Source organism: Phascolarctos cinereus, unplaced genomic scaffold (assembly GCF_003287225.1).
Source record: "Phascolarctos cinereus isolate Bilbo 61053 unplaced genomic scaffold, phaCin_HiC Scaffold_2;HRSCAF=192, whole genome shotgun sequence".
Taxonomy (NCBI): Eukaryota; Metazoa; Chordata; class Mammalia; order Diprotodontia; family Phascolarctidae; genus Phascolarctos; species Phascolarctos cinereus.
In genome coordinates, this window is record NW_027555625.1 from 49,393,653 (window position 1) to 49,465,741 (window position 72,089).

A 72,089-nucleotide genomic window follows, 5' to 3' on the forward strand; every position below is an offset into this window, starting at 1 on the left:
TCCCCCTAGCCATCTTGTCAATCCTTCAAATCCCTACTTAGGTCCTATCTCCTCCATTAAATCTTCCCTGACTACCTCAGTTTCCTCATCTAGAAAATGCTCAGGTTAGAACCAACTTATAACATGTATTGAGTGCCTCTGTGAGATAAAAAATTCAGATAAGATAGTCCCTGTCCCCCTGAAGCTTACAGTCTAGTCAAAGGATGTATTCTGTGTACAAGTAATTATATTAGTTGATATTAAGTATAGTTGTATAAATGTATCTGAAAAATAGGAGCCAATCCATGAATTAGGGGGTTGGGGAATGAGGAGAAAGAGAATTTGGAGGAGGGAGGGAGGGGAGGGGAAGAAGGAGACAACAGGATGCCAGCTGCTTTTCAAACAGGCTTTGAGGGAGGAATAGGAATTCTATGGGCCAGGTGGGGAAAGGAAAAAACATTGCAGATAGAGTGCACCCTGATCAAAGGCACCGAAGGTGGCAAGGTACTAGACATCTGGGTGTGGAAGGGAAAGGAGAAAAGATGGTGAATATTCCAGTTTTGCTAAATGGTGGAGCACCTGAAGGGAAAGAATACAAAACAGGACTGCAAAGGTAATGGGCTTCGGATTACAGAGGGAGAGGTCTAAGATGCTCAGGTAAGAATAAAGTGCTTTATATAAGGAAATAAAAAATAAAGTTCTCAACTATTGTTGGAGGTGGTGTCTTGAGGTGAGAGGCTGGGTCTTACATTTCTATATCTGTCTATACACATCTTGCCCACATGTGTCCATAAGAGATCTGGAAGATCTGGCCAATGTACTGCAGATTTTCCTGTAGATTAAAAAACAAAAAAACAAATCCAAAATGTTCCTTGGGTGCAAGGTCGCTCATGAATGTTGTGCCACAGTCTTGGAGACATGGTTGGCCAGGCTCCTTATCTGATCATACATATCCCAAGATAATATCTTGTAAACCACATCCTTCTATCCGTGGACAACTTAAACATTTAGCTATCTGCCTGCCACTCACCCATCCCTTTCTCCCTGCCTTAGTTAACCCACTTGGTTTTGGAACTCTGCTCTGAGGCTGAGCTGATGGGTGAGTGAATGCAAACTCACATAATAGACTTTTTTAGCCAACTGCTAGCTGGTCCAGTTACATCTATGCAATCTGGACAACTTGGGATATCTGCCGCACTTACTTATTCCCTTAACTAGCTCCCTAGTGTATAGAGTACTGGTCTTACGAGTTAGGAAGACCTAAAGCCAAATGCAGGCTCAAGCCACTTAAACTCTGTCTCATTTTCCTTATCTGCAAAATGGGGATAATAATAGCACCTACCTACCCAGGTTGTTCTAAGAATAAAATGAGATAGTATTTGTAAAGCCCTTTGCAAACCTTAAGCAATTATATAAATGCCAGTTATTATTATTATTATTATAGTCATTGTATTACCATTGCTTCTTGAAATGGCATGACAAACTGGCCAAGATGACAAAAATATGGGAATAGTTAATGTTGGAGGGGATGTGGGAAGAAAGGCATACTAATGTCATCCTGTGAATTAGTATAACGATTCAGGAAAGCAAACCAGAATTGTGCAAATCAAGTGACTAAAAAGTCTATCTCCTCTGACCCAGCAATTCCACTAATAGGCACATGCCCCAAGAAATAAATAAAAAGGCCTCCCCATACATCAAAATATTTATAGCTGCACTTTTTGTGGGTCTGAGAAGTGGAAACAAAGTCCATCGTTTGGGAAATTGTGGTACACTAATGTAATGGAATATTATTGTGTTATAAGAAAAGAACATGATGCATACAGAGAAGCATGGAAAGCAACAACGGATGCAAAACTAAGTAAGCAGAGACAAGAAAACAGCATACAAAATGACATCGATGTAAATGGTAAGAACATCCACCACAAAACAATAAAAATGAATGTTACAAAGTTACAAGGAACAAGTATTAGCCCAAAAGAAATATGAGAAGACTACTTTGCAGAAGTGAAGGAGCCACAAGTATAGAATACCGCATATATTTTCAGATTTTTTTCAACATGATGGGTCTTGTTGACTGTTTTTTCTTTTTAAAAATTCTTTGTTGTATGGGATAGCTCTGGGAAGGAGGGGATAGATACAGCGAAAATTTAGGCAGTATAAAAACCAAAGTATAAAAAGAATAAAAAACAACGGAAAACAATTATAAGAAAGAAATTTGTCCTAACTCTAGGAAAGGGATAATAGGGAAGGAGGGCATGATTGTCAATTTCCCTATGGCTCCACCCACCAATTCCGTGACTCCCCAGACAAAAACTCCCTTCCCTGGCCACCACTCTCCTATGGGGGTCATCTCCTTTGAAGGCAGGAACTGTCTCATTTCCATATTTTCATCCCAAATGCCTAGCACAGGACCTGGTATGTGATAAATGCTAAATAAATGCCTTTTTATTCATTCGTGCACATCATCCTCTCTCATGAATTTTTCAATTGTCCTTAAATTATCCACAATGCATACTTGTGGTGATAGGGAATAACAAAAGATAAGGCTGGAAAGATTGTTGAATGCATGCTGTTCTAAGCAGAAGTCATTTGTCCCAGAGACCAGGAACTTGCCTAGTTATAGCGGGGTTTGGCAAGTGATTGACCCTCCAATCCCTGTCCAAGTCAACTCTGCCCAGTAGAGTATCTGGCGGTGGGGAGGGAGTGTTCTAGGTCCAGTATCAGAGTATCACGTGGAGAGGGTGGGGCTGCAGGTCAGTACGTGAGCAATTGCTTGCTGAATTGCCTCTAGGGGGCTGGACCCTTGGGAGGTTTGAATTCTGTCTCTCCTGACTTGGGTTAAAAACCTGCCTCTGTCTCTTAAAAACGTGTGGTACTTTAGGCTTAATGAACACCTCTGGGCTTCAGTTTCCTCATCTGTAAAATGAAGGAGTTGGATGCAATGACTTTCAAGGTCTATTCCAGCATTAGATCAATAAATAGTGTATTAAGCACTTACTATTCTCTTAATTCTAATATCTTCTTTCTGCCAGGTGGTGCAGTGGTTAGAGCACTGGGCCTGAAGTCAAGAAGAACTGAGCTCAAATCTGGCCTCAGACACTTACTAGCTGTGCAACCCTGGGCAAATAAAATAGTCACTTAGCTGCTGTTTGCCTCAGTTTTCCCAATCTGTAAAATGGGGGTTGTTATGAGGATCAAATGAGATAATTATGAAACACTTAGCATAGTGCCTGGAACATAGTAGGTGATATATAAATGTTATTATTTATTTACCCTGTAAATTATTATTATTATTTACCCTGTAAATAACTTCCTTTGTCCATATTTGTTTGAGGGCAGAGACTGTCTTCTGCCTCTTTCGGTATCCTCAGCTCTTAATAGGGTCCCTGGAACACTTAATAATAAATGTCAATTAATGAGTGTTTATTGATTGATTCAAGTACAAGAGATAGTTCCTGCCCTCATTTTTTTTTTCTGTTGTAATGAGGGAAGGCTGCACGTAAAGAGCTGGAGCGCAGGGCTGGGGAAGGGGGAATTTAGAGAGGGAAGCTACTTCAGAGATTATCTAGTTCTATTTCCTCATTTTATCACTAAGGAAACAGAAAGTAGCCACCAATTAACAGAATCAGAAATCATCCAGGTCCTCCGACTACAAATACACTGTGCTCTTTCTACTGCATAAGGTTTGTCTAGTACCCAGGGGAGAAGGAAATTTAATAATAACTACCAGGATTTCTATAGCCCATACTATGTGTCAGATACCATGCTAAATACTTTGGGACAAGAATTTGCTATTTGATAAAAACTGCTGGGAAAATTGGAAAACAGTATGGCAGAAACTAGATGTAGACCAACATGTTGCATGATATTTACATGAACTGATGCAAAATGAAGTGAACAGAACCAGAAGAACATTGTACACAGTAACAGCAACATTGTACAATGATCAAGCTCTTCTCAGCAATACAGTGATCCAAGACAATTCCAAAGGACTCATGATGATGGGGCAGCTAGGTAATGTAGTGGAAAGAGCTCCGGCCTTGAAGACAGGAGGACCTGAGTTCAAATCTGGCCTCAGCCACTTGACACTTACCAGCTGTGTGACCCTGGGCAAGTCACTTAACCCCGATTGCCTCACCAAAAAAAAAAAAGCAAAGGACTCATGATGAAAAATGTTATCTACCTCTAGAGAAAGAACTATGGAGTCTAAATGCAGATCAAAGCATACTGTTTTTCACTTTTTTTGTGTTTTTTTTTCTTGGTCTGTTTTCTTTTACAACATGACTAATATGGAAATAGGTTTTGCATGATTACACATGTACAACCTATACCAAATTGTTTACCATCTCAGGGCAGGGGGAAGGGACAGAGGTAGAGAATTTGAACTCAAAATTAAAAAAAAACCCGAATGTTAATTGTTTTTAACATGTAATTGGGAATAAATAATAAAATATTATTTAAAAAATATTTTACAAATATCTCACTTGATACTCACAATAACCATTTTACAGATGAGAAAACAGAGGCAGAGGTTAAGTGACTTGCCCAGGGTCACACAGCTAGTTCATATCTCCTGGTCCAACCCTCTATCCCCTATGCCACCAGATGGTTGTTGCTGAGTGTGTCCTGACTGTCTCTCTGCAAGCATGCCTACCACAGGTGAGGAGAGGTATGGGCTGCTGTCTCCAAAACAGTGCCAAAGACCCAGCACTAGAGTTGGGGGCCCTTCCTCCACCCAGCAGCTGTCTGGGAGAGGAGTGAGCCCAAGAACTCCTTCCACAAATACCCCAAATCCTGCACTGCCTGCGAATCCCACCCCACTCCTTTCCTGAAGGAGATGCAGCTGCAGGTCTCTGCATGCCCAGGTTGCTGGGCTTCAGGGTTTCAGGATCAGCCAGTTTCAAATATAAACAAGGGGAAAGGGATCAGATTTCACAACTTCTGAACGGGGGCAGAGGTGGCAGAATCCTCAAGCCTAGAAGGCCCTAGAGTGATGCTGGGACCTCTGTTGGGAACCCCATTAGCTGGTGCTGAAAGGGGAGGGGAGCTTTAAAATCTACCTCTGTAGTCTCACCTCCCCTTTTCTCTTCCTCTCCTAAAAGAAGCCATGTGATGGTGAGAAGTAGGCAAGTGACTCCTTCCCTCTGGGCCTTAGTGTTTTTATTTGTAAAATGAGGATGCAGAAGGAAGAGTCCTAACCTTTTTTGTGTCCTGGACCCCTCTGGGACCCCTTCTCAGGGTGACAATGTTAAAGATACAACATAAATTGAAAAAAAAATACTCAATTTCAGTAGGAAATTGGTAAAGACAAAGACATATACTTTTCCTCCAGTGACATTGAAATTGACATGGACTCCCTGAAACCTACCCATGGACCCCAGGTGAAGGACTTCTGCTAGATCATGTCCAGCTTTCACATGCTGGGATTTTTTTCTCCTTCAGCACCTACATAGGTGCTGCTAAGGCGAGCTGCCCTCTTCTGCTCTCTACTGGTCAGACTGAGGGAAGGCATTACAGCTCTCTTCAAAGGAATTTATTAAGCATTTACTGGCTCAAGCACTGTGCTTAAGAGTTGGGGGGAAAGAGAAGAGGGCCTTGGGTCCTGAAATGTTTAGAGCCCAAATGTGCATGGAGAAAACTGCATAAATTCCTCACCCTGAAAACTCTTTGGGAAGCAAGTAGGAATGAGAAAGCACATTAGGAAGTGGGAGTGGAGGGCGTCACTTCCCCTCCCCCCTTTTTTGTTTTTAAACCGGGGAAGAGCTAGCTAAGCCTCTAGGTTTAGGTGTTGAATGGAAGGAGTTTCTGAAACCAGAAAATAGAAGGGGCGGGAAATTTTCCACTTTCTAGAATTTCTAGATATTGGACCATAATCTGTTCACAAGGGTAGAAAAACACGGTACTTTAGGCCACTGCTGATGTAAATCCTTGTGGATGCTGAGAAAGCAGCAAGAAAAAAATGTTTTCCCAGGGACTCTTGCCCTAATGGGCCCCTTCCTGGCAGTTAGGAAGTATAATACCTACTCATTGTGGTGGGTGGAGTCTAGGACGGGGAGGCCGGCAAGCCTGTCCCTTATTGAACAGGAAGGGGTTCTTAGTAAGGGGGTGCACCAATCCAGAGAGAGAAAATCCTATTTGAACCATATGTTTCCTAGACCCCTTTCCCCCTGGCCCAAATAGAATGTGCCAAAAGTCTTAGTTAAGGCCAATTTTTGTAACACCCTGTTAAATAGGGTTGTTCATCTGGGGAGGGAAAATACTTCCCATCTTTCAGGAAAGAGGTAGGGGACTATGGGTGTGGGGTGTTGCTTTACCCTAATAGACATGGTTTTTACATAACTGATTTTGTCTGTTGCTAGGGAAGGCTCTGTGTTGGGGGTTGGGATGGATTTGTTGGAAAATTATTGTGTTTAAAAAAAAAGATACCCATAAATTGTTTAAATGATTTTTTAAAAGTAGGTAGCTCAGGGGCCCAAGGTGCTCAGACATAAACATCCATAATTACCTACTCCTATTCAACTTTTCGTCTGGGATTCATTGCTGTGTGGTAGTTTCTCCCAGCATGTTTTGTGGGACAAGGATAGATAGACAGATTCTGGACCTCACTCCCAAACGATGAAACTTTTCTACCTGTGCAGCTCAGCACCTTCTCTGCAATTTATAAAGAATAGTCCTAAGATGTTAAATGATTTACCCAAGGTCACAAAGGCAGTATGTGACAGAGGGAGACTTGATCCCAAGTTTTTGAGGCTAGCCACTTGTTTAGTCGTTTTCAATCATGTCCAAATCTTTGTGACCCTATTTGGGGTTTTCTTAGAAGAAATACTGGAGTGATTTGCCATTTCCTAGCTTCTCTAGCTTATTTGACAGATGAGGAAACTGAGGTAGACAGGGTTAAGTGACTTGCCCAGAGTCACACAACTAGTAAGTGTGTGAGGCCAGATTTGAATTCAGGAAGATGAGTCTTTCTGACCTTATCCACTGCACCACCTAGCAGCCACTATGACATGGTTATACTAAACCACTGTCCAAAAGGTTTTGCCTGTTTTCAGAGGTACTTTGGTACAGCAGCTTGTGTGTGTCTGTGTGGAAGTGTCCTATCAAAACAAACTATTCCTCCTCAAAATAAAACACCATTCAAACCCTGTTTTGCATTATCTATCTCATGGGTCAATTTGACATAACCGTCTACACAGGAAAACAAGTAGATTTTTTAAAATGCCTGTTGGCCAGATTAGGACATGAAGTTAGACAGGCAGCCCATTGAGTTGGCCCATATGTCTTGGAAGGGCATTACAGATGAAGAAGGAAAGGGGCCCAAAATTGAAGAGGGGTAGTGACTGACAATTGGGTCTCACTTGGGAAGTAGTTTGGGGCTTTTCCAATGCCAAAGAGCACTTTTTTGTTTTTGTTTTTAGGCAATTGGGGTTAAGTGACTTGCCCAGGGTCACACAGCTAGTGTCAAGTGTTTGGTCTGAGGCTGGATTTGAACTCAGGTCCTCCTGACTTCAGGGCCAGTGCTCTATCCACTGCGCCACCTAGCTGCCCCCAAAGACCACTTTTTGGAACAGAATCATTCACCTGCTGATGTCCTATGTCGCTGGGAATCATGAAACGCCATGGAGGAATAACTCACAATTTCAGTGACCCAAGTGTGGAGGGGGATTGTAAAGGAGGCTTCAACCTATCCATTCCTCATCAGTCATTCGACTGAAATTCTGCATGTTATAGCAAGTGTTCCATGGTTCCATCTACAATACGTGGCCATTTTTCAGCATGAAAATTACCTTACCACGACGTGCTCCAAAATTTCCCTTACCCTCCCTTCTGCCTTAACTCTGGGAGAAGACTCTCAATCTGGACCAATGGGATCTATCAGGACACACAATCTTTAAAGGGTTCTGTGAATCGAGTTAGTTTGGGGAACACAGAACTACGACTGCCCCTTCCCTTAATACACCTTCCCCTTGTGTGTTGTGTCGATATATATATATCTATATCTACATCTAGCTACCTATATGTTTATTTGTTGTTGTTGAGTTATTTACATTGTGTCCAACTCTGTGACCCTATTTGGGGTTTTCTTGGCAAAGATACTGAAGAGGTTTGCCCCTTCCTTTTCCAGATCATTTTACAGATGAGGAAACTGAGGCAAACAGGATTAAGTGACTTGTCCAAAGTCACACAGCTAGTTAGTGTCCGGGTCAAGATTTGAACTCGGGTCTTCCTGACTCTAGACCCAGCACTCTACCGCTGTGCTACCCAACTGCCCTATACAGGTTTATAGGGCTTTGACAAAGCACTTATCTCACAACTACCCTATGAGGTAGGTAACACAAGCTATTATCCTCAATTTACAAATGAGGAAACTGAGGCTCAGCCACAGCTTGGAAAGGGCAGAGCTGGGCCTGAAACACAGTTCCAGAATCAAACCATACCCAAATCCCAAGGGAGGAGGAAGGAGTCATCTGAGGGCCTCTTTTAGCCTCACTTCACAAATGAAGGACTGAGCCTCAGAGGTGGTAACTTACCTAAAAAAGTTCACAGAGGAGCAGAACTGGGACAATAACCCAGGTTTGGACTCCCACGTAGCCCAGTACCCTTTCCCCACTCCAGAGTGCTTCCTGACACCAAAGCTCTAGGTCAAGTCCCACCGAAACTATGAAAACCACAATCCTGAACAAAGCTAGATTTAGTTAGTTGAGCTTAATGCCTAGCACATAGTAGGCACTTACCAAATGCTTCCTGACTTGGCTTTTCAACATTTCATTATAGTTCCTTCTCAGAACAATGCACAGAAAATCAGATTTGTGTCTGCCCCAGCTCTCACCCCCAATACCCAATGTGTCTAGAAGGCTGGAAGGCCAGCTTCAACCACAGCTGAGGTTTTCCTTATCTCCACCAGACTTGGAACTCAAGTTACTGAGTGTCAGTTTGTACAAGGGAAGATAAAGTTTCTTCCTTTGCTTGGGTTTGTGGAAAGTGGAGGGAAGAGCCCAAGATAAGGGGATGCAGGTGTGAAAAGGGCCCGGACTTTTGTTGTTGTGTGGCAGCCCCAGAACTCCTCAGAAAAGACACCTAATCCTTTCCTAATCTTATCAGAGGCCCTGGGGGGGGGGGGAGATTTCCAGGAGTGGAGTCTTATCAGGAATACCCTGGTACCAAGAGGCAGACAGGTGGTGGAGTAGACACAGGAAGAATATATTAGGGGGGTAGGGGGCAGCCCTAGACCCTCAGGCTGAAAGAGCCAGAACATGATCCCCCCAAAGATGTTCCCACCCCCTCCCACTGCAAACTAACACCCATCCACTCCCTCCAAAACAAAACCAAAAATCCCTAAGTCAGTGAATTTCTGAGGTTCAGAGGCCAAGAAGTGAATGGGGCAGCATAGACTTATAGGCCAGGATTCAAATCCTGCCACAGACACCCACTAGCTTTGCACATCACCGAGCAACTATAGAAAAGGTAAAAATCAATGGTGTCTAATGTCACAGCACGTGGTGTTCATAGAGCCATAGATTTAGAGCTAGAGGGATCTCGGAAGCCAGCAGGCTCAGGCTTCATTTTGCAAGTAATAAAACTATGGCTAAGGGATGCTAAGTGACTTCCCCAGGGTGACTAAGGCACTGAAAAACATCAGAATCAAGATTTGAACCCAGGTCCCTTGAATTCCTACTGGTCCACTCCTTGCTGTAAGGATCAGATAAAATGATAATGTATTGTAAAAATCCATGGTAATAGTAGTTATTAAATTTTATCATCTTGAACAACCCTTCTCCTGATTTTACCAATGAGTTAACAGAAACCCAGACAGAGGTTAAGGAACCTGGGTTTGAGTCTTGGCTAATCCTTATTAACATGTCTCTTAACTAAGCCTCAGTTTCCTTATCTGTAGAAGGGGGATAGAGGCAGCTAGATGGCTCAGTGGATAGAGCCCTGGGCCTAGAGTCAGAAAGACCAGAGTTCAAATTCAATCTCCCACAACTTAGTAACTGTGTGACCCTGGCCAAGTAATTTACCCTGTTTGCCTTAATCTATTGGAGAAGGAAATGGCAAATCACTCCAGTATCTTTGCCAAGAAAACCTATGAATAGTGTGGTCCACAAGGGTCACTGAATAGCAAACAGAAGGGGGATAAGCAGTATTACCTCCCTCCCAGGTTATAGTGAGGTAAGTGCTTTGTAAACATTTGTAAACAAAGCTCTGCAAACACTTAAAGGCTAGAGGACCCTCTCAGACCTTCAAGGGAAAAAAAAAGTCACTTGCTTAGACTCTCACTGGCCTTCTCTACTTAGTGGAGAGAGAGAGAAAGAGAAGTTCCCCTTAGAAGATTCTACTTCCGCCTATCACTTTTGTTAAGTTTCTTTAATAAAAAGTCTTGGTATGTTTACACGATGGTCAGCATTTAGCATGATACTTCACCTACTTCACACACACATACACGCACATATATATATAAAAAAAAAACAAAAAGTAACCTATAGGCATTCTATATAAAAAATGTTGTCATTGTCTTGGAGAAAAAACAAACAAACAAAGCCTCCTGCGGCTATCTGGTAGGGATGATTTCATCATCTTCTGGGCTCTATCCCCCTTCCTCCAGACTCAGAAAGAAACTGAAAGAACTAGAGACGCCTGTCTCTCTCTGGTGACTGTTTGGCTGCGTTTCCACACAAAGGAGAGGGACAACTTCTAGTGGATAAATGGCCAGGAGGCAACCAAGGGCAGGTATTTCTAATAGGCAGAATGTCAATTATCTACAGACCCAAAGAAGAATCCCAGCCCAAGCCACCATTTCTCCTTCTTTGTGTTGAAGCAGATCTGCGATCTAGGCTGTCCTGGGTCAAAACTGAATTTCCATCAGATTCAGCCAGATATTTAAGTGAGGAAGGCTCTCATGAAAAAGTCACTTTCTTGATAAATTCATTAGGCTTGAAAGATGATCTCAGGCCTAATGACACATTGAGGTCTGCTCTCAGTCAGGGCAGAGGAGTCACTTTATCTCTGAGGTACAGGTACCTGCTCCTAGGAGTGGGGTCCACAGAACAAGAAATGAGTTCTGTCCAGAGCAAGAAAGCCCCTGCTAGTCTTCCTCCCCTCCACCATACATGTCGGCCAGCTTCTTAAATCGACTGCCCCATTCATTCAGATAGTCGTAATCCTGGTTCTGGTCTGAGTTGGAAGATGTGAGGGAGCTCAGGGAGGCTGCGTCCTGAACCACTTCCTTCATAGTCAAACACCAGCAGGGAGTCATAGGGTGGGGCCGTGGGATCGCTGTTGGCCGCCTTTAGGTTCTGCAGAACACAGAGCATCTGGGAAGTTATTGGGCCCAATGCACTGACCTCAACAGTGGGCACTGCAAGGGCACCCTCTGCTTTCCACCAGTCCCCACCAAAACCAACCCCCAGGGAACATCCTAGGGTTTAGAGCAGGAGGGACCTAAGAAGCTGTTGACCCATTGCCTGGAGAATGTTTTTCCCCATCTCTTCCTAGACCGATTGTGCCTATGATACCTAGAAAGTCAAACTGTAACCAAATACAAATATGCTATATATGATATAATATGTTATATTATGATGGCATAATATTATAATATGTAATATATTACATATGTGGGGGGGAGACAGACATAGGGGAGGGAGGGGGTGAGACAGAGAGAAGAGGAGAGGAAAGATAGAAAGAAAGAGGGAGGAAAGAGAGAAGGTGAGAGGAAAGAGAAAGAGAGGGAAAGGAAAGAGAGAGGGAGAGAGAGAGAAGACAAGAGAGGAAAGAGAGAGGAAAGACAGAAGATGAGAGGACAGGAAAGAGAAGAGAGAGAGAGAGAGAGAGAGAGAGAGAGACAGAGAGAGACAGAGACAGAGACAGAGAGAGAGAGAGAGACTCTCAGATGAAGAAGATAAGAGCCAGAGAAAAGTGACTTCCTAACGTCAGTCAGAATAGAGAGCCCCATTAATGCTTTTAGTTGGGGAGGAGCTGAATGCTCCATCTCCTTTTACCTTCATGGACAAGTTCAAATGAAAGCTACCCTTTAGACAGAGGATGACTGACGAAGCTTTCAAGCCTCCTTAAAGCCTTGTCTCAAATGACATTTGTTGTTTTCTTTCCTCCCATAGGTATGCGTACAGTTGAGTTGGGACTAAAGGATGTTACTTGGCAGGAACCAAGCTGAGGTCATGAGACAGGTGGCGGTGTTAGGCGCACCTTGGAGACAAGGGCTGTCCACATTCCCCCTGGGTCTCCTGCCTCCTAGTAGCATACAGTTTGTGAACCACTTTCTTTTGGAAGGTCAGATGACCGGCCATTTTCTCACCTTGACATCCTGGCTCCCTACTTGCCCCATGTAACAAAAATGAAAGCCTCTACTTTGCAAAAATTGGAAAACTGGAGTGGCAAAGATCCTACAGATGTAAAAGTGACCTCGAGAGTCACCTAGCCCAAAATGCCTCATTTTGTAGATGAAGAAACCGAGATGCAGAGAGGCCCAACATCCCAGAGATGGCAGGCTCTTGGCCTTTCCATCGTGCCAGGAAGATGAGAGTCAACAGCAAACACAGGATCAGAACAGAGGCACGTGGGGCTCTGGCCCAAGGCTGTGTCCTCTTGAGCACATCCATCACTAAGCTTTTTTCCTTATTAAGTGACCCATGCTAGAGCTGAGGCGAAATGGCAGAAAACAAGTCTCATCACGCTGGCCAAGCAGCAGAGGATGCTGGGTTCTTCACACTGTGTCTGCCTGCAAGGGTCACATAGCTTCAGATACAGACAAGTCCCTTTGAAAGGGAGGGAGGACTCCTCCCTTTGTAGGGGTAGAATGCTGCACACAGTGGTGGTCTTGGCTGACATGTGGCCCCCTCCCCTTTCAAAATTCTTTGTGGTAAGGGATGATTCTGTCTGGGAGGGGGACTGGGGGTTGAGGGGGATGGGAAAGAGACATATGGGGAAATGTAGGGGATATAAAAATAAAAGATAAGATAACCAATCTTTTAAAAAAAAAAAAAGAAGAGAAACTGGAGCCCCACATTCGTCTGATGGGCAACCTAGGGGAAGTAGAATAAGGCTCTTCCTCACCTCAATGATGAAATTGCCAATCTCATCTGGGTTGGCTGGGCGTGGCCGGTACAGCGGGGGAGGGATGAAGGTGGGTACCACATCATTCCTGAGTATCACCTCTGGTCGGGCATCCAGGCCTCTATGTAGCTGAGTAATATCATAGTCCTTTTGGGGAGAGAGCGTATGAATATGGGCATCCACCCTTGAATCCCAGACCTACAAACTCTGCCACCTGCCTGTTTGGGTTACATAGTGAAGCTCAATTGGTGGGTCTGGGACTTCTGAAACCCTGGTCATATCTCCATCATATACATGACAGAGGGGACCTTGGGATGGGCAAGGAGAGGCCAGAAAATTGACCTTCGGGGTTGGCAGAGATCATAAGGAGATCAAAGGGAACTACCTTTGGGGTTATATGGGGATGATCTCTATGGTGGGGTAGCCAATGAATTCAGGAGCCCCTCCCTGACAAGAAAAGACCCCCAGAGATGTTCAAAAGCCATGATGAGGGTCACTGCAGCAGTGAGTCATAGGGGGGGAGGAAGCGGGGGCTGAGGCAGGGAGGACCCCTCCCCCAATCCCAATTCCCCAGACATCAGAATCCCCAACCTGGTCCTCTTCACCGCCCCCCTCCTCTCCATAGTAGAACACGTTGTCCCGGGTGTCGTCTTCGGGAAGTAGGAGGGGCTCCTTCAAATTACTCTTCCTTCTCATCAACAACATGAGGGCAAACACCAGGACTGGAAGGAAGAGAGCACATGACTCCAAATCCCATTGAGGATAACAGTAATCATAATAATCATAAATGATGATGACAATAGCAACTAACATTTACATAGCATTTACTATGTGCCAGGCACTGTGCTAATCACTTTACCAGTTGGTCTCATATGGCCCTCACAACAAGTTATTATTATCTCCATTTTACAGATGAGAAAACAGATAAGTAGATACATAGGCAGCTAGAAGACCAAGTGACTTGCCCAGGGTCATATAGCCAACAGACATCCGAGGTAAGACTTGAACTCAGGGCTCTCAGGCTCTGAAGGCTGCCTCTCATAAATTAATATTTCTTTTTTCCCCCTTTTTTAGGCAATTGGGGTTAAGTGACTTGTCCAGGGCCACACAGCTAGTAAGTGTCAAGTGATTGGTCTGAGGTCGCATTTGAACCCAGGTCCTCCTGACTTCAGGACCGGTGCTCTATCCACTGTGCCACCTAGCTGCCCCATAATTCAATATTTAATCATCACTTAGTATAGAGCCTGGAACATAGTGGATGCTTAATAAATGTTTGTTGATTGATTTAATAAAAAGTATAAAACTCATGCAAAAACTAATATGATTTGGATGTAGAATCTTCCTAGACTTTCAGCCACTCCCCCCAAAGAGACTGCACATAGTGAGCACTCACTCAGCAAGGCTAAGCCAATTCCCATGATAGGCAGGAAGAAGCTGCCCTTCCAGGCCCCTGGACAGATGGTCACATGGCCCTCACAGTCACACACTTTTGCCTTGATCACAGTCAGCTGGTCTTTGCCGTGGTTGTCAGACAGAGTAAGATGGAGATCATAATCATCGCTCTTGAGGAATTTCTTCAGCGACAAGGCCACAGCATCTCCTGTAGATGGACATTGTGCTCACTGATTGATGGCCATCCTCCTCACTTGGATGGACAAGACGAGAAAACTCACAGCCTCAGATATCTACACACAAATGCACAAAGTGTGGGTGACAAGAAGCTGGGAGGCATCCAGGGGAAGGACAACCAGGACGGTGAGGGGCCTCAAGATCCTGCTACATGAGGACAGGTTCAAAGAACTGGGAATGTTTAGCCTGGAGGGTGGAGGGTGACATTAGGAAGGCAGGATCCCTGTCTTCAAGTATGTAAAGAGCTGTTTTGTAGAAGATAAATTACACCTGCTGTGCTTGGGCCCCAGAGGGGAGGACTACGAAAGGTGGGTGGGGAACAGTGAGTGCATTCAAGGTGCAAAATGGCAGTCTTGTCTTGACAGCCAGAAAAACTCCTTCCCAATGAGAAGAGAGCTATCCAAAAAAAAAAAAAAAGGAATGGGGCAACCTGGGGAGATGAGGGCTTCTAATGCCCTGGGCGTTTTCTAGCAAAAGATGATGGGCCATTTGTCAAGGACGCTACAGAGATTTTTGTGTGCAGGTATAGGTTGGACCAGATGGTCTATGACATCCCTTGTAACTCTAAGATGTGGGGTAGGGATAGGGATAAGGAACGTTTCTGCAGTATTTCCTATTCACTAAGCACCTTTCATGCACTCCCTCATCTCCCACTCATAAGACCCCTGTGAAGGTAACACAAGTAATATTAGTCCCATTTTAAAGATGCAGAGACTCAAGGCAAGTGACGAACTCAAGGTTTCAGAGGTAGAAAAGTGGTTCTTCTGGGAGGAAAATGCATCATGATGCTCTGCTCTGGGGGCTGAGTGAGCTCAGTACAAGTGATGGATATGACCTCCCTGAAAACATCAGTGCCAACACCTTTTAGGGTCATTAAGGTACCTCTCTCATTCATTTCCGCAGTCCAGTAAATATCAGAATCATGAGTGAGCTGGGCCCGGAAGGGGGTGGTATGGGGAGGCAGATCCTTGTCCGTGATGTTGAGCACCTGGGGCACAGTATTTTGGTTGCAGATGGTAATTTGGCGAGGCTCCGGGATGGGCCCGTGGTCATTCACATCCAGGAGGGTCAGCAAGAGGGTGCCAGTGCCGGTGGCAGAAGGATTTCCTGGTTAAAATCCCCCCCCCCCATACACATGAGTGACTTTTAACATTCTATGCCTGGGAGCCAATTCACCTTGCGACTTGGTTCAATAGCGGGTTGAGTTTCTGGGTTTGGGCTCTGGCATCCCGAAGAAGCTCCAGGCTAGAGGAACATCTCTCCCCATCCCTCCCCACCAACTTGCATTGGCATCTCTCAGTTCCTCAAGTACCCTCCTATCATTACTCCAGCACTTATAAGGTGAGGAGATAACCCTACCCAGGATGCTGGGATGATAAGTAAGGAGAAGATCATGCTAATGTCGGCAGAACCAACTGCCACACCTCCATACCCCCATACAACCTTAGAAACCCTCAATAATCTTTGACTACGGTCATTTATGAACAGACATTGAAGTGATCATTGAAAATTGTTTACTGATTGAGATTCAGCATTTTCTCACCACATGCCTATTTGAGAGAAATAAGGAGAGGGAGAGAGAATTCTATTTATATGGCTGGGAATTCTTACCATTATCAGTGGCCAGGACTATGACCATATAGGTATTATTGGTGACAAACTGCTCGTTTTCCCTGTCTAGGAGGCCCTTGGAGGTGATCTCTCCACTCTCTGGATGAATCATTAGCCACTCTGCAGGGTCACTCATAATTTGATAGCTGGGAAATGAAAGCATAACAGTAGGTCAGAGAATATTCCTGGAGGGCAGCTCAGCTTACGTGGTTGTTTGAGAGTGAAAACGGGGAAAGAACCTTAGCCAGGCCTAGAAACTCCAATGGAAAGAGACCAAAAGCCTCAATCTTGTCAAATGTTATACCCCGCCCCAGCTCTACCCTACCTAACCCCAAGGGTGGTGGTGGGGGACAGAAAAAAGCAAAATTACTTCAGGGATTTGATTCAGCTCAATTCTATTCCATTCAACAAGCATTAGTATGTCAGGTCAACAAGCATTTACTAAGCACCAGGGCTAGGCACTGTGTTAAGCTTTAGTGTTATAAAGAAAGGCAAAAATAGCCCCTGCCCTCAAGGAGCTTAAAATCTAATGGGCATTATGCTCTAATTAAGCATTTACTATGTGCCAAACAGTGAATTGGAGTTAAAAAACTAAAAATGTTCAACAGTGCCAGCCCTCAGTGAGGGCTGGGGAGGAAGAAGACAAATAAGTACAAAAATAGGTAAATACAAAATTCCACAAGTGGGCAGACACTTAGCCTCAGGGTCAGGAAGACCAGGGCTCAAATCCTATCTCTGACACATACTGGCTGTGTGATCCTGGGCCCATCACTTAACTTCCTGAGTGTCCTCAGGCCACTCTCAAGATTATAAATTGGTGATCTGAATGCACTGGCAGGATTTTGTGCACCAATTAAATCACAAAGGGGGAAAAAAAGAAAGCGGAGATGGGGGAAATCAGACAAATAGGATTTGAGCCTTACGTGGACCTAAGGATTCCAGGAGGTAGAGATGACAAAGAATTCTGGATGTGGGGACAGTGTGTGCAAAGGCATACAGAATGTCATGAATGAATAAATGAAGGAAAAGGCATTATTAGGTGCCTTGTGTACAGGGACCAGCAAGTAAACCAATCTGGCTAGAACATAATGTGTAAAAGGGAGAGTGATGGGAAAGAAGCAGGAAAGTTAGGTTGGGGCCAGGGTGTGAAGGGCTTCCAACAGGGATGCTTAGAACATTCCATCCCCTTCTTCAGCAGGAGCTGGGAACACGAGGAATGGGGCTGGAGGGTACTTCTCGGACCGGGTGGAAGCTGCCAGCACCTGGCTCTGGGCCACGGGTAATTCTGGGGTACCTGAGCTTCTGATTTTGCTGTCTGTCAGGGTCCTGGGCAGCGTAGGTGCAGATCTTTTCCCCCACGCGCACACCCTCATAGATGTCCACGACTTTAGAGGGTGGGAGGAAGGTGGGCGCTTCATTCACATCCACCACGTGCACCGTGACTGTGGCTGTGGACGTGGGCAGCTTCACCACGAAAGGAGCCTCATTGGACACCACGACATGAAGAGTGAACTGGTTCTTGGTCTCGAAGTCCAAGCCCTGAGGGGAGAAGCCAAAGGTCCTCATCCTGAGGAAGGTAACCTCTGCTATTTCTTGCTTCTGCCAGGACTTTGTCAAGGGGAACAAGGTCACGGTCAAGTACAACCATTGCTCTATGGTTGTGGGGGGGGGGGAGCAATTTCATATTTAGGACCACTGGACCCTGGAGGCCCCTGCTGATTCTCTTCCTTTGCTCCCCAAAGGACCCATGATTCTCCCTCGGGGTAACACACGTAAGGTACTCACAGACTAGACAGAGAACTACTAGTCCAGACAATTACTGTTTTTGATTCTACATACATTTATTAAGTACCCATTATGGGCTGGGTACAGATTCCTAGCACCAGGCATACAATAGAAAAATGAAAGGAACCTTACTTTGAAGGAATTTATGAGTTTTCATTTTATTTTATTTTATTTTTATATCACTTTTCTAATATATCAGTCAAGAGATTTTTCTTTAGAATAGATTTTTATTGATGTTTTTTGTTTTTACCTCTCCTACATTTCCCTTGTAATTCTTTCTCCTCCCCTCAGAGAGCCATTCCTTATAATATATCTTTTCCCCCTGTTTTTTTTTGGGGTGAGGCAACTGGGGTTAATTAACTTGCTCAGGGTCACACAGCTAGTAAGGCTGGATTTGAACTCGGTCCTCCTGACTCCAAGGCCGGATCTCTATCCACCATGCCACCTAGCTGCCCCTAATATATCTTTTAACATATATGTATGTATGTATGTATACACACACACACACAAAGTGGAAGAGAAAAAAAAATTCAGCAGAACCAACCAGTACAGAAAAAATCTTACACTATTTGCAATATTCTGTACCCACAAGCCCTCACCTCTGAAGAGGAGGGGAAAAGAAGGGAAGTGTGTTTATATCTAGTCCAGAGATTTTTTAAAAATAGCTAATTTATTTTTAGTTGTCAACATTCACTTCCATAAGATTTTGAGTTTTAAATTTTCTCCCCCTCCCTCTCCCTTCCCTGCCTCCCCCAAGATGGCACGCAACATGATATAGGCTCTATTTATGCATTCATATTAAGCATATTTTCACATTAGTCATGATGTAAAGAACAATTAAAACTAATGGGAGGAACCACAAGAATGAAGCAATAAAACAAAACAACAAAGGAAAAGGAGAGCAAATAGTCTGCTTCCATCTGCATTTCAATTCCACAGTTCTTTCTCTGGGTTATCCAGAGATTTTTTTGTAAAGCACCAGAAAAATATCTAAAAACCACACTCCTTGGTGAATGGTGTGAGGACAGGTTCTCCTGGCTTATGGGGGGAAAAGGACTTCTACCCTTGGCTGCTCCACACCAGGCACGCTTACCTTCTTGGTTGTTAAGATGCCTTGGTTGTTCTCTGGGTCTGTAGTTATGGCGAAGTGGCCCCCCTCGTCTCCTTGGGTGATCTGGTAAATGGCTCTCCATGCTGGTGTATTGGGAGCATCCAGGTCTGTCACATTCAACCTTTGAACTTCAACCCCATCCTTGTTCTCAGGCACCTCAGCTATATACTGCCAAGAGCAAGGAGTTTGGATTAGCTTTAGACCCAGACTGACCACCTACCTTGAGGAACCAAGGGTGGCTTCCACCCCCCACCACTCCCCATTCCCCAAGGAAGCCACTTCTCTTGTCCTGATCCCAATCTCTTGAGCCTTGTGCCTCTGCCACATCAGGAAGGAGCTACAAATGACCTGAATTCCTGAGGGGATAAAGATACCTCATGTGGTAGGAGGGTCATTGAATCAGACAACCAAGAGCTTCTGGGATATAAATATTCACATGGTAAGAGGGTCACTGGTCCAGGACACCAAGAGCTTCCTGAGCTACAGATACCCATATGGTAGGAGAGTCACTGATTCAGATCACCAACAGCTTCCTGGGATACAGATACCCATATGGTAGGAGGGTTATTGGTCCAGGTCACCAAGAGCTGCCTGGGATATAGATACCCATATGGTAGGAGGGTCATTGGTCCAGATCACCAAGAACCTCCTGGAATATAGATACCCATATGGTAGGAGGGTCATTGGTCCAGATCACCAAGAGCCTCCCGGGATGTAGATACCCATATGGTAGGAAGGTCATTGGTCTGGGACACCAAGAGCTTCCTGGGATATAGATATTCATATAGGACAAGGGCCATTGGTCTAGGACGCCAAAAGCCTCCTGAGATACAGATACCCATATGGTAGGAGGATCATTGGTTCAGAATGCCAACAGCCTTCTGTGCCTACTCTTGGGAGCTTAAGGCCTGCTCTCTGGTCAGCTGTGGCCTCTCCTACCCACCCCAGCTGAGGCCCAAAGTACAAGACAAAAGGGTGGTGGGGGTAGGAGTTGAGAATGAAGGGCTGGTATGACATCCCCCTGGCATCAGGATCATAGGCATAGAAATGGGAGGAAACTTAGAAGCCATTAAGACCAAACCCTTTATTTTACAGAAAACACTGAGGCAGAGGTTAGGTGACTTGTCCAAGGTCACACGAATAGGAAATGTCTGAGGCAGGATTTTGAACAGAGGTCTTCCTGACTCTAAGCCCATACACTCGATCCATGACCATGTGCCACCTTGAGGTCCAAGAGGAGTCCAGTGAAGGAGTCAGGAGCTCCAAGGACCTTGGCTCAGAATGAATCATAGGAAGGTCATAGGTGTCACTTCTAGGATTGATATTAGTGGTCATTAAGTCTGAGTCCTTCCTTTTACAAATGAGGAAAATGAAGCTCTAAGAGAGGAGAAGTGATCTGTCCAATGTCACACTGGTCATAAATAGCAGACTTAGGGGTGCAAACTCAGGCCCTAAGGCTCCCAATGAAGGGCTCCCTTCCAGAGACTAGACTGCATTGCCTAATATATTGACATCATGATTCCAGAACTGTGCACCAGAACGGGGCTGGTTTGGAAAATTTCAATCCTCCCCTTCCTGGTAAGGAAGAAGGATGTTACCTTTTGGGGGTCAAACACAGGCGCGTTATCATTAGCATCCGAAATCTCCACCACGGCTGATGCTGTAGTAGCGAGGCCTTCTCCTTCCATGTCCGCAGCCTGGATGGTCAGTGTGTACTGGGCCACCCTCTGTCGAAGGAGAAAAGAGGAGAGTAAAGAGCCCAATTCCAGCTGTAGTGGAGGAAACTCTTACAGGGCTTAGATTGAGAGCTGGGGAAGAGCCTGACAGAACACCAAGTCCAACCCCCCAGTTGACACATTTGGAAACTGAGACGCACAGAGGTGAAGTGATTTGCCCTTCCTCTTATTGCTGCCCATGTATTCTGCCATCCAGTGACATTCGCCTCTTTGCTGTTCTTTAAATAAGACGCTCCATCTCCTGACTACTATTACCATTTTCTCTGGCTGTGCCCCATACTTGGTACTGTCTCCCACGCACCCCATCTCTGCCCTCCTGGCTCCCCTGACTTCCTTCAAGCTCAGCCAAAATCCCACCATCTACAAGAAGCCTTTCTCAACACCCTTAATACTAGTGCCTTCCCTCTCTTGATTATGTTGCCAATTTACTTTGTATCTATCACATTTGTACAAAGTTGTTTGCACATCATCTCCCACATTAGATGGGGAGCTCTTTGAGGGCAGGAATTGTCTTTTGCCTTTCTTTGTATCTCCGGCACCTAGCATGGTGCCTGGTATATAGTAGATACTTAATAAAGACTCATTGACTTGACTTGCCTGAGGTCACATGCGTATTAAGAGGCAGATCCAGGATTCAAACCCAGGTCCTGATCCCAAATCCTGTGCTCTTTCCACCATGCTAGGGTCCCTTCTCAGCCCTACGCTGTACCACCAGAGCTTGTCTAGTTATCACCCCACCATCCCTCTAGGGAACTTGGATTTGGCTTTTTTTGTAGGAAAAAATACAAGTACCCCCAAGGGCTCACCCTCTCATTTCTCTCCTTATGTCCTCCCCTGGGCTGGGCCAAACCCAGAACAGGGATATAAACTTACTACCCCTCCCCATCACTCTCTTTTCCCAAATCCTGTTCCTTGTGGTCATATCCTTCATACCCTACCAAGAGAGTTGTTCTCATGACTTCTCTTCCCCTCTGAACAAGGGCTGACCTGGGTATAGAAACAGTTCATTCTGGACCCGCTCTGAAGACAGATTGACAATTGGTTTCCAGTCTAAACTACAGTCTTGGGAGACAGAAGGGCAATAGTATTCTTAAGAGTAATTCATTATCCCTTCCACATTGCTGGGGTTTAGGGGTGCAGTATACCCGTGACATGGAAAATCTGCACAAAACTTTTTTGGCCCCCCCTTCTTGCCAAAAAAGAAGTCCGAATTTTTTTCTTTTTCTTTCATGGAGTGTTGATATTATACAACACTATACATATATTTTACGCATTTCTGAGTTTCTAAACCTTTTGTGTTGTCTACAGCTTCTGTCAAACTCCCAGAAAACTCTCATTTAATTTCTTATGCTGACCTGCGATATATTGAAACCCCATCGTGATGTTGAAGGAATAACTGCACATCTAGTCAATCATTTGGGACAAATCTGTGAATTGAGGTGTGATATGGGGGTGGGGGTTAGAAAGGCTAAGGAGAAAATACCATACCCATTCATTTCACAGCTTCCTCTTCCAAAGTTCTGGAGGGCTCATTTAGCAACCCACTAATTAGGCCAGCAGGGGGCTATGTTAAGTAACCTCCATTTTCCCTAGAAAGTTTATATCCTACCAACTGAGGGCCCAGAGAATTTGGGAAACACTACGTAATGGCATAAACATCCTCATTCTCCAGCAGGAAAGTCAATGTACTTCTAGGTCGGTGGGCCGAGTTTCTTCAGGAGAAAGGTTGATGAGCTTAAGGGTCCAGAGCCACCATGGTGACTGACCTCTCTGTCCAAGCCACTGGCAATCACACTAATGGCCCCAGTCTCTCGATGGATGGTGAACATGTGGTCATGAGGCTCCTTGGGATTCTGGTCCAGGATGAAGTAAGCGACTGCTCCATTGTGGGTGATGGGATCGTCTGCATCTGTGGCTGATACCTGCATCACAGAGGTACCTGGGGGAGAAAGAGAAGCGGGCTCTGATGCCGCCTTTGCTCGGGGCGACTTCATTTCCTAGGCTAATAAATTATTGAACTGGGGGTGGGAACAAAGATGGAGGAGAGAATAGACTACTATGGACAAATTTCTGTCCCCTGGATCCTTTCACCTACTCCCAGCTCCCTATTTCTTTCTTTTTTCTTTTTTAATATTAAACATTAATTAATTTTTATTTTTCTCTTCCACTTTCCAATTTTCACATTCACTTCCACAAGATTTTGAGTTCCAAATTTTCTCCCCATCTCGCCCCTCCCCCACCCCAAGATGGCATGCATTCTGAATACCCCTTCCTTTAATCTGCCCTCCCTTCTATCACACCCCCCCCTTCTCTTATCTCCTTCCCTTTCTATTTTCCTGTAAGGCAGGATAGATTTCTACACCCCATTGCCCATATATCTTATTTCCCAGTTGCAAGTGAAAACAATTTTTAACATTTGTTTTTAAAACTTTGGTTTCCAAATTCTCTCCCTTCCTCCCTCCCCACCTACTCTCACTGAGAAGGCAAGCAACTTGATACAGGTTATACATGTGTAGTCATGCAAAACACTTCCATAGTAATAATATTGTGAAAAACTAACCTATATTTCCCTTAATCCTATCCAGCCCTCCCATTTATTCTATTCTCTCTTTCAACCCTGTCCCTCCTCAGAAGTGTTTGCTTCTGATTACCACCTCCCCTGGCTCCCTATCTCTAGGCAGGGAATACAGTTCCAATCAGTGGCACTAACTTGTTAGATCAAGGGTATGTTTCTGATTCTCTCCCCTTCTCTCCCTTACCGGGCATGGCTCCTTCAGTGACGCTCCCCCTAAAGACCTCCTGGGTGAACTGAGGCTTGTTGTCATTCTGGTCAATCACGACAATAGAGATGTTCATGGGCTCTTCCACGGAGGCGCCATTCTCAGACACTGCATGTCCATACAGCTGTGGGGAAAGAAGATACAATGTCACTTCCTCTTCTGGAAAATAACGGTGCTTTCCCATTCTTGAAGCTAGTGGTCTTCAAAGTGTGGTTCAGGAATAGGAGCTCCTGAGACCCTTTGAGGGGGGTCTGTAAGGTCAAAACTATTTTCATAATACTACTAAGACTTTTAATTTCTAAAATAGTCAACATTTACAGATATAACCCACAAAAATAAAAGCTCTTTGTGGGAGGGGAGTTCTCCATAATTTTTAAGAGTGTAAAAGGGGTTCGGTTCTAACACTAAAAAATTGGAGAATTGCTGTTCTAATCCTAAGACTGAAATTGTAGTAAGTTCATTACAAGTATTTATCGATCATTTGCTCTATCCTACAGATAGAAGAAAGTACTCTTTGCTCTCAAGGATTTTATGATTTTTCAGGGGGTGGGAGGTATACAACACATGAAAAATTCAAAAAATAAATGTAAATAGTAAATGCGAAGTGATTACTGGTAGGGACCAGGAAGATCGATAACAATTGGGAAGGCCTCATGTAGAAGCTGCATGTGAACTGAGACCTGAAAGCAGACATGAGGAACTAAGGTATTGCATGCATGGAGAACAGCATAAGCAAAGACATGAGGTTAAGAGATGAAATACCATGTACTGGCAGCAGGCCAGGTAGGGAAGTTTAGCTGGAAATCAGCTCTCAGGTCCAGGTCATAGATTCCAAGCAGCCCCCATTCAGTATGCTTTTCATTTCCATTTCTCCAGGTGGAACATTTTCTTTTTCTTTTTTTTTTTTAGGTCAACCAGGTAACCTACCTCATACTTGGCGATTTTCTCCCGGTCCAGTGGCTGGTTCACCAGCAACCATCCTGTCTCCTTCTCAATGGTGAAGACCCCTTCAGGGGGGCTATCGGCCCCTGGTCCTGTGATGCTGTAGAAGATCTTGGTAGCTTTGTCCTTGTTGGATTTGAGCTGGAAGCAAAAGAGAAGTGGGGGAAGGGCAGGAGAGTCACAACTCCCATTGACATGGCACTGAGAGGTTTACCAAGTGAGTATTATTGTGCCCATTTTAAAATGAGAAAACTGAGGCTAAGAAAGCCATCGCAACTTAATGGCAGTCATATACCTAGCAAGTGTTAAAGCCAGGATAGAAACTAAGCAGAAACAGCTCAGAAGTGACTCCAGGAGCTGTAGCTCAAGCACCAGAAATCATGCACCTAAAAAATGATGGTTTGGGGGTCACTGAATTAGGAATAAAAGTATCTTGGGTTCTAAAGCCAGTTCTCCCACTGGCTGACTGTGTCACTTAACTACACACACTTGAGTTTCCCCATTTATAAAATATGAGCAGCAGGAATAATATTCAAATACTACAAGGTCGGGTGACTTCTGTCAGGGAAGAAAATTCACTGTGTGGGAATTCCTTCCACTAAAGAAGACCACACCTTACGGTTTGTTTTGTTTTTCAGTCAGGGCTCCTCCTCCCTTTCCCCTCCAAAATCCCTTTAACTTACATATAGGCTATTTCCCACCTATACACCCCACCTCACCCTCAGCTTAGCATGTAAGCTCCTTCGGGGTCTGGGACTTTTTTAAATGATCTTTGTATCTTTGGTACCCGGGCATGTAGTAAGTGCTTAGAAAATGCCTGTTTGTATATAGCCTGCATCAGATTGCAAGTTGTCTTGGGGAAGGAAGAGGGGAGAAAATTTAGAATTCAAAATCTTATAAAAGTGAATGTTGAAAAGTAAAAATACATAAATAAATGGAAGTGGGGAAGAAGCCTGTTTAATTGAATCAAATCTCCTAGCCCAATACAAACTTCAGTAAAGAATGAATTTGGGAAATAAAAAAATTATGAATTTCAGTTGGTTCCTGAGTTATTCGATTAAAATTAATGATGGTATGCTGGGAATTAGGGGGCCTGGATGCTAGATTATCTTTCTTTTTTTTTTTCAGTGATGTCAATTTTTTAAAAAAAATTTTTAATTTTTTCTCTAATTAATTTTAATTTCTAAAGCTTTGGGCCTGAAGTCAGGAAGACCCAAGTTCAAATCCAGCTTCAGACTCTTACAAGCCATATAACCTTGGGCAAGTCACTTAACCTCTGTTTGTCTTAGTTTCCTCAACTGTAAAATGGGGATAATAATAGTGCTTACATCCTAGGGTTGTCATGGGGATCAAATAAGATAATATTTGTAAAGCACTCAGCACAGTGCCTGGAACATAGCAGACACCATATAAATGTTAGCTACTATTATTATTAGCATTTATCATCTCTTCCTCTGCCTTCCATTCCATTTGAACAATAAAGAAAACCTTCGTAACAAACATGCATAGTCCAGGAAAATAAATTCCCACATTGACCATATCCAAAAACACATCTGAAGCCCAACACCTGTCTCTGTTGGGTAGCATGCTTCATCATCAACCTTTGGACCCATAATTTATCTCTACACTGACCAGAGTTCTAAAATCTTTGGGTTTTTTCTTTAAAATGTTGCCATTGTATAAATTGTTTCTTGGGTTCTACTTTCCCCCAGTATCAGCGGATATGAGTCTTACCAGGATTCTCTGATGTCACCCCTTTTGGAATTTCTTAATAATAATATCCTATTACATTCAGATGGCATAACATGTTCAGCTATTTCCCAATTCATGGGCACCCCCTTAGTTTCCAGTTATTTGCTACTACTAAAGGAGCGGCTGTGTGCACTTTGAATTCTTTAGAGTACTAGTCTCACAGTGATGTTGCTGAGTCAAAGGGTACGTATGCCCCATCCTTTTAGTCATAGTTCTGAGTAAATATGGTTCTATAGAAGTTTAAGTTGTCGAGTTTCATATGCCAGAAACATACTGTTGGAAGACTGAATATAGCTTTCTGCTTTGAGGGGGCTTTCCAGAACAGCTGAATCAATTTATTTACATCACTACCAGCAGGGCATAAGCGTGCTCATTTTCTTACATTCCCTCCAATATTTTGTTGTTTTCCTTTTTGGTCATTTTTGCCAGTCTGATGATGTGAGATGGAACCTTAGAGCTGAATTAATTTGTATTTTTCTAAGTATTCGTAGTTTGGAACATTTTTATTTTGTTGTTAATAAGTTGGAGCTCTTTTTTTGAAAATAGCCTGTTCATATTTTTTGACCATGTATCTGTCTATTGGGAAATAGCTCTTATTCTTTAAATTTGAATCAGTTCCTTATATACCTTGGCTATGAGACTTTTATCAGAGAAAGCTGCTGCAAAGATTTTCCCTGGTTACCAGTTTCCTTCCCAATATTAACTGCACTAGTAGAATCTTTCTAATTTTATGTAATCAAAATTGTCCATTTTATCTTCTGTGATCATTTCTGTCCTTTGTTGGGTCATGAATTCTTCCCTACCCAAAGATTTAAAAGGTAACTTCTTCCTTGCTCTTCTAATTTACTTATGTTGTACCTTTTTACATCTAAATCTTGTTTTCATGTGGTGTTTATCTTGATGTGTGAGATGTTGGTCTGTATCTAACTTCTGCCAGATAGTTTTCTAGTTTTTTCACAGCAGTTTTTGTGAGATAGTGAGTTTTTACCCCAGCAGCTGGGGTCTTTGCACTAATCTAATTCCAGGCTACTAAGTTCATTATTTTCTGTATGTTGTACACCCAGTCTGTTCCATCCTGTCCTCTTCTACTTTCTCCTCTTTTTGCTCCCCACCCTCTTCTTTACAAATAAGGTGGTAAAGAGAGGGAGTTTGCCTGACACTTGTGATCCATGAATGAAATGGAAATGTTTCCTTTTTATTTGCAACTCTTCTCTTCCCCTTGCCCTGACCCTCATCCTAAGACCTTACTATTTCTTTATTTCCTCTTAACACATCCCTTCACATTCCTATTTCCAACACTGGGGTTTATTTTGCTTATGACTATTCCCTTAGCCATTCCTGCCCATCCCCTCTATCTGCCTTTCTTGCCCTGACACCTATTTTTCTTTTGAGTGTAATGTATTTCAATATTGAAGTCTCTTCGTGTTTGTTACATACATACACATGTATGTATGTAAGTATAAATGTAATTGGGTTCCATCTTCCTTTACCAAGTTTAGATGGAAGTGAGGTTCCTGAGATTCCCATTCTTTCCATCCTTTTCTCCATGTTTAAATATCCTTCATCTTATGTATCTCTGTTAAGTGATAGTAATTTTTCTCTCCTTCCTCTTCCTTTCTTCCCCAGTATAGTCCACAATCCCTCTCATTTCTATCTTCTTCTGAGACCATCAAAATAAAACAAAACTACCCCTAGAGGACACTTCCAAGTCACATGTCCAACAAGATAGAGGACTAGACATTTTTTCCAATCCTCACAACCTCTCCAAAGAAGGAACTCTCCACAAGAGACAAAGGAATTCCAGAAATCTCCACAATTTAGGATGCTCAGCACCAAAATAAGGTGAAAACCCAATGAATTTAACAACAGTGAAGGCCAATAATCATAATCCCTGACTCAGCAGCCCAGATGCTGGGATGTACAAGTTGACGCAGAGGCAACAGAACTCAACTCTATCTCCTTTCCCTTCAGTGTCTTAAAAATCCAAAGGGAAGAAGCTTGCTCAAGATGTGACAACAATGTATCAGTGAAATGTGCCACAACAGAACTCAGCCGGAGAACTGGGGAACAAAGAAAACCGAGGGGGAAGGGACAGAACCTCATTAAGCCTGAGGAAAAGAGCCCAACATCTAGCTGGGGACGATTCTGTACCTCCAGAAGGTACTTGAGGCAGAGACCAATGCTAGTGACCTGTGAATTGCCAAGTATAGGAAGAGAGTGAGACAGCTCTGAGATCCAGCCCCCAGGGAAACTGCCCTCAAATGAGAGGGAGTTAAAAAGTGAGCAATAGGGGAAAACAAGGGGAAAAAGGCTGAAATTACCAAAGATCTCAAGAGGAAGAAAATTCAATTGAAGGCTTGAGCATAAGCAGATAAACCAACAGGGAAGATAGTAATAATAGAAGGAAACATGGCTTCCAGATCAGGGAAGAGTCCAGACATTTATGAATAAATATTTCAAGACCAATACCCAATGAAGCAGAGGACTCTGTGGATTCCCATAAAAGTTTGAAACCATAAGCAGGATGCTCCTGGAAGGTTTAAAAAATAAATAAGAATTGTGACAACAGAATTTATGCCTGCACAGCAGAAATAGCTGAATAGGAAAACTTGAATTCATGGTGGTAAGCTTCACCAAAGAAACAAAAGAGAAAATAAGTGATTGGAAATGCAAATATATAGAAGTGAAGGACAATCTAGAAGAAGAGAAGAAAAAAGTAATAACATTAAAAAAGCATGATCACCATACAACAAAATGTTGAGCTTAAAGACAGGATATCTAGAGACAACTTAAGAAAAATGACCCCCTAGGCCTTCTGTCTGTCATACTTGTCTTTCTTTATGGCTCTTAAAAGATACTGGGTCTCACACCATATACCAAAATAAAGTCAAAATGGGTTCATGACTTAGATATAAAGGCTGATACCATAAGTAAACTGGGAGAACAAGGAATAGTTTACCTATCAGATCTATGGAGAACAGAAGAATTCATGACCAAACAGGAGATAGAGAACATTATGAAAAGCAAAATGGATAATTTTGATTACATTAAATTGAAAAGTTTTTGCACAAACAAAGCCAATGCAACTAAGATTAGAAGGAAGGTAGAAAATTGGGAAAGAATTTTTACAACCAGTCTCTCTGATAAAGGCCTCATTTCTAAAATACATAGAGAAGTAAGACAAATTTATAAGAACACAAGCCATTCCCCAATTGATAGATGGTCAAAGGATATGAACAGACAGTTCTCAGATGAAGAAATTAAAGCCATCTATAGTCATATGAAAAAATGCTCTAAATCGTTATCGATTAGAGAAATGCAAATCAAAACAACTCTGAGGTACCACATCACACCTATCAGATTGGCCAACATGACAAAACAGGAAAATGATAAATGTTGGACAAGATGTGGGAAAATTGGAACACTAATACATTGTTGGTGGAGTTGTGAAATGATCTAACCATTTTGGAGAACAATTTGGAACTATGCTTAAAGGGCTACAAAAATGTGCATACCCTTTGATCCGGCAATAGCACTTCTAGGGCTATATCCCAAAGAGATCAAACAAATGGGAAAAGGACCCACATGTACAAAAATATTCATAGCAGCTCTTTTTGTGGTGGCAAAGAATTGGAAATTGAGAGGATGCAAGTTGTGGTATATGAATGTAATGGAATACTATTATGCTATAAGAAATGATGAACAGGCTGACTTCAGAAAAACCTGGGAAGAAGAAGACTTATATAGTCTGATGCTGAGTGAAGTGAGCAGAACCAAGAGGACTTTGTACACAATAACAGCCACGTTATGCAATGGCTAATATTGTTAAACTGAACCCTTCTCAGCATTACGAGGATCTAAGACATCTCCAGAGGCCTCGGGATGGAAAATGCTGTCCACATCCAAAGAAAGAACTATGGCAGTCGAATCGCTATCACTTATTTTTACCTTCTGTTGAGTTTTGTTTCCTCTTTCCGATGGTTCCTCCTATTGGTTTTAATTTTTACTTACAACTTCACTAATGTGAAAATATGTTTAATGGGTATGTAAATGTAAAGCCTATATCAGATTGTCTTGGGGAGGGTGGGGGGGAGGAAGGGGGAGAAAAATTTTCAACTCAAAAGCATATGGAAGTGATTGTTGATAAATCAAAATAAATTAATAAAATTTAAAAAAAAACAAAAGATACTGGGTTTTAGGAAGAAAGGTTTCTTATTCCCCTATTAGCATGTAATCAATTCAGCCCCCACATAGTACCTTACAACTGAATGTAAGTATATATTGTTCTACGTCTTTCTGGGCTCCTGTGTTTCCATTTGGAAACCTTGATTTCATTAAAGATCCCTTTTCCCCTATAGGATTATATTTAGGTCTGCCATATCATTTATTCTTGATTATAAGACTTTATATCATTCTCCTTTTGGAATATCATATTTCAAGTTCTATTCCCCTTTATTGTGGCAGTTCCCAAATCTTGTATGATCCTAACCATGGCTTGGTACTTAAATGCTTTATTTTTGGCTTCTTGTTGCATTTCTCCTTTGCCCAGGAAGCTATGGATTTTGGCTATGATATTCATTTTGAGTTTTCATTTTAGAGTTTCTTTTAGGAGGTGACTAGCTGATTTTTTTCTAGTTTTACTTTGCCCACTCATTCTAAGAGTGCAGGGAAGTTTTCATTTATGATTTTTTTTGGGGGGGGCTAGGCAATGGGGTTAAGTGACTTGCCCAGGGACAGCTAGTAAGTGTTATGTGTCTGAGGCTGGATTTGAGCTCATGTCCTCCTGAATCCAGGGCTGGTGCTCTATCCACTATGCCATCCAGCTGCTCCTCATTTATGATTTCTTGAAATATGGCATCCAAGCTTTTTTTTTTTTGTCATGATTTTCAGATAATTCTTACATTATCTTTCCTTGATCCATTTTCCAAGTTGCTTTTGATATTATCTTTCCTACATTTTTTTCTATCCCCTCTCCCCCATCTTTTAATTTTTTTTTAAATTTCTCATCTCAGTGAGTTGTTTTTCATCTGGTTCACTCTAATTTTCAGGGCACTCAGGTGAATGAGGTTTCCCACCATCTGATCCAGGGTATCATTCTTTCCCTGCTAATCCGTTTTGTGTCTCGTTTCATTTCTTCCAGGTACTCTTGTAATCTGGTGGCCGGGCATTATTTCTCTGAAGCTCTACTTGTACCTGCTGCAGGACAGCTCCTGCAAGGTTTTCCCTTTGGTCTCTCTCAGTAGAGGGCATTTCTTCATCGCGCTTGGCATTTCCTTCGGTTTTCTCACCTCAGTAGTCTCAGAGCATGGGCCAAGCTCCATTTCTGTAGGCCTGAATAGCGTGAGTGGGCCCTGCTTGGTGCCGAGTTTTATGGTTTTACTTTATTTTTGGGAGCAATTGGGGTTAAGTGACTTGCCCAGGGTCACACAGCTAGTAAGTGTTGTTCTGAGGTCACATTTGAACTCAGGTCCTCCTGACTTCAGGGCTGGTGCCCCATGGTTTTACTTTCTGCAGGAATTGTTTGGGCCTGCTTCCTGCTGACGTTTAGGCCCCGGGTGCCTGATACTAGAGTAGGTTGGAGCTGCCTGCACAACGCTCGTGGTCTTTATTCTGCTGTAGTTCAGGGCTCCAGGTGGCCCAGCCATTGAGGCCTTTATCTTCTTCTGCAGTCCCAGGCCACTCCCAAACAGGCAGTGTTTCTCCTGTTGAGAGGCTTAGCTCTGCCTCTTCACTCCCTCTGCCTTTCTCTCCCTACTGACCTCTACAAGCCTCTGGGGCTGCTCTCTCACTGAGCTCTTGCTAGGGCTCACCCTATTCTGGCCTCTCCCTGGGCCTCCTTTTTGCCAGAGGGCGCTGGGGATATGTTCCCCAAGTCAGGCTCTGCCTGGGGTCTTTGCATCTGCCATTGGGCTCTCCCCAAATCGAGCTCTTCCTAGGCCTTTGTGCTCACTGCTAGGCTCTAGGACCATTCTCTTGCTGGGCTCTGCTTGAAGTCCGTTTCTAGTTGACATAAAACTCCTTCTGGCTTTTGCAGGGTCTCTAACCATTATTCCATGCAGATCTGGGTGAATGGAAGATCCTACACTTGATTCTCTTATTTCTATTTTAACTGTTTTAAAGTTTTTCTGCAATGTTTGTGGGGGAGCTGGACTCCTCTAGGCCCTAATACTCCACTATCTACCCATAAGCCCTCTTAGAAGGTAAATCCTAGAGACTTGCTAAGGCACACACAAGTAAAGGGCATATGGCTAGAAAGGTCAAAGGCAGGTCCCTCTTGAGTTTAAGTGTAGCATTCTATCCACTAGCCTTGGCTGTTTTAATAATAGTAATAACATCATTAATTATTGTCATCATTATTATTCACTGGACCTTCCACTTCATTGATATATGAAACTCCTCATAAGAAAACTCCCTTTGTGAAAGAAGATTGATAACTATGATATAATAATTAATGGCAATAACATGTACAGTATCAATAAAAGAGCGAGCAGGCCCCATCAGCCTCAGGCAGCTGTAGAAAGCTACACACCTCCTTAGCAAAAAGGAGAAAGATGAGAGATGGATAGAATTTCTTGGAACACACGATGAACAGGTCAACACCCCATAGAAATACTTTTTGGCATAGCGATAGCTTTTCTGAGCCACTATTAAGGTTGAAAACAGGAATATATCATTAGATGTGTCCATTGAGCCCAAACTGGTATGCCTCTGGAAGGAACCTATGAATGGAACCATGAGTGAGATGAAGTCAGGTTAAGAATGGCCACTCAGGGCCCAGTCATTGCCACCAAAAACTACAGAAGGATTACCCTCACGAAGCCCTCACTTAGTAACCAAAGTTAGATATGCAAAGAAACATTGTAATACGTCACTACAGAAGGTAAAACAAATACCCAGCACAATGTGACGTGGTGGCTTAAATGATCCATCAGAAACGCTCCATCTTTCATGGATTGATAATTAAAGTCCTGTACCTACTACAAATATAGACCTCAAAACACTCTGAAGAACTCAACCAGTAAGCCTTATTACAACTGCTCCAAATCACCTGCACATAACACTGAGCCCTAAGAATGATGCTTTTTAGCAGATGTTGCTATATCAAATCCTCATAATATCCATGCTTTCCAAATAGAGACTTAACAGAGGATGGGGGAATTAGGATGAGGTGCAGGGAGGGGGTCAGAGTCCCAGCCACCTGGAGCATTTGCAGAGAAGGTGGATCCATACCTGATTCAGTTTCTGGGGAAAAGGACCCTTCCCATTTTCAGAAACAGAGATGGGAGGTACAACCCATTCCCTCTTCCGTCTTCGAAGACTGCGTTTGGACAAGGAAGACTTCAGTGCCTGCCTTTCCTAAGAGAAGAGGCAAAGATTCTTTACTACAGACATAAAAATAGTGGGTGTATGTGTACACACACACACACACACACACACACACACACCCCTTTCCTTTCCCTGATGGGAAGAGTACAATAGGAAGGAGAAAGGAAATAAATGGGTAAGGTTGGTGATGCTTCTACATGGGATCTGGGACAAAGACAGGGCTCGGGGCAAGTTAGTTTCCCTAGTATTCTCCCGCCACTAATACTCCCCAGAAAATGAGAAGCTCAGGCCTTTCTCCAAGAGCTTCGAGGCTTTTTCTCAAGGATATAAGTTATTCCATTTATTCTCAACAGCTCAAAGAAGTAGGTAAAGAGCGGCCAGAAATTTTATCCTCATTTTACGAACAGAGTATCTGTGTTCTAAGATCCCTCCTAGTGCTGACATTTTATATTCTAGGGGCCCTTCCAGCCCTGACATCCCATGTTCTATAGCTCCTCCCTGCTCTGACATTCTATGTTCTAAGGTCCCCATCTCCGTTCCCCTGATTCCCCCTCTTCCTTGCCCAGCTCTAACATTTTCTGTGCTAAGGGCACTCCCAAAACTGACAGGGACCTAGAAAATCCATAGTTACTTACATAATAAACTTTTCTAGCCATTTAACCCCTATTTACCTCAGTTTCTTCATCTACAAAATGGGAATAATAACAGCACTTACCTTCTAGAGTTGAAAGGATCAAATGAGATAATAATTGTAAAGTTCTTAGCACAGTGCCTGGCATATAGCAGATGCTATATAAATGCTAGTTTACTAGTTAACAAGCTAGGTAGTACTGGCAGTGGTAGTAGTAGTGGTAGTGGTAGTAGCAGTATGAGGGAGAATGAGCTTGAAAGCTGTTAAGAGTGCTTTGAGGGCAGGGCATCTGGACCCAGGAAACAGGGAGACTGTCACCCCAAAATGCCAAACTGAAGCCAACGTCCTAAGCCAAGATCTGGCTTATAGTAGGGAATTCTAGGCCTCTGGGCCAAATAACTCCAGTCATCTTGGCTGCAGAATCTGGTCTTTTTTTTGGGGGGGAGGCAATTGGGGTTAAATGGCTTGCCTAGGGTCACACACCTAGTGTCATGTGTCTGAGATCAGATTTGAACTCAGGTTCTCCTGACTCCAAGGTCAGTGCTCTATCCACTGTACCACCTAGCTGGCCCTGCAGAATCAGTTTTTTAGCAGGACACATGAAGCCCAAGGGATCACAGAAGGCCAACTCCCCAGTGAGTTCTGACCTGGAATTCTCTGGCCAACACTAAAACCAAAGGTCAGGGATCAGGAAGAGAAAAAAAAAACCAGAGAAAGAACTGATAGTTATGCTTGCCTGCTTATTCACCTACAACGAAAAGCTCTTTCCTGACACCAGGTTAACCATAATAAGCATTATTAGCATTTGTATAATTTCTTTAAAGTTTGCAAAGTGCTATAATAATAATAGCTAACATTTATATGCTGTTTACTATGTGCCAGCCACTGTGTTAAGCACTGTGCAAATATTATCTCATTTGATCCTCACAACAACCCTGGGAAGGTAGGTGCAAATTATTATCCCCATTTTGCAGATAAGGAAACTGAGACAGAGAGGTTAAGTGACTTGCCCAGGGTCACACTGCTAATAAGTGCCTGAAGCCAGATTTGAACTCAGGTCTTCCTGACTCCAGGTCCAGCCTTCTAGACAGTGTTCCACCTTGCTGTTCTTTCCACTTTCCCATCCTGCTAAGAGCCAATCAGAGCTCATATATCTCCCGACCATACAACTCAAACTCTAGGTCCTTGCTATCTAAAGAGAGTGCTCCTATTACCTCATCAGAGGGCTCCTGCCTCCTCATTACTGTCACGGTGACAGAGGCTTCCTGGTCATTTGAGTCTCTGGCATAGATGGAGAAAGTCCTCCTGTCCTGCAGGGACACCGGCTGTTTCACCAGGAGTGTCCCGTCACTCCTCATGCTGAAATGGTCATCTGTGCTGAGCAGCTCCAGCCCCTGTCCAGGACACCCGATCAATGTCACTGAGAAAGGAAGGAGAAAAGGAATGTCAGGAAAAGCGGTGATTCCAAAGGAATCCCAAAAATCCAGACAGGAAAACAAACTGCAGCTTGGCTACTGCCATATTAAACTGGATAAACCCATTCCCCAACCCACCAAATCCAACGTGACAAGAGTTCATATATAATACTCTTCAGTTCTTTGTGGACCCTGATGCTCCTGTTTATGGATTAGGCTCATAGTCAAAAAAGAAAATTGAAGAACAAATGGGGAAAAATAAAGAAAGGGAGAGGAACGTTCCTGGGGCTGGAGATACTTCTGGGAAAACATTTGATAAGCCAAGAGCTACTCAACTCACCCCATAACTACTACATAGAGACTTAATTAGGGTATGGCAAGCTGTGCTTTGTTAGGGTGTCACACTTAGAAGGATTTCTCTCGTTCATACCCATTGCCCCATCTCTCTCTCTGTCTCTCTCTCTGTCTCTCTCTCTCTCTTTCTCCCTCCCTCTTCTTCCCTCTCCTCTTGTGGGGAGGGAAGCAGATTGGTGCATGGAAGGATCAAGGTGGAAGATGTGTGTGTGTGTGTGTGTGTGTGTGTGTGTGTGTGTGTGTGTGTATGTACTCTTGATGCAAGCCTTCTAAATGTGACTCTTGTTCAAAACATAACTTACCATACCCGGTTAAGTTTCTGCATAGTTATTAAGACCAGAGACTCTGAAACAGATTTGGATTAGACAACTGCAAAGAACCTCACAAAAGCCAGAACTGAGCAAAAGTCACATCAAGATTCCAGGCAAAGAAAATGTAAAAATGGTCCTTGCCCTCAAGATGCTTAAAATCTAATGAGGGAAACAATGGATACAAATTAGAACATAATAACTGCATTTTTGTTTTGTTTTTTTTTTGGCTAGGCAATGGGGTTAAGTGACTTGCCCAGGGTCACACAGCTAGTGTCTTGAGGCTGGATTTGAACTCAGGTCCTCCTGAATCCAGGGCCAGTGCTCTATCCACTGTGCCACCTGGCTGCCCCCTCATAATAACTGTAAAAGTACAGAATAACTGGAAGCTAACCATATAGGGAATGGCACTAATCATAATAATTCAAATAGCTAATACTTATAAAGCACCTACTATGTGCCAGGCACTGTACTAAGTGCTTTACAATTAGTATCTCATTTGATCCTTAAAACAACCTGAGAGACAGGTGCTACTATTACCTTCATTTTACTGATGAGGAAACAGAATTTAAATGACTTGCCCAGGGTCACAAAGATATTTAGTACCTGAGGCTGGTTTCGAACTCAGGTCATCCTGACATCAGGCCTGGTGCTATATTGGCTACTCTGTCTGGCTTCTGGGAGAGATCACGAAACGCTTCCTGCAGGAAGTGGCCTTTGAGCTGAATCCTCCTGACTTGGAGTCAGGAAAGACTGAGTCTGAGGCAGGACTGAAACTCAGTTATTCCTGTGTAAACCTGGACAAGTCACTTAACCTCTATGCCTCAGTTTTTCCTCCATAAAATGGGGCTAATAACAGCACCTCCTTTATGGGGTTGTTTTGAGGATCAAACAAGTTAAGATAGATCAAGTACTTGTCAAGCCTTAAGCGGCCACATAAACGCAGCTGCTGCTGCTGCTGTTACTATTAATGGAAGCCAGGTATTGCAAGGGCAGCAGCATAAACACTGCTATGTAGATGAAATGATCTGTTCTCAGAGGGTCCTTTTTTTGTGTTCATCCTTGACACCAATCCTGGAATTTATCACATTCACAGGATTTAGAGTGAGATGGAACTTCATAAATAAATAAACATAAATAAAGCAACAAAGGGCCAGATGTCATAAATTTAGAATTAGGATGGACCTTAGAATCCAATTCAGCCCAGCCTCTCCTCATTTTACAGAGGAAGAAACTGAGGCTCAGAAAAGAAGTGAGTAGCAGCGCCCAGATTTGACTCCAGATCTGAGGCATTTGCCCTCCGTCCCTTTGCTCCCATCCAGACAGAGGGGTTAACCCTGCTTCTCCCTCGTGACCAAAGACACAGGTTTCTGGAGTTAGGAAGTGCCACCTGTGGCCAGGAGACCACAGAGGAAGCCTGCCCTGGCTTACTGAGTCCATCAGCCCCTCGAGGAAGAAAAGACAGAACCAGGGGACAGAACCAAGGAGGATGTCTCTGTCTGGGGTTGGGGGGAGGAGGGGAGAGAAGGCTGGATGGAAAATACCCCAAACACTTGTGGTGACTCCAATGGGCTGGTAAGTGTTTGAGGCTGCATTTGAACTCAGGTCTTCTTGACTCCAGGCTAGATGCTCTATCCACCACTCCACCTAGATGCCCTTGAAGTCCCTTTGCTCAATCCTCATTCTTCTGGAATGAAAGTACCTCGAAGGTCTCTTCTCCCTGGGTTTTCTGGACTCCACTCTCTCCTGGTTTTCCTCCTACCTATTAAACCACCCTTTCTCAGTCTCCTTTGAGAGATCTTTATCCAGGTCACATCTGTCAAACATGGATGTTCCTTAAGGCTCTCTCCTGGGCCCTCTTCTCTTCTCCTAGCTATTTTATTTGGTGATCTAATCAGCTCCCATGGATTCAATTATCATCAATTATCCTCTCTATGCAAATAATTTTCAGATCTATTTATCCAGCACTAATCTCTCACTTAAAACTCCAGACTTACACCTCCAAATACTGTTGGATATCTGGAACTGGATGCTTCATAAATATCTTAAATTCAACATGTCTGAAACTAAACTCATTATCTTTCCCCCAAAACCCTCCCTACTTCCAAATTTCCCTATTAGAGTCCGAGGGTCCCAACATCCTCTCAGCCACCCAGGTTTGAAAGCTTCACCTCTCCTGATGGCTGCCATATTCAATCTGTTGCCAAGTCCTGTCAATTTTACCTTCATTACATCTTGCACACCTGCCCCCTTCTCTCTTCTGACATTGTCACCACCCTAATGTGCCTTAAATCTTTCTCCACTCTAATCCAATCTCCACTCATCTAACAAACAGATCTTCCTTAAGGAACACATCTGACCACACTATGCCTTTATTTGGCAAACTCCTGTGGCCCCCTAGTACCTACAGGACCAAATATAAAAGGATGTGATTGGCTTTTAAAGCCCTCTATACCCTAGTGCCTTCCTACCTTTCCCAGTCTTCTTACATCTTATTCACCTCCAAAAACTCTTTGATCCAGTGACTTCTTGCTAATTCTTTTCACAAAACACTCCATCTCTCCCATCTCCAAACATGTTCACTGGCTGTCCCCAGTACCCAGAATGCTCTTCCTCCTGGCTTCCTTCCAGTCTTAGCGAAAATCCCATGTTATACAGGAAGCCTTTCCTCATCCTCCCCCACTGCTAATACCTTGCCTCTGTCATTACCTTTCATTTCTACTGTATGTCCTTATGTGTAGCCCTCCCTCACTTAAATCTAGTTCACTTGGAAGTCCTGGCATCACCTTCCTGATGTCATGGTCCTCTTCAAGAAAAAAGGATAAGCAACAGCAACATATATCTTCTACGTTCATAGTTGTTTGAATGTTGTCTCTCCCATTAGAATGTGACCCTCTTGAAGGCAGGGGCTCTGTTTTTGCCTTTCTCTGTATCCAAGCACTTAGCACAGTGCTTGGCCCTCACAAATCCTTGCTGGCCAAAAGGCTTACAAGGACATAGAAATGCAGATTGTTCCTACTCAGGCAGGATCCTTAACATAAAAAAAGTCCAAAGATACAAAAGGCTCCAGTTCTCCCCTATTTACAGTGTTTCACTTAAGGTGATTTCCATTAAAATCTTCAGTTACCTCATCCTGGCATGGAGATGCTTTGGGCTTCTCAAGGGCTATGCCAGGAGGACACAAGTTTTGGCAAGTTCTATGCCACGCCAGGAAGGCTTCTACAGGGGGCCTGGCAATGCCTATTGGCAAGGGGACAACCTAGCTAAGTTTGGGGAAAGGCTTACCACCAGGTTGGCCACAGGATAATGAATTTCTTGGCTGAAGTAACTCATGAGGATCACTGGAGGGAGTATTTCTACTGCAAAGATCAGAGATCTTTGAGTAGAGGAGGAAACTGTTAACAGAGTGAACACATGATTTGCCTAAAGTCGTTTAGTCCAAATTAACTTGCTGAGGAGCAGCTAAGAAATCCAGGCAAATGCAGATAGGGAGGGTGGATAGTAGGCCAGCACAGAGGACAACATGTTCTGAGCACACATGAAATGGGAGAAGACTTGTTCCCCAGAGGATGGTTTGTGCCCCTGGGGCATGGCTGGCTACCAAAGGGAATGCCTAGGAGAGCCACCAGCACAATAGGATCCTGAGGGTGGTGGCTTCAGTGGAACAGCTTGAGAGATGTTCTCCTCAGATATGAGAGCCCTGGGGCAAAGCCTCAGTCACCCCACCTTCGTTACATCTCTACAACCTAGTTAGTGATAGAACCTAAAATTCAGGTCTCTTTCTTCTCTTCTCACTTTTTTCCAATGTACCCTGATATCCCTTACTTATACTTTAGTCCAGGTTACCTTCTCCATTCTTAAAACTCTCTCTTTTCTAAACAATGCTTTGGCCCTGGCTATTTGGAGAGGTTATAAGATGCTCCAGATCTGCTGGGATACTGGCCTTATCAAGTCTCCCAGCAGGAAGTTAGTGGATCAACCATACCTTATAGGCAGTAGACCTAGACACCTGTAGTTTCATGCTGCTGTGTAAATCAATTAAGAAATCAATAAGCATTGACTAAGATCTTACTGTATGCACCAGGCACTATGCTAAGCACTGTGGATACCCCCCCAAAAAAGGGCAAAAATATTCCCTGTCCTCAAGAAGCTTATATTCTAGGGAGTCAGACCAACAGGTAAATAATTAAATATGTCTACAGAGTAGATGGCTGGTAACCTTAGAATAGAAGGCCCTAACAGCTGGAGGAGACCAGGGAGTAGAGAAGAGCAGAACCCAACCCAGCCTCCTTCTGAATGACGCAACAGATATGGGTTGCTAGGACCTATTGCCACAGACCTGGCTCAGGTAAGGTAAAAGGACTCATCCTTCTCTACAGCATCAGTCAGGCTGTATCTCACTGGACAGCTCCTGTCCCAGACAACAATCCACAGGGCAGAAATGGTTAGGCATCGTGACAGAGAAGTGATGCTGGGAGGGCCGGGTGTTATCTCCCCTTCCTTCTTCCAAGCCAAGCATTTTAAACCCAACAAGCGTGAGGACCCAGCTCTTTCACTTCCAGTTACCATCCACTGAAGCTCTCTAAGAGCTGAAACGATTTTTCTTCAAGGGCGTCTAGCAGAAGCAGCAGGTGCTTCATAAATGACTGGTCCCTCTGCTTTGACAACAAGTAGGGAATACTGGTCTACCTTGACGGAGAAGCTGAAACCGAGGGAGGGTTCGGGGTAGCTTTTAGAATGGGGTGGCACCATCAGGGCGGTGGATCGGCTTTTGAGGGTGCGGGGTGGGAGGCAGCTACAGCAGCAGCCCTGCCCCGGATGCTTCCTCAGACACTTGTAATAACAGGAGCCGTTTCCCTGAAGGCAGACCACTGAGTCACTGGCGAGGCAGCCTGATGGTAAACCCAAAGCCTCAGGGCCAGTTTTAGTACCCTTTGTGCCAGTTCCATTTCCTGTCATCTGATTGCATCATCCCTTTAAACATGAAATTGATTTCAATTCCGCCTTTATCATCACTCATCCCCCCTCTCCCACTAGTCAGTGATGTAGCCGCAGAAGAAGCTGGATTCCTATTTTCACCAGCAGCCTTGGGTAAAAGCAAGTCCAGTCAGCCCACTCAGACTTCAGCGAAGTCATGGGGGCCGAGCTCTGCCTCCTGCCTTCCCACTGAGGAATAAACACTCCCTGAGCATGGGACCAGGGCTAGACCACAGGGCGCCAATGCAGGAGAGCTCGGGATCTGGCTAGTCATTTAAATGTGGAAAGCAGGCCAGACATCCTGCTGCTGACAGGCAGTACCAGTGTGACCTTGGACAAGTCACTTCATCAATCAACAAGTACTTAGGACCCACCTCCCACGTGCCAGGCTATGTGCTAAGCCCTGGAGATAAAGCCCTCAAAAAGCTTATGTTCTAATGAGAGAGACAACATATAGAAATCCATGAAGGGAAGAAGCATTTATATAGTTATGTGCCAAGCACTGTCCTGAGCCTGGGATACAGAGAAAAAAAAAACCAGTTCCTGCCCTCAAAAAGCTTACATTCTAATGAGAGAAGCTGTATGTGCATATATACACGTGTGTATGTAGTGCCTAGTATGTGTCAGGTGCTGCACCGTAACAAATATTTCACTTGACCTGAACACACGAGACAAAAACAGATAGAGGGGAAGCCTCTACTTCCTCAGCCTCAGTTTTTTGCAACAATAACAGCTAACATTCATATAAGTTTTTTAAGGTTTGCAATCACTTCACATATATTATTTCATTTGATCCTCACAATGACCCTGTGAGGTGGGTGCTATTATTGTCCACATTTCACAGATGAGGAAACTAGGATTAAGAGAAGTTAAATGACTCGCCCAGGGTCAATAGGTGACTGAGGCAGGACTTGAACTCCGCCGTTCCTGATGCCAAGTCCACTGCCTCCCTTCCAGTTCTAGAATTATGAAATATGATGATGCCTCAGTATTCCAATTCACAAGTGGGGCTTAAAGGACCTGCCCGGGGTGGCTAGGTAGTGCAATGGATAGAGCACGGGACCTGAAGTCAAGAGGACTGAGTTCACATATGGCCTCAGAAATCTATTAACTGTGTGACCCTGGGCAAGTCACTTAACCTCGATTGCCTCCAAAAAAAAAAAAAGGAGAGAGGAAAAAGGAAGAAAAAAAGAAAGAACCTGCCCTATCTATCTGATAGGCATGTTATGAGTACAGCAGTGGGCAAGGCTCCGAGTCTGAAGTCAGGAAGACCTGAGTTCAAACCCTTCCTCAGCCACTGTTAGCTGTGTGACCATAGACAAATCACTTAACTTCTCTGAGCCTCAGTTTCCTTATATGTAAAATGATGGGGCTGGAGTTGGGGACCTCAATTGGTCCCTTCCAGCCCAAAACCTATGATCCCACGAAACGAAAACACAGAATTGAAGACAATAGGTGCAAAGTTAGACGCACTGTACAAATGCAGGAGGGTTGGTGATAGGGGGCTTCGTGACCCAAGACCTGAGTGTTTCAACTACTTCTTAAAACTCTTGGTTGGCTTACAGGACAATCAGAGCACTCTGTATCCAGATGAGAAGGAAAAGTCAGAGGAACTTGAAAGTCCCTGGATGGTTTTCAAAGTTCCCCTCTAAATAATGCAGGGCTCCCTTCACCCATCCAGGGAAATTTGGCCCTACATCCTGAACAGGAGCCATGAACATAACTTGGGCAAGAAGGCACAAATCCCTGGAGGAAAAGGGCCCCAATGAAATGCCAAGCACCTGTGAGCTTTTCAGGACTGAAAACCATGGGGTGAGACCTCACCCAAACTCTCTGCTCTAGGGTGATTTATTTTTTATCCTGGCATTACGCAAACATGCCTACTGCTCCCTCCAGGGAGGGCCAGACAATTGGCCAGTCTGGGATCCTGAGCACTGCATTTCCTGTATCCAGGCCTCTACCTTCTCAGCTGGAATATGGGCATATTCAACCTACCTAGGAGGAAGAGGGAGAGGAAAGGAAAAGATGTTCCCTGTGACAAACAGGTTGGCAGGAGGGGACTAAGAGACAATCTGAGCCCTCTCATTTTACCGAGAGGTAAACAGAGGCTTGAAGGGGGTAAGTAGCTTGCTAAAGGTCACTCAGATGGTTATCATCCAGGTCCTCAGTTTCCACATCTTTCTATTACAACCCATAGAGCCAAACCCAACAAGCCTTGAGTTTTTAAGGAAGAGTAGTTAACACAAAGGGGAACCGGAGACTTTCTTTCATTGAAGAGTTCCCATCTACACAAGCCTTTCCAAACACCTCTCTGAGCCTCGTGACAATCCTGTGAGATATGAAAGATGATTATCTTAATTTCATAGATAGGGAAACTGAGTCCTGAGAAAGTGTAACTCCCCAAAGTCACGCCGGTAGTAAGTGTCTGAGGCGGGATTTGAACCTAGATCTTCTTAACTCCCAAGTCCAGTGTTCCACACCCACTGTGCCATGTGGTGTAGATAACTCCCATTAGGAGCTCATCAAGCAAGCAGACACATCTGCTCCAACACAAGGCGTACTGGGGATGGAAAGAGGCTCAGGGCTTAACTGAGAGGGGATCTTAGTGCTTCTTCTGCGTTAAACTTAACTGTTAGAAAAGCCAGCTGGATTAACACTCAGGAGAAATGGGAGAAAGAGAAGGGTAGTTCCCTGGGAAGATCCTCTTCTCTCCAGAGTGGCATCCCTAGGGCACGCTCCTTCCTGCTGTTCTCCCTGACCCCTAGAGAGCAGGGCCATCCCTCCTATTCCCTGATGGGGACGAGATAGCAACAGAAGACACTAACCCACGTAGTTCACCAGCCCGCTGAGATTTACAGGGGCTCTGTGCGATTGCTGCTGCCGTCTCCTAGCTCTGCATCAAGTCTGTCACTTGCCTCTTCTCCAATGTGAGACCCACACCCTGCAGCTCCAGCCTTTTCTGGGGATTATGAAGATTGAGGAACCAGAGCCATTCATTAGGCACCTGAATGTTTAAAACACCAAGAGGCAGTCTGGCATATGGGGACAAACAGGGAACTGGGTATGGGGGGGGGGGTCAAAGGATCTGAATTCTAGCCTCATCAGCTACACGACCTGATTTCCCTTCTCTGAATTTGTAGGATCCAGAGCTCAAAAAGAAGCTTAGAGATCTTCTAGACCAGACCATTTGTTTTACAGACAAGGAAACTGAGACCTGGAGAAGCAAATTGACTTGCCCCAAATCACCCAGGGCTAAGTAAGAGGCAGGATCCAAATCCCATCTCCTGACATCAAATACAACACCTCCTACTACAGACCACACTACCTCCTAGACTGTAAAATGAAGGGAGTTGGCACTTTTTGCTGAAAAGGTGGGGGACTACAAGTGTGGAATGTTGCATATTCTGTCCATCAGTTTTGTCAAATTTTTTTTTTCTTTGAAACAAGGGAAGGCTGCTGGAGGGGCTTGGGGAATGTGGAGAAGGGGTATATACAGAAATAACTGTGATGGAAAAACAAGAGGCCATCAATTAAATTTTAAAAGAAAAAAAATGAAGAGGTGATGTCTAAGATTCTCTCCAGCTCTGAAATTCTGCACTTACATTTGTTCAGTGCATTACCATGGGGCAGAGCCTCATTGCTCATGTGGGGGAATAGCTGGCCTTTGAAATGCAAGCAGTGGAAAAGTCAAGCCTGGCTTTTACGAGTTGGTCCTTTTTCTTAATCACTGTGACAGTGTTTTGGGGAAGAAAGAAGGGGCCAGGGAGAGGTATAGTAGAAAAAGGAGAAAGCAGGCATATTGGGGAGAACAGGAAGAGAAAAGATGATGGGAAGAAGTAGAAAGGAGAGGAAAGTCATCCAAAGTCAGATTCTAGCTCGTGGACTGTGCCTTTCTATCTGAAATTGGTCCAACCAGAGCCATGACCCCTTTGTGCAAGAGAAGGCTGGAGCCCTCACTCTCCTCCTCATTGTCTCTGTTGCAAGGGCGTAGGAAGCCTGTTTCTCTTAATTGCCCTGCGTGGGATGGGCCAGAGAGATTGATGGGTTTTTTGCCCCCCTCCTGCAGAAACATGATGAGACCAGTCTTGCTTTAAGGCCAGTACAGAGAAGTAATGTTGGAAACACTGGCCAAGATTTAAGAATTCTACCATGGACTTTGAGACCTCAGCTGAGTCCTCACAACTATGAAGCCTCTTCCTTTCCCCCACCTCCCAGACCCACAGCTTTCTTGCTAATTATGAATAATAGAATTTTAAACCTAAGATAGCCTTATTTGTGCATATATCTATACCTATACATATATATGTGTATATATCTCTATATATATGTGTATGTATATGTGTGTGTGTGTGTACATATGTGTGTATATATCTATATATCTATATATATCTATATATAATCTATATATATCTATCTCACTTTCTAAAGCACTATGCAATAACAGTCAGAGACAACAAAATTTCCTTGAACTGTGCAGAGGAAGTGCTTGGCTTCTCCAGACCTCTAGCTCCACCCCCACCTACTATGTCAGATTTCACAGAAAGATACCCCAATTGCCTAAATATTCCTACCAGCCCCTGGATCTGGGGGTTGAGAGAAACATGAGAAGATAATAATAGTAATTACTAACATTTATATAGCACTTTAAGATTTGCAAAGTGATTTATATGTTATTGTTTCATCTTCTTAATCACCCAGTAAGGTAGGTGCCATTAAGATTACCATTTTACAGATGAGGAAATTGAGATTGAGTGAAGTTACTCTGCTAGTAAATGCCTAAGGTGGGATTTCCACTCAGGTCTTCCTGATTCAGAGTCCAATAGAACAAGAGATTGGCATGGGCCCTGACCAGCTCTTTTTCCCACTGGACTACAGGTATGGTTCTTTTGCTGAGTGGGCATGGCATGTCTGGGGGGAATGAGAGGCCCAAAGAACTTTTGTACATAGGGATAGCCAGGAAAGGGTACTTGTGGGTACATCACAGAATGGTTGGACATGGCTAGAGGGCTTGAGGGAGTTCCCAAGTCTTTGTCACAAAGAAGTTCCAGAAATCTTTGTCACCCACCTCCAGGGTTGAAGTATCCCCTTCAGAGAATGGCGGCAGGGACGATGGGAAGTCCAATCCAGAAAAGACAAAATGAGCTTTCCCCATCCTGGGAGGGGCAAGCTGAAGTGAGCATTGGGAGCTACAGAGTGTAGGCTGGGTAATGAGGATGGGACACAACCAAAAGAAGGACCCTCAAAGCCCCTGCGGGGGAAATATGCTGCAGAAGCATTAGCTCCAGAGACCCTTGCTGGAAGTTGATGAAAGAGGGGTTACTCCCTGGCCATTCTGGTCATTTTCTAGGGCTCTGATACAAGTCTCTTACAATAAGCCTGTAAGTCTTTTCGAACCTCTGGGCTTACAAAGGGAATTGGTACCCTGGATGTGCAGTGGGAGTGGGAGTGGGAGTGGGAGCAGGATACCAGATACTTTTGGTTTCAGATTCTGGGACAGTTGGGGAGAGGCACCGGAGAAGTAAAAAACAATTTTCCCAAAGTGTTCACTTCAGGACAGAGTCTCTGACATCAGTAACAATAACAAGAGCTCACATTTCTCTAAGTTTTCCTAAAGCTCAGGTCTGACCCTGTCATCCCCACCCAATAGTTAATCAATCCAAGAGACATTTACTAATTATAACAGTTAACATTGATATAGTGCCTACTATGTGCTGGGCACTGTGCTAAGCACTTTGTACTCTTCTCTCCTTAAAGTGCCTACTATGTGCCTGGAACTCTGCTGAGCACTTTACAATTCTTATTCCCTTAAAGTGCCTACTATGTGCCAGGCACTCTGCTAAGCAGTTTATACTCTTCTCTCCTTAAGTGCCTACTATGTTCCAGGTACTCTGCTAAGGCAATTTACAATTCTTATCTCCTTAAAGTGCCTACTATGTGCCTGGCACTCTGCTAAGGCAATTTACAATGTTTATCCCCTTAAAGTGCCTACTATGTGCCAGGCACTCTGCTAAGTACTGGGAATACAAAAAGCATGAAGTTCAGAGGTTCCCTGTTACCCCCAGGATCAAGTCCTCTGGCATTCAATGCCCTTCACAAGCCTAGCCCTTCCCTTTCTTCCTTTTCAAGTATTCTCACCTCTACACTGCACTCTCTCTCCAAGTACAACTACTGGCTTCCTGCAAGACTGAACAAATCCCAGTTTCTCGGGAGTCCTCTTCCCAGCCCTCTCCTCAGTGCTCTCCCTCTGTATCACCTTGTGTTCGCACTAGAGATCTACATATTTATCTCTTTCTGCTCTGTTCATAGTTGTTTGTACCTGTCTCCCCGGCCCCCTCCACTCTAAGCTCCTCGAGGGAAGGGATCAAGCTTTTTTTAATTTTTTTTTTGGGGGGGGTTGCCTGTCTTGGTACGCTCAGCACTTAGCAGGGGACCTGGCACAAGTGTTTGTGAACAGGCTACAGAATTTTAAGGTTGACAAAAGTGCCTGGCACATAGTGAATGCTATATAAATGTTAGTTAGTAATATTATTATAGTGCCTTGGATCTGAAGTCAGGAAAACTTGGGTTCAAATCCTGCCCTGGATGCTTAGTAGGAGTGGGACCTTGGGGGCAAGACACTTAACCTCTTCCTGCCTCAGTTTCCTCATCTATAAAAAGAGGAGTTTGGACTTAATGGCCTTTCAGGTCTCTTCCAGCCCTAAATCTACAATATTACAATAGATCCATTGTACAAATGAACAAATTAATTACATTATTATTTATGTAATTGTATAATATATGAAAATTATATTATAAATATATAACAAGATATATAAAATTATAATAATATAATATGCCCTTGGCCACATGATAATAACCAAGCTTACCATTCCTTAGTTTAAAACTTTTTTTCCATAGGAGACAGGTCTTAATTTCTCCAGGAGGGTACAACTAGAAACAGACCTCTTAAAGGTGACCCCACACACAGATGCCCCAAAACACAAAAGCCAGTTTTTAGAAGTAACCATGAGACAGATTCCATATGATTGCACCTAACTCTTATTCTAAGCATAGGGGTCTGGCTCTCCATCTGTTTGCCACAGAACTCCAAAAATCCTTAGCTGGATTCCAAATCCAAAGCATCAAGGGCCTCGTGTCCCAGTGGCAGCCCTTTTAGACCAGGTCTGAGGCATCCCATCAGTGAAATTAATAGCAGAGTGATGATGGACTTGCTCTGGGTTCCGTACCCATGCTCCCACCCCCACACTAGAATTCTGCTCTTCCACTCAAATGTCAGCAAGAACTCTCTCACAGTGTCCTTGAGGCAAGGGGAGGGGAAGGTGGGAGGGAGCGTTGGGGTTACATTCCAATACCACTCTGGAGGGACAGATATTGGCATGGATGACAAATATAAGTTTAAATAGTTATCAAGCTGTGGGATCCAGCCTCAACTCCCGACCAGTTACCCTTCTCACCCTACCCCACCCCCTTCCTCCCCAGGTACTACAGTAAGCCCCAGGTTAATAGCCATTGACCTGTTTTCCCCAGCAATCTGATCCCTGCGGCTGATGGTTCCCAAGATAAGCACAAAATGGCTATAAGGCCCCCCATCCCCAAGTCCAAGAAACTGGAATGCACAGGCTTTCATGCTTTAAGTGGAAGGGATGTGATGGGAGTCAGGGGGCCAAGGAGGGCTAGAATTTCAAGCCAAAAGTTAACCATTTCCAACCTTTCAGAATAGTCTCACCTTCTCAGACCTGGCTTTGGAGAGATAACAGACTGATTTCATTCTCCCCCCAAATCCTCATCTATTCTCCAAAAGTCCCTAGTATATCTCAATATTTGACACGTCCAAGACTAGCCTTTTCTATACAAAGTTAGCTCATCTCAATAGCCTTGGCTTCATTTGTAAAATGACGGAAGCTGAACTCCGTAGTATCTCAGATTCTTTCCACCTTGAAACCTCCAGAGCTGTAAACAGTTGAGGTTGTAGGACTAGTACCAGAGCCCTTGACTGGCATCTCTACTGCGGTGGGTAGTGCCAGGTGACTAATGGGGGAGGGAAAAGGAAAACACTAGCCTGAAGTGAGGGACAAGCCAGTGGGTGGGTATAAAGAAAAAGCAACAGCTAAGCCAGCCTGGGACAATTAAGGCTGTTTAGTGCTATTAAAGACCTCAAGAGATGGTATGGGAAAAGCATATAACTGCAGGGAACCAGTTTAATCTCTCCACTTGTCCAAACCACAAAGCTATCGACTTCGAAGCTCTGGCTGCTAGTGGCCAGGAACACAATCCCAAGTAAAGAAAGTATTCTTGTATTTAAAATCTAAATTCTAATGCTAGAAAACATCTAATGGGAGATGGAACCCTGGTTCTTAAGGTTTTGTATGTCACAGAACTCTTTGGGAGTCTGCTAAAGCCCCTTCGAAGGATCACATTTTTAGGTGCACAAAATAAAATATATAGGATTACAAAGGAAACCAATTATATTGAAATAGTTACAAAATTTTTTGTTTTTTAAAATTCACAGATCCTAGGTTAAAAACCTCTGATGTGGTCTGACCCTTTGTTTCACAAATAAGGAAACTGAGGGCCAGGGAAATGAATCGGTCTGCCCGGGTCACCTAGCTGGTTAGCAACAGCTTTTGGCCTAGAATCCCGGTCTCTAGAATCTAGCAAAGTGTTCTTTGCTCTGTACCAGAGCCTGGACCATCTCTAGTGGAAGAGGCCCAGAAGGGCCAGGAAAAGCTATGCTAGCCGCCTCCCCTCACCTCTGACTCCCCATTTGGACACTAAGGAACTAGAGACACTGAACATTTAAGTAGGTAGGTTTTTTCACCTAAATACTGTGGTTGAGTGAGAGAACAGAGACCTACCTAGAAACACTAGCAAAACGGCCCTTTTCTCCAAATAACATCTCACTTCGGAAATTTTTTTTTCCCCTGGAAAGAAATATCCAAGACCACTTGAGAATAAGAATGACTTTTCTTCTTTAGGGAAAGTCCTGGGAGTTCTTATTAAAGTCCCATCACAAGTTGCAAGTAATGGTTAAGTTGTCCTAAAGGCAAGACAGCACCTTCAGAGTAAACAGGGACCTGAACCCTTGGGGAGATGGGGGTGGGGTAGAGAGAGGCAAAGTCAGAACGTTTTGTACACTTGGGGAAAAAAATAAATCTACACAGCCAGACGAAACTAGGGGCAGAAACCCTGAAACTACTTCTTAGCACATGGCCCTGGGCCAGAAGGTGCATAGAAAAAAACCATTAAAAATTCATCCTTTGCTAGTCAGACCACAGCTCTCTGAATGGAGATCATTTGTCCTCAGTACCAAATACTCTGAAATGAAATAATGTCAGAGAAAAAAACCACTCTCTCTGCCTCCCCATCTTCCTATATACCTCTTACGATAATAACCAATATTTAAAGTTTTTAAAGTTTGCAAAATGCTTTAGTTACAGCCTCTTATTTGAACCTTGAAACTACCCTAGGACGTAAGTAGTAGAGAGGTATCATTAGCTCCGTTTCAGGTTCCGACAGAGCAAGCAACTTGCCCAAGGTCACATAGCTAGCAATAAGTCCACTAGGTAGATAGAGCTCTGGCCTTGGAGTCAGGAGGATCCAAGTTCAAATCCAGTCTCAGACATATAACACTTACTAGCTGTGTGACCCTGGGCAAGTCACTTAACTCCAATTGGCTTGCAAAATCTATCTATCTATCTATCTATCTATCTATCTATCTATCTATCTATCTATCTATCTATCTATCTATCTTTAAGTCCAATAGGGGATTTATAGCCAGGTCTTCCTAGATTGCTCAGTCTCATTGACCTTGATCAAGAATACCAAATCTTGGAACTCAAAATTTAAAAACAAAAAAGAATGTTAAAAATTGTCTTTATATATAATTAGGAAAAAATAAAATATTGGTAAAAATAGAATAGTAAATCTTCCTAAGTAGAATTGGGATTTGAGAGTCCTAAATTCTACCCTTTTAGTGATAAAGATACAACCACAATGGGGCCACAGGGCCTCTTTTATGTAGGCTCCGACTCATCCCCCAGCTTCAGAAGTTCCGGAGAAACTCCTTCCTTTCTTTCCCAATGGGAAATGAAGGGCACCCAGGATTCGGTAGCTTAGAAACAGGAAACCCTGCAATGGGGCGGGAAGGGAGACCAGAGGTTTGGGACCTGTTCCCAGAGGCACCGATTCATGATGAGACAGGAAGGAGTTTAGAGCAATCAACAGCAGTACTGCTGAACAGCATGACTTTCCCATGGCAAAGCTATAGAACAATGCCTTCTAAGGTGTGGTCTCCTACATGGCAGATTTATGGCGCTCAAAGTTACCCTTGTGTTAAAAATTCAGACTGGGCAGCAAATGCATCTTAAAGCCATCCAACATGGGAAGGCAGACTTCATATTCCAAGGGGGCTTTGGAAGAACCACTTGGAAGCTCCCTTCCTGTTCTTAGGACTGGAGGCCTCTGGCCAAATACAGTTATGTTCAATGATAATGCACTAACCCAATGTTGGCGGGCCAACCTGCCCGGGCAGGAGCCACTATTCAGCATCATAGATAAAAGGCTTTTTTTTTTAACTGTCATTATGAAAAATTTCCTTGGAGTTACCCTCTGTCTTGGTGAGATAATATTTTGAGTCTATCAAAAGACATATTACTCAATCAGAGTATTAATCAATTCATATCAGCTTTCCTCCTTCTGGCTTGTTTCATGGGCTTTATAATACATAGCTCGGGTCACTCCAAGTCTGCTTTCACAGCCTACCAGAATTCACTGCCTTCAGTGCCCTCCGCTCTCTCTGAGTCCCCTTATAGATGGAGGAACAAGTACCTGCCTCTAGGTCCATGCTCTTAACTTCACCAACCAAATCTCAGTAACTCAACAGTAGTGTAGAAGGGACAGTTCATTATAAACCCTAGGAATAGGTGGTTTTACTTAGACCCTAGTCTAAGTGGAACCTAGAACTCCCAACTCCTCTTCTGTTTAGGAAATTTATAACTATTCCTGATCTGGGTCAGTGAGAATTGTACACTCAGGGAGAGCATTATTTCTAGAGATTTTCTTCTTAAAAAAGACTCTCCGGAAAAAAAAAAAACAACACTTCCAGCCTGCTTTCTTCCTTCTCAACACAAGTACCTTGAGTCCCAGGATTCTTTTGTCCCCCTCCCAGAGTCTACCTTCAGAAAAAGACAAATTCATTCATACTAAGTTGTCAAAGACTGATTAGGATCCCGGTGCTAACCTTCTGACTTCTGCTTTATTGTCAAAAGTGCTGGCTGCTAAGACCCCTGTAGGGATCCCAAGGTCAAAACTAGTTTCATAATAATGCTAAGACCTCATCTGCCTATCAAAATACGCCTCCCTTCCAACCATATATCTGTGAGGCTAGATTTTCTTTATATACTTCAACCACAACAACGTATCAGTATGAGTCTGGATTTTCTTCATATACTTCAACCAAAACTACATTTCAAATACCCAAATTTAATACAGAAGCAAATATGCAAATCCAGCTATCCCTTCCATTAAGCCAGATATTAGAGAGATTTGGAAAAATATCAAAAAGGATAGCACTCTTCTCATTAAGTTTTGATTGGGAAAATAAGTTATTTTTATTTAAAATATTTTTATTTATGTTAACATTTAATAGCTTTATTATTGTTATTTTAAATGAATTAATAGATCTTTTAAAACTATCTGTTTTATTTTCCAATAAACTAAATAGAGATCATACTCACATAAACCAAAGCTCTTTGGGGGTCATCAATAATTTTTAAGAGTGTAAAGGGACTTCAAAGTTTGAGAATTACTGCTTAACTGAAAAAAAGAATCTTTTAATTAAAAAAATTCAGTGATCTATAAGCAGGCCAATGGGAGAAGATGGTTCCCTGTACTCCAGACAGGGGAGGCATATGATTTGGGAAGAAGAAAACTTTGGCTATCACCTAGTCCAAGCTCTTGGAATTCTAATTTCTATGCTCCCACTTTATTTTGGTTTTTTTTGGGGGGGGAAGAGGAGGTTTGGGGGAGGGAAGCTGGGGAGATAAAAAACAGGATCACAGCAGTTAAAAGGCTTTGGAAAATAAGAAACACCATACAAATCCAAGGTATTATACCAGAGAAGGCTTTTAGCTCAATTTGCGGAACAAAGGTGGCATGTGTAGCCTCCAGGCTACCAGGAACCAAAGAATTTATTCCACCTCACTAGGTAGAAGGGTAACAGGTGAGCTTTTCAGAGCCAAATTGAGAACTCAGGCTTTCTCTGTGCTTTCATAATCACTTTGAACTAGGAATAGGCTGTCCTAACCAGTGAGTCCAAGCACAGTTAGTTAATTAACTAGTTGGCAACATAATAGGAGTTGAAAGAACATGGGCATTGAATTGAGGGGAGCAGAGCTCTTCGTATGTGACCTTGAGAAAGTCACTTCTCTCAAGTCTTTGTTTCCCCTTATTACTGAAATGGAGAGTTTGGACAGATTGCTCAATAGTAAAAAGGATCTCCATCTTGTGCCTAGTAGAGAGGCAGTGCAGCCTAATGAATAAGAGTACCACACCTGACCACAGTAAGACCTGTTCCTAGCTGTAAACACCGAATAAGTTACTTAACATTAGCTTCAAGCAAATCCCAAAGATTTATCTGCTAAGAAACAGATGCAGAGATCCTTGGTTTTTGTTCCTAAGTGCTCTGATGAAAAAAACTTAGAATCCTGTTCTATTAACCAAATAAGCAACTTCTTGCTTCAAAATGATACTTTCCTTCACAAAAAGTCCAGCATGTGATGTGCTTTCAGGTTACAGCTAGGTTGGGGCAAAGCTGTTTCTAGGATCACCCAGATTTCCATCAGAATCCCAGCATGGATGCCGAGGAGAAGTTAAGGTAAGGAGGAATGAATCCAGCTTACTGGCTGGACAAGTCTGTTTTATTGCAAAGCCGTTTTTCCTGGCAGCTGGTACCCATTTCACTACCACAAACCAGACAATTAAGAAAACTGTATTTCCTCAAAAGGTATAAAATGCCTGATGTGATTGGGAGGCTCTCTCCAGCACAAACCTCTCCCTCCCTCTTTAAGCCAAGTGTGAAATGTACCCTTCTCCTCCTCCTCCTCCTCCCAGCAGTCTCAAACTTCAAATTGTAGGAAGAGACAGTTATCCAAATCCTTCCTGCTGGTGCGTAATGAAGATAAGGCAGGTAGATAAAGCATGGGGTTCTACCAGGAGACTCCAGCACACTCCCTGGTACTTCAATGGACAAAAAAAACCCAACAAAAAAAACCCCCAAAAACCAAAAAACACCAACCCGAGGACCCAATCTGCAGCTCTGAACAGGGATTTGGCAAAGCCTTAGACTGGTTAGCAATAAAGCTTCCATGGGGAGCCGGAATTTGATTTGGGACGTTGCCCAAGTTAACATTTTACAGGTTGGCGTGGTTACAGTTTGTTAGCCCGCCAGTAATAAGCCTGCACTCAAGAATTCAAAGTTTATGAGGCATGGCCTCTTAATGCCTTTCCTCCGGACCCCACAGCAGAGGGTTTAGAGAACTTTTCTAGCAAGGGTGTTAATTGTTCTGACAATCTGCTAAGTTATTTAGGGAAAGGCTTGCAAAGACTCAAAAGGCTTGCAGTTGAATGTTTTAGAAGACAAAGGATATATTCATTCTAATCTCTCCTACATAGAGCAGCCGCAAAAACCAGTCATATTTTAGCTGCCAGAGGCATCAGAGCATCTGAAACCAGCTTTGCTACTGTGTGACCTTGGGTGACTTTGATTCTCTTGTCTGGACCTTGGTTTCCTCTTCAGTAAAATGCAAACACATCCTGCCACCACTACCTCAACCTACCTCAGCACTGTTATGGGAGAAGCTCTTGGCAAAACTTCAAGTGTTACAGAATTGTGAATTATTATTAAAATGAATAGATGGTTTCTGAGGTTGGGTTTCCTTCCCCAGCTTTTTGGAACCTAGGAAAATCCTATGCAAGTTGCTTCTCTGGAACAAGGTGCAGGAAGGAAGAGACAGGAACACTGAAGGCAACATGGCATAATAGCTCTCTAGATTTGGAATCAGTTGAGCTAGGTTAAAATCCCAGCGGAGTCACCTACTACTCCTATGATCTCAGTCAAGTCATCAGCTTAGAAATTTCTTTTTCTGTAAAATAAGCCAGTTGGACTAGAGATGGCCCCTAAGGTCCTTTTCAGCTCTAAATCTATGAACACAAGTTCCAAAAGAAGAAGCCAACACCATAAATCCAAACCAGAAGCAAGAACAATTTCTATTCCCTGGTGATTGGGGAGTTCACACCTCTCAATGGCTCTCAGCACCAGGGCTGACCTCCCCTCTGGTCCACAAGCTTTCTGCCATCCCTTAATTCCAGCTTTGTACTAGGTATGGATGACCCAGTGACTATTGGGAGATCAAACGTGTTCTTTGATCTCCAGTTCTTTACATTAACCACTCTTACCAGGCAAGCCCTCCCCCAGAAACCTTCCAGACCCTTTGCTATTTACATAACATAACCAAAGTATAGCCACTGGAGGGGTCTGCTTCGTGAGTAATTGCTCTTGCCCAGGCCCAGAGAGAGGTGTCCTGTTGCAAAAGTTTCCAGGGATGGCTTTGGGTGAGAAGTCACTCCAGCAAGGGTAGGGTTAAAAGTGCATTCCAGCTGCTGGGGAAGGAGGGGGTGCAGAGAGCAGAAACAGACCTCCTCTGTTTCAAACACAATGTACATTTCACAAAGCCCCGGCCCCCATTTGTGGCAATTAGGAGCCTAGTAGGGGAGGCTGGCTGTGCTCATCCCCACACCTGCACTTTGGGTCTGCGCCCGCCCCTGGAGGCTTCGAAAGGAATGTTGGGCAGAGCTGCCCGAGCCAGACCCCGAGGGCGAGGCAAAGATAAACCGTTTCCTCTACAGAGGATCAAAGCCCAAGGAGGTTCAGCTCAGGCCCACGCCAGGCTACCCTGGGCTAAAGCCAATGCCTGGAAGAGCTACCCAGGGACAGGGGTGGGCTGGGGGGGGGGATTACAGGGGTCGGGAAGAGAGAGGGCACAGACCTTGGAAGCTGGTAGGGGCACTTTACAAAGGAAGCAGACTGGCTGCCCCGAGGTGTTCCCCTAATTGGGGCCCCGGGGTGCAACGGTCAGAGCCGGAGTGGTGGCTCCGGGCCCCCCCTCTAGAGCCAGCTCTTACTCCCCACTCTGGGGGGCGGGGAGAACTGGAGCTTGGAGACTTACTTTCCTCAGTGTCTGGTTCTTATTCTCCATCCCCCGCCCCCCCCCCAAACCCTGAGCAGCAGAGAGGGCAGGAAGGGGCTGACAGCAGCCACCTCCCAGGGGCGGAGTCCCGAGAGCTTTGTGCAGGGCAAGAGCGAAGAGTCAACATGTTCTTCCCTACACCCCCACCCCTGGGGCACCTGTGCCAGGTGTGAAGGAGGTCCCACTCACACCCTACCCCCCTTCCCCAGTCTCGGACTGCGTCTGGTAAAGGTCCACGTCCCACTCTGGGTATGGATCAAGGTGGGGGGTGGGGGTGGAGGGGAGAGGCAGTTCTTACCTTGCCCCAGCTCCTGGCCTGGCTCCAGCACCGCCTGTCCAACAGCGAAGGTGACCTCCGTTTCCCCGAAGCCCTCCCGGCATGGCTCGGACTCCGCGTAAAGAACCCCGCAAAACTGTTGTGGGGAAGGGCAGAAATTAGAGTCCAATCCAGACTCCCCAAACTGTACTCCCCAGCTAGCGGCCCCTGGCCTTCTTCTCGTCCCCTCGACACTCCCCCCACCTCCGCCTTTTGGGTTGCCCCTAGTCCCCAGAGGTTCCCAACCTTCCTGGGGAGCCCCCACCCCCAGCCTCGCTCCTATGCCTGTTTCCGAAGGAGCCGGGCGCCTCGATGGGGCCCCCCCGGGGGTAGCGCCCTCCAGCCCACGAGGGAAGAGCCTCCCCAGCCGGGCCAAGGGGCAGCAGCTTTCTTTACCTGGAGGAGGACGAGCAGGAAGCAGCCCTGGCTGAAAAGCCTCATGGTGCGAGGGAGGAGGTGTGGCGGGCGCTCTGGAGTTATCCCGAGGGCTCCGTTCTCAGGCTCCACTCGGCTCCGCTCCCCGCCGAGGAGTCAGGATGCGCACCACACGACCGCGTTCCAGCTTTCAGCTGCAGCGAGGGCTACGAGCAGAAGGAGGGAAGCAGGTAAGCGCCCAGGCGCGTGCTGATTGGCCCGGCCCCTCGAGATCCCGCCCCCAGCTGGAGGGGCCCGCAGGTGGGGCCCCAGCTCGGGGGGCTGGCCCGGGGGCGGGGGCCAGGAGTTAGGCGGAGGGGAGAGGAGGCTTAGAAAGCTGTAGAGCAGCCCGCCCCAAAGACCCTCCCAGTGGTCCTTTCTGGGTCCCCAGGGCCACCACCTGGGTCCCCAGGGACAGGGGCGGGATGCTCGGCCCTTCGCCGGGCTCCCCGCAGCCTCTCCTGCTGAAAGGGGTAACTCGCTAAACCCTGGAGAGGCATCTAGGATGAGAGGGGAGGGAGGAGAGCTAGGCTTGGGCAAAGGAGTAGACCCATTCATCCCATGCTGGGCGGCGTGAATTCTTCGTGGTCTCTCAGCCCCGTAGCCATCCAGGGCTCTGAAGAGTCACCAGCGTGTGCTCCACCCCCACTCCACCCCTTCCCACCTCTGAACGGACCAGCTTGGTTCCCCAGGTTCCCGAAGTGAGGCCAGTGTGGGATTAACGCTGCGCCAGTCTCACGATCGCTGGAGAAGCCGTCGAACCCAACCCCTTCATTCTACACTGATGTAAACTGAGGCTCACGGAGAGGTAATTTGCCCATGGTCGCTAGGCAGAGAAGGGATTAGAATTTAGGCCTGGCTCCAAACCCAGTGTTCTTTCGATTGGAGAATGGCTGAACAAGTTATGATAGATGAATGTAAGGAATATGATAGTACTATAGGAAATGATGAAAGACGCGGTTTCAGAGAAAGCTGGGAAGACTTCTATGAGTGAAAAGAACAGAATCAGAGCGATCCAATAACGACGACTTCGGGAGACCCAAGAACTTGGATCAGGATCAGCCAGGATTTCTAAAGCATGATGAAGCATATTGCCTACCTCCTGCCAGAGAGGTGATAGACTTGAGATATAGAAGTAGACATACATTTTCAGACATGGCCAGTGTGGGAATTTGTTTTGCTGGACTCTGCATATTTATTTGCTCGGGTTTTGTTTTTCTTTATTTCAGTGGGGGAGGGGAAAAGAAGGAGAGGGGGAGGGATCAGGGTTGCCAAACAAAAAAGAAAAAAAAAGAAAAGAGAGAGAGGATCATTGAAGCACTTTTTTTGAAAAATGCACAGAAGAGAACAGAAGTCCAGAAAGAATCACAGACAAGCAGGACAGGTTTGAAAGTTACATGTTGAATTTATATTGTGGATTATTTGTATTATTAATTTTATATTCACATTAATTTTTTTAAAAAAGCAAACCATGTAATAGAGATTCCTAGTCTCAATCCTCTTTTTCACTTTACTATGGACACAGAACTGCTAATTTTATTTATGTATTTATATATATATTTTATTTATATTTATTTATAACATTTCAGAATTTTTTTTAATAAAACAAATCAATTGCCTCTATGGGATTTAAATTATCAGGCTTGTATTTGACCTTTACTTAGTGACTTGCTACCTGGGTGACCTTAGACCAGTCACATCACTCTCCTGGACTTCAGTTTCCTCATTCTTAAAATGAGAGGGTCAGCTCTAAAATCTTTTAACAACTAAGAATTCAGTGGTCTGAGCTGTAGGAAACTCTCCAAGCTCCAGGAAACTCTTTCCCTAAATGACAGAAGGGGGCAGGGACTTGAAAGGAAGGGAAGGTTGCTTTTCGATTCTGTTTCCCTGCCACATCTTTAAAATGAGGAGTTTTCATTAGATTCATTCAACAAGCATTTACTATGTGGAAAGTCGGAGGTAAAAAATCTAGCTAAGGCAGGATCTATACCCTCATTTTTGATCAGTTGTTTCAGTTGGACTCTTCCATATGCCATTTTGGATTTGGTTTTTTTGGGGGGGGAGTAGGGGCAAAGATACTGGAGTGATTTGCCATTTCCTTCTCCAGCTCATTTTACAGATGAAGAAACTGAGGCAAATAGGGTGAAGTGATTTGCCTAGGGTCCCATAGCTTAATAAGTGTCTGAGGCTGGATTTGAATTCTGGAAGATGTCTTCCTGATTCCAACTCCAGTATTCTATCCTCTGTTCCACCTCCCTACTCCCATGCCTCCATAAAGATGGCTTAAAAATTGGAAGACCTTTTACAATCCTTGTTAACACTGACATCTATGCTTCTAGGTTAGCCTCAGCAGGGAGAGAAGGGGGAAAGCTAGCCATTCATTTATATAGTTGACTGAGGGAAAAGTTTGAAACTATTGGCTGACACAAAGTTTTTTTGGATTATCTGTGGATTTAACCTTATATTTTTCCATTTTACTTCTCAGTGAATAAGCGTGTATGTTCTCTCCCTCTCTCTCCCACCTCCAATTTAAAAGAAAAACAAAGTCTTTAAAACAAATATGTACAGGCAAGCAAAACAAATTCTCGCATTGTTCGTGTCCAAAAGTGCTACATTCTGCAATCCATTCTGCACCTGAAGTCTACCTCTTCTTTATCAGGAGGAAGGTAGTACTTTTTATTGTTGGTACTCTCTCTGGAATTGTGGCTGGCTCAGTGTTGCATGGATCAGTTGTAGATTTAAACTCAAATCCAGCATGGAGGTGGAGTAGTGGATAGAATGCTGTACTGGAGAGTGAAGGAGACCTGAATTCTAATCCTAATACTCTCAAGTTCCTACTAGCTGTGTGACCCTGGGCAAGTCACTTAACTTCTCAGTCTCAGTTTCCTCCTTGGTAAAATGGAGATCATAAAAGCACTTACTTTGAATGAGATTATCTCTATAAAGACTTTGCAAACCTTAAGGCCGTATAGAAATGTTTGTTATTTCCCTCATTTCCTTCTAGTCCCAGCTAGAGTCCCTCCTTTTGCAAGAAAACTTTAGTTTTCCTTTGTCTCAGTGTCTAACTTTGAGATCACCCCCAATTTATATGGGAGATCTTGTTTGTACATGGTTGCTCAAAAATTGTCTCTTTCATTAGACTGTGAGCTCCTGGAGAGAAGGGGTTGTTTCTGAGTTTTTTCATATCCCCAGTGCCTGGTATATTTTGTTGTTGAGTTGTGTCCAATTGTTTCTGAGCCTATTTGGGGTTTTCCTGCCAAAGATACTAGAGAGGTTTGCCATTTCCTCTTCCAGCTCGTTTTATAGATGAGGAAACTGAGGCAAACTGGCTTAAGTGACTTGCCCAGGGTCACACAGCTAGTAAGTCTCTGAGGCCAGATTTGATGTCAGGAAGATGAGCCTTGGGCCACCTAAACTGCTTGCCTAGTATGTAGTAGGTGCTTAATAAATGAGAGTTGAATGAATGCCTAGAAAGTGAAGGATGATTTCTCTGATTTCCCTGGACTCATCAATCAATCAACATTTATTAAATGCCTACTATGTGTCAGGCATTATGCTAAGATGGTGTTGGAGATACAAAAAAGGGAAGAAAACAGCTGCTGCCCTCAAGGAGTTTACAGTCTAATGAAGGAATTTGTAATCTAATGGATTATAAATCACATCTCATCTTCTGCCTGAGGCCTTTCCTGAGGCCCCAGAACTGCTAATGCCTTCCTTTTCGAGCTCACCTTCATCTAATTTGTGTCTGCACTACTAATATAAAAATACATATGGGGCAGCTAGGTGGCGCAGTGGATAGAGCACTGGCCCTGAAGTCAGGAGGACCTTAGTTCAAATCTGGCCTCAGACATATAACACTCACTAGCTGTGTGACCTTGGGCAAGTCACTTAACCCTGATTGCTTCACTAAAAAAAAAAAACAAGAAAGAAAGAAATACTTGTTAGCTGACTCAGTGGAAGTTGGATGACAACTTGGGGGGAGAAGGGTTATGGAGGGGATCCCTAGAAGGCCACCAGTAGAACTAGGTGACTTTCAGAGCCTCCTCCAATTCTGAAGTTCCAATTCTAGGATTCTGAGTGGGCCCATAGGAGAAAGCATCACAACTCCCTGCTTCTGGGGAGGGGGTAAAATTGGATGCTTGCAGGCAGCCTCATTAAATGCATGAAGTTTGTGCAGGATGTCTGAGCACAGAATGCTAGCTGTAAAGGGAGCAGAAAACTTGTCTGCTTCCCATTCCCACCTGGGGCAAGCTTTATGAGCCGGAGAAAGATGTTAAATAAATGCAAAGTAGCCCCATCCTCTCAAGTAGTCTATTCCCCCAGGAGTAGGACCCTGCAGTATTCTCTGCTTATTCCTGACCTGCCTCCATCCTCTGGGGGTGGGGGAGGAGGGGAGGTGCTGAAACCATTAGCCAGATAGTTAAACATAAACTGGGCCTGGTGAAATAGCCATCATTAAGTAAATACCTTGCTGGAGAGAGATTCAGAGCTCTCATTTCCTCCCAGACACTTAGCATCCTTTTCAGTGGTCAGATGGGAGGTCCATTTAACACACCAATAAATTGAAAAATCACCTTTTTGGCCACATCACTCCTTCCTCCATGCCTACCATCATCAGAAATCACACAACACGTATGTCGATAAACATTTACCAAGCACCGATTATATGCCAGGTACTGGGTTAAGTACTGGGGGATATAAACAAAGGTAAAAGAATAACTGTACAAATAAGGTATATAGAGGATGAAGTATAGATAATTGATAGAGGAAAGGTGTGAGCATTAAGGGAAGGTCAGGAAAAGCTTCTGGTAGAAGGTGTGATTTTTTGCTGAAAAATCCAGAGGACTTGAAAACAAAATGGGTGAGAGAGAGGGGAGTTGAGAATGACTCACTTAGGTCCTAGGTTCTATCCTCTGTAGGCTCTTTTGAGGATGGTGTTGCCCTTGACAGTAACAGAGAAATTTAGAAAAGGGAAGGGTTTGAGGGGAAAGATACTGAGTTCAATTTTAGACATGTTGAGTTTAAGAGATATCTAGTTTGAAATGTCAAATAGGCAGTTGGTGATGTGAGACTGGCAGTTAAGAGAGAGGTTAGGGCTGGATAATTAGATCTGAGAATCATCAGCACAGAAATGACATATGAATCCATGGGAACTGATGAAATCCCCAATTAGATCTCAGAATCATCGGCACAGAAATGACATATGACAGGATGGAATGGGATCATTTGTGTGTATAAAAGGGTTTGCCTTGGCAAGGAGAAGGGCCGCCTCTTCATGTGAGACAGGGGTGAAGAAGATAGTGGCAGAAGGTATCTGAGTGATATGAGATGAGGAAAAGGTGACAAGAGGGATCATCAGCAAATGGCTTGTTTTTTCAGTGAAACATGAGACAAGGTTCCCAGCTGAGAGGGCAGACAGTGGGAGAACCATGGGAGGTTCACGGAGATATGAAAAGGTTTGGAAGACCTGCTATGGTGAGTAGGAAATGAGTTAGAGAGGTGTAAAAGGATTGCCTTGCCAGTAGGGAGGGTCCAATTGGGGTCATGGAATATAAATGTGTTGTGGCCCCATTGAGCAGGATTTCGTGACTTTCCCCAGCTTCATTTAGTGGCACATGTTTAGGAGCAAAGGCAGTGAATGGTGGGAATGATCCAAGCAAGATTGGCAATAATATGAGATAGCAAAGGGCTCAAGAGAAGAAGACAATGTCCTGTTGAACTGGTTCATCAAGGGGTCAGAATGGGAAAGGGAAGGGAGTGTAGTTAGTGCAGGGGCAATGGCCTGAGAAAGAACTGAGGGGTCACAAGGAAGTGGAGGTCACAGGGGGGTGGAAGAACAGGGTTTGAGGTGGGCAAGACAAGGCGACAGGTGGACTAAGAAGAGATTATGATCAGCTAAGGGAATTTCAGAGTTTGTGAACATGGAAGTGGTGTATTTGTGAGTGATCAATAGTATGGCCATCTTTGTATGTGGCTAAAATGGAATGGAAGTCATGGGAAGTAAGTAAGCTGAAGAAGTGTGAGTTTAGGGTATTTGATGGAGTATCAATATGTATGTCGATGTTGTCTAGTATGAGGGCAGGAATCAGGGAGGTAAAAAGACTAAGGCACTAGACTCGTTGAGGAAGAGGAAGAATGTCTTGGAGGTTAGTAGATAACAGATACCAGGATTCTGATTGGTGATAGAGATAGATTGAGTGAACCTCAAAGGAGGAGAAGTTGCTGATTGATGGCCGTAGGGGGAGAACCTAGAAGTGGCAATATTGGCAATGATGAGTTGAGGGGAATGAGTGAAAGTATAGCCAGTCCTAGAAAGGAGGGCCAGGGAATCTGTCCCATTGGGAGTTGGCAAGGTCTTAGCGAGAGCCTGAGGTCACATAGCAGGCATTGGATTCAGGTGTTCTGACTCCCAAGTCCACTGTACACACTACATCTCATGGAGTCCATTTCCTAAGGCACAGAGTAGGGCTTCAGGTGTCCCACACAGTAGGAGAGCCTACACTAACATCTGTGGAGAAGTTTTCGGGTCATGCCAGAGAAACATCAACATTTCCCAATCATTCTGCTCTGTAAACTTTTCTAGAAAAAAGTACTGGGACAGTGTAGGACAAAGATGAAATCTTTCCCAATCCTCTTGTTTCTATCGGCTTCCTTCCTAGTGAATGGAGTATCCTTTGTACCCAAGGCTAGGCTGAACTCCCCAATGGAATGTTTTCTAAGCAAACGATTTAATGATCAGCTCTCTCACTGCCCATTGGTGGGGGCAAGTGTTCAGATCAGAATCAGAATCAGGAGTGTCTTCAAATCATTGCCCCAGAGAAATTAACAAATTAAAATTTAACAAACATTTGTTGTGCAGCTTCTCTGTATGTTGTCAGGCTGGGTGCTAGGGATGCCATGAGTAGGGATTCCCTTGGCCATAACTAGGGTGGGACCTTCAGTGTAGCTTTGCTATGGGGTAGAGAATTTAGAGGGCTCCAGAAATGACTACTAATAACTAGATTCTAGTAATAACTTTAAAAAAGGAAAAGAAAGGACTTCCTGAGTTTTCCTATCCCCATCCACAGCTCCACTCCTGCCTGACCAATTAGATTGTCAGCAGGGTCTGTCTTTCTTTTTCTTATTTGTAACCCTGGTGCTTACTTAGCACACTGCCTGCCACATGGTGTTGCTGTTTCTCAGTGTCCAGCTGGTCTTGGCAGAGATACTGGAGCTGTTTGCTGTTCCCTTCTCCAGCTCACTTGACAGATGAGGAAACTGAGGCAAACAGGATTAAGTGACTTGGCCAGGGTCACACAGCTAGTGTTTGAGATCAGATCTGAACTCAGGTCTTCCTGACTTCAGGTTTGGTACTCTATCCACTGTGCCACCTAGCTGCTCGTTTGGCTTATAGTAGATACTTAATAAATGTTTATTGAATTTTGAATTGAAATTACCTGTGCTACATTGGTATATGTTGGGGGAGGGGCAGCAGGGAACATTTTCTCTTCATAACCACTTCATCCTCAGCAGCAGTTGGTCCCTCATCAAAATAGAAACTTCAGTTCTGCCCCCTCCCCTACTTCACTCAAATGATTACTTTTGGCTCTGCTTTCAGGGGTGTAGACCCATTTATTCCTTCTTATCCTTTGAGACTCTTGTCATGTTCTAATGTAAATTCTCCATACCCTGCCCCCTCAATGTGTTATGTAAGCCTTTCTCTAGCTCTCTTGACATTGGGAGGATAATAATGTTTCATGCAGGCTCCCTCATTAATTATCCCTTGTTCCTTTCACTGACATCCTTTCCTGGCATGTACTTCTCTGGTGATCTCCCTTTTGCTGATTCTCTTGAGCAGTTCTCTGATAATGCATTAGAACTTGCTCTTATCTGCCACTCACTCGTTCCTCCACAATCCTTTGGGTGAACTGAAGCTTTAATTCCTTAAAGCCTATGTTATTTTATGACCAGCAGCCCTAGCACCTCCCTGGAAGAATAGGAATGTTAAAAGGAGGGGCTTGTATGTGTGGGAGAGGCTTGGAGTCATTAAAAGCATGGCACTATTCTCCACAGGCAATGCAGCCCACCATCCTTTTCCCATTAAAGCCTTCACCCAATTTCAGGGTCTCTCCAAGATCGATGGCCATCCATCTGCTTATCATAATCTGGACAAGTGCTCGGGAAACAAGCATAAAAGAGGATCCTGCTTTCAATGAAATCTTAGTCTACGAGAAGGACTAGTATGATGATGATGAAGAAGAAGAAGAAGAAGAAGAAGAAGAAGAAGAAGAAGAAGAAGAAGAAGAAGAAGGAGAAGAAAGAAGGAGGAGGAGGAGGAGGAGGAGACGACAATTATTAGGAGCTATTTCACCCAACTATGTGCCAATAAAACTGCCAATCTAAATGAAATGGATGAATATTCACAAAAATATAAATTTCTCAGAATACTTAAGTAACTCGTAGACACAGAAACTGAATGTCATAAATGAATTCCCAACAAAAAAGAAACAAGGATTTGATGGATTTACAAATAAATTCTACCAAAAATTTAAAGAACAATTAATTCCAAGACATAAAATATTTGAAAAAAAAATAAGTTAGGAAGGAGTCCTACCAAATTTCTTCTATGACACAAATATAATCTTGATATCTAAACCAGAGAGAGTCAAACTAGGGAAAGAAACTGTACACCAATTTCCATAATGAATATTGATACAAAGATTTTAAATAAAATATAAGCAAGGATATTACAGCAATATTTTGCAAAGATCATCTACCATGACTAAACTGAATTTATACCAGGAATGCAGAACTGGTTCAATATTTAGGAAAATTATAAGCATAATTGACCATATTAATAACAAAAACACAAAAGCATATTATTTCAATAATAAGAATCAGATAATAATAATAAAAATCAATAATCAGAAAAGGCTTTTGACAAAATGCAATAGTCATTAATTTTTTCTATTACTTTTAAACACTAGAAAGTGCATGAATAAATAGAGGATTCATAAATGACAAGTAATATTTATCCAAAACCGAGGTCAAGTACTATCTGTAATAGGGATAAGCTAGAAGCCTTTCCAGTAAGACCAGAGGTGAAGCAAAGTTGTCTGTTATCGCCATTATTTTCAATATTATATTGGAAATGCTAGCTATGGCAACAAAATAAGAAAAGGAAATTGAAAGAATAAGTATAAGCAAAGAAGAAATAAAACTATCACTTTTTGTAGATGATATGATGGGTTATTTAAAGAATGCTAGAGAAACAACTAAAAAACTAATTAAGACAACGAACAACTTCAATAAAATTGCAGAAAATGAAATTAAACCACACATATCAGCATTTTTGTGTATTTCCAACAAAATCCAACAGGAAAAGGAAGAAATTCTATTTAAAGTAACTCTGGATAACATAAAATATTTGGGAGTCTACCCACCAAGAGACAAACATGAACTATAGGAACACAATTACAAAACATTCTTCACACAAATACAGATCCAAATAATTGCATAAATATTAATTGCTCATGTGTAGGCTGAGCCAATATAATAAAAATGATAATACTGTCTAAACTAATTTACTTATTTAGTGCTATACCAAACTGCCAAAGAATTACTTTATAGAGCTAGAAAAAATTATAACAATATTCATCCGGAAGAACAAAAGTCAAGAATATCACAGAAAACAATGAAAGAAAAAAGTGGGGGGAGGAAGGAGGCCTAATAGTACCAGATCTTAAACTATACCAAAATCTGTAACTGTAAAAAAAAAATTGTACTGGGTAAGAAATAGGTTGATCAGTGGAATAGATTAGGTACCTAATATATAGAAACAAATGAATATGATGTTCTAGTATTTGAAAAACCCAAAGATCTGAGAAATTGAGGCAAGTACTCACAATTCAACAAAAACTGCTGGGAAAACTGGAAAGTGGTATGGTGGAAACTAGGTATTGAGCAACATCTCATGCCATATACCAAGATAAACTCCAAATGGGTATATGATTTGAACATAGATTAATGGAGCATAGAAGAAATTACCTGTCGGATCTATGGACAGGAGAAAAGTTCAAGATCAAACAAGAAATAGAGAGGTTCATAAGAGGTAAAATGGATAACACATAACATTAAATATAATTAAAATTATATAAAATTTGAAAGGCTTTATAAAAAATACAGCTAAAACTAGAAGAAAAGCGGGAAACTGTGGAAAAAATCTTTACAGTAAGTTTCTCTGACAAAGATCTCATTTCTTCCTTTTTTAAAAAATCATTTATTTATTTTTAGTTTTCAACATTCACTTCCATAAGATTTTGAGTTTTAAATTTTCTCTCCCTCTCTCTCTTCCTCACCCCCCCCCAAGACGGTGTGCGATCTGAGATAGGCTCTACTTATGCGTTCATATTAAGCATATTTTCCCATTAGTCATGATGTATAGAACAATTAGAACTAATAGGAGGAACCATAAGAATGAAGCAACAAAACAAAACAACAAATGAAAAGGAGAGCAAACAGTCTGCTTCCATCTACATTCAGACTCCTACATTCAGTACTTTCTCTGGATGTGGAGAGCATTTTCCATCGTGAGTCTTTTGGAATTGTCTTAGATTCTTGCATTGCTGAGAAAAGCCAAGTGTATCAGTCAGTCATCGCACATTGTGTACAACATTCTCTGGTTCTGCTCACTTCACTCAGCATCAGTTCATACAAGTCTTTCCAGGTTTTTCTGAAGTCTGCCTGCTCATCATTTCTTATAGCACAATACTATTCCATTACATTTATATACCACAACTTATTCAGCCATTCCCCAATTGATGGACATGCCCTCAATTTTCAATTCTTTGCCACCACAAAAAGCTGCTATAAATATTTTTGTACATGTGTATCCTTTTTCCTGTTTTTATGATCTCTTTGGGATCAAAGGTCTCATTTCTAAGATTTACAGGGAACTGAGTGAAATTTACTATAAGAATAATTTCCTAGTTGATAAATGGTTAAAGGATATGAATAGGGAGTTTTCAGGAGCAGAAATTCAAGCTATTCATAGACAAATGGGGGGGGAGAAGTGCTCTAAATCATTAATAATTAGAGAAATACAAATTAAATCAATTCTGAGGTACACTTCATACCCATGAGGTTGGCTAAGATGACAAAAAAGGGAAGTGACAAATGCTGGAGAGGCTGTGGAAAAACAGGCACACTAATGCATTGTTGATAGAGCTGTGAACTAACTATTCAGCCATTCAGGAAAGCAATTTGGATATATGCCTAAAAAACTACTAAACTGTGCATTCCCTTTGACCCAGTGATACTGCTACTAGGTCTAAACTCCAAAGAGATCAAAGAAAGAAGAAAAGGACACATATTTACAAAAGTATTGATTGCAGCTTTTTTTGTGGTAGCAAAGAATTGGAAACTGAGGGAGTGCCTGTCAATTGGGAAATGAATGACTGAACAAGTTATGGTATATAAATATGATGGAATACTATTGTGGTTTAAGGAATGATGAAAGAGGGGCAGCTAGGTGGTGCACTGGATAGAGCACCAGCCCTGAAGTCAGGAGTACCTGAGTTCAAATCCGGCCTCAGACCAAACACTTGACACTCTTACTAAGCTGTGCAACCCTGGGCAAGTCACTTAACTCCAATTGCCTAAAAACAAAACAAACAAAAAAGAAATGATGAAAGAGATTGTTTCAGAAAAACCTGGGAAGACTTGGATGAACTTTTGCAAAGTGAAGTAAGCAGAACCAAAAGAACAATTTATACAATAACAGCATTATAGAGATAATCAACTTTCAAAGACTTAATATCTCTAATCAATGCAATGACCAACCATAATTCTGAAGGACTTATGATGAAGCATGCTATCCACCTCCAGAAAGAGAACTGATGGACTCAGAGTACAGATTGAAGTATATTTTCTTCCCTCCTTCCCTTCCTCCCTTCCTTCCTTTTTTTTCTTCCTTCCTTCCTTCCTTCCTTCCTTCCTTCCTTCCTTCCTTCCTTCCTTCCTTCCTTCCTTCCTTCCTTCCTCCCTTCCTCCCTCCCTCCCTCCCTCCCTCCCTCTCTCTCTCTCTCTCTCTCTCTGTCTCTCTCTCTCTGTCTCTCTCTCTCTTTCTTTCTTTCTTTCTTTCTTTCTCTCTTCTTTTCTTCCTTTCTTTCTCTTTCTTTCTTCATGGCTAATGCAGAAATTTTTTTTTTGCAACTATACATATTTGTAATGTGTTTTGTTTTCTTGCCTTCTCAATGAGTGGGATGAGGAAAGGAGATGGACTGAATTTGGAACTGAAAATAAAATAAAATAGATTTTTTTAAAAAGGAAATGCTTAAAGTTGGGAGATGGAGTGTCTTGTGGGAAGAGGCCAGTGTCACTGGACCACAGCTTATGTGGAGGGGAATAAGGTTTAAGAAGATTAAAAAGGTAGGAGAGGGCCAGCTTATGAAGGGCTTTAAAAGCCAACAGATGATTTTATATTTTATATTGGAGGTAACAGGGAGCCACAGGAGTTTATTGAATAAGGAGTGACATGGTCAGAGCTGCATTTTAGGAAGAACAATTTGTCAGCTGAGAGTAGTGTAGACTGGAGTGGGGAAGAGGATGATATCTAGTTTTTGAACCTGGGTGACAGAGAGGACAGCAGTACCCTCAACACTAATAGGAAAGTTTAGAAGTAGAGAAGGTTTGGGGGAAAGAAACCAACTTTAGTTTTGGACGTGTTGAATTTCAGATGTCTGTGAGACACCCAATTCCAGATATCCAATAGATAGTTGGAGGTGTGAGTCTGAAGATTAGATGAGACATCAGTGCTGGATAAATACATCTGAGTCATTGAATCTATTGGGGCTGATGAAATTGCAAATGAAATGGTATAGAGCAGAGGTGGGGAACCTTCAGCCTTGAGGCCACGTGTGGCCTTCTAGGTCCTCAAGTAGGGCCCTTTGATGGCATCCAAACTTCCAAAGTGCTTCACTTGAGAACTTAGAGGGCCACACATGGCCTCGAGGCTACAGGTTCCCCACCCCCGGATAGAGGGAGAAAAGATTACAATAGAATGTGTTAGAGAGCAAAGTGATTTGGCCCATCTCCCTCCTTCTATGATGAAGTTGAGGAAAGAGAAGGGACTTTCTCATGTGCTTAATAAATGTTTGTTCAGATTGAGGGGACTTGGCCGAGACTGCAGACCCTAGTTAGGGGTCTGATAACCAGAGAGGAAAGAGGGAAGATTTGGATAGAAGGAACTAGGAGGGCAAAGGGGAGCAGGAAGGCACTCAGTATGTATAAACCAGGAGGAGAGGAGGAGAGCTGAGGGAAAGCAGAACACAAAGGAATGTAAATATTTTTACTGATAGGGGACCTTTCACTCTGTCTTTGACCTCCTTGAAAGATATGCTTCGTAGTAATATTACTGGGACAAAGGATGGCTACAGTCCAGAGCTGGAAGGCCGTCAGAAACCTTTTGGTCCTACTCTTGCCTCTCCCGTTTTACAAATGATGTCACTGAGGCACACGGATTAAGTGACTTGAGCAAGGTGATAAGCATCAGAAGTAGCTTTTTGAACATGATTCCAGATCCAGTATTCCTTCCACTGTTCCTGTCTACACAGTCTGTCTCTTCTCCGCCCCCAGCCATCCTGGGTGGGGAATCAGGAAACCCTCAGAGATCCCCCTCCCCCTCCCCTAACAAAATTTTGCCTTTGGAGACTCTGATTTCCCGGCAGTGATAGGAAGCCAAGCCCCACTAATGACAGATCCCAGCAAAGGGACGATCAGCTGCTTCTGTTCAGAGTTCAGGGCCCAAAAGGGGAGAATGTTCAATCTGCAAGGACGGGGCACGGGTGGTACGGGGTGGCACACTGATGGGATGAAAGGGATAGGAGGCCACATTTGTGTGCACTGGCTATCTCCCATGCCTCTTTATCGACATCTCTTAGAATCTCTCATTTCCTTTTATACAGCTTGAGTTACCTTTCCTGATCCTCCCAGTCTTTCCCCCTCCAAATACTTATTTTCTATATTTTGAACCATAGCTCACATATGATCCTCCATTTCCCATCTTCTACACCTTTGCGCTGGCTATACCCCATGGTATGTGAAGGCACTTCCATCTCACCTCCAACGCTGAGAATCCTTCCTTTCTTTCTCACCTCTGCTGGAGCCATACCTTCTATACGATGAAATCTTCCTGATCCCCTTATGAGCTAGTGTCCTCCCCCAAAAAATTACCTTATATCTCTTTTGTGTATGCTTATTTATGTAGGTGTTCCCTGCCCCCCTCCAGAATGTAAGCTTCCTGAAGGCAAGGACCAGTTCATTTTTGTCTTTGTACCTAGTGCAAGGGTTCCTAACCATTTTTTGTGTCCTGAACCCCTTTGGCAGTCTGGTCAGGTCTGTGGACCCCTTCTCAGAATAATGCTTTTAAATACACAAAATAAAATAGAGAGGATGACAAAGGAAAGCAATTAAGGTGAAATAAAGATGTCATTGTTTTCCCCAACCAGATTCATAGACTCCCAGAAATCTGTCCATGGTGTCCATGGACCCCAGTCTCGCATGGTTCCTAGCATATGGTAGGTACTTAATAAATGTTGATTGATTGAGAGTAGTCCAAAAAGAAAATGGAGAAAGGAATGCCATTGTTAGATAAAATCTAACATGATGGGGCAGCTAGGTGGCACAGTGGATACAGCACTGGGCTTAAAGTCAGGGCTAAAGACTCATC

The 72,089-nt window shown here is 43.6% G+C and overlaps 1 protein-coding gene across 1 annotated transcript; it reads right to left on the bottom strand.

Annotated features, from left to right (window-relative positions):
* Positions 1 to 10,469: 10,469 nt before the first annotated feature.
* On the bottom strand, positions 10,470 to 57,565 carry CDH3 (cadherin 3). The gene is given in 17 exon segments (XM_020989094.2): positions 10,470 to 11,194; positions 11,196 to 11,276; positions 13,051 to 13,197; positions 13,642 to 13,772; positions 14,444 to 14,650; positions 15,562 to 15,786; positions 16,291 to 16,436; positions 17,585 to 17,829; positions 19,169 to 19,354; positions 20,785 to 20,913; positions 22,689 to 22,861; positions 23,682 to 23,826; positions 24,630 to 24,785; positions 33,627 to 33,752; positions 35,568 to 35,773; positions 56,951 to 57,065; positions 57,365 to 57,565. Coding segments are annotated over 17 exon segments (2,592 nt in total). The 5' UTR covers positions 57,410 to 57,565; the 3' UTR covers positions 10,470 to 11,065.
* Positions 57,566 to 72,089: the final 14,524 nt, after the last annotated feature.